Source organism: Cinclus cinclus, chromosome 1, assembly GCF_963662255.1.
Source record: "Cinclus cinclus chromosome 1, bCinCin1.1, whole genome shotgun sequence".
Classification (NCBI taxonomy): domain Eukaryota; kingdom Metazoa; phylum Chordata; class Aves; order Passeriformes; family Cinclidae; genus Cinclus; species Cinclus cinclus.
The window spans coordinates 30,204,005-30,276,093 of NC_085046.1; the positions used below are offsets into that span (position 1 = coordinate 30,204,005).

At 38.1% G+C, this 72,089-nt stretch overlaps 2 protein-coding genes across 2 annotated transcripts; both read right to left on the reverse strand.

Moving 5' to 3' along the window:
- Positions 1-11,855: 11,855 nt before the first annotated feature.
- POLR1F (RNA polymerase I subunit F) lies at positions 11,856-15,483 on the reverse strand. The gene is made up of 4 exons (XM_062495519.1): positions 15,251-15,483; positions 15,029-15,170; positions 13,720-13,928; positions 11,856-12,303 (listed from the first exon to the last, which is right to left on the reverse strand). Exons 1-4 carry the CDS (start codon positions 15,481-15,483, stop codon positions 11,904-11,906), a joined length of 984 nt encoding a protein of 327 aa, XP_062351503.1. The 3' UTR covers positions 11,856-11,903.
- A 7,426-nt stretch (positions 15,484-22,909) lies between these two features.
- Positions 22,910-50,321, reverse strand: TMEM196 (transmembrane protein 196). Its single transcript, XM_062501098.1, has 5 exons — positions 50,175-50,321; positions 38,504-38,560; positions 36,425-36,679; positions 32,227-32,280; positions 22,910-23,236 (listed from the first exon to the last, which is right to left on the reverse strand). The coding sequence occupies exons 1-5, from the start codon at positions 50,319-50,321 to the stop codon at positions 22,910-22,912; spliced, it is 840 nt and encodes a 279-aa protein (XP_062357082.1).
- Between the last annotated feature and the right edge of the window lie 21,768 nt (positions 50,322-72,089).

Genomic DNA, 72,089 nt, shown 5'->3' on the forward strand with positions numbered 1-72,089 from the left:
TCCAGCTTGCTCCAAGTTTAAGCACTTCAGCAAAAGAAAAGTAATCTGCCATCTGTTAATATGTAGGAATAAAGAATGTCGTGTTTCACAAGAATAGCCCCTGCAGAGATTTTTGTGCTGAGCTTATTAACAGCTTGATACTGCTGATTAAAAAAATCATGAAGGGGAATACAGACATTTTCTAGCACTCAGGAGAAAGAAAAGACTTGCTTCTCGACTTCTGCTACCCCGCCAACATCTTCAAATAGGGAACCATAAGAGAGTGACCTTCTAATGTCTCCACGTGCCACAATAAAACATCTCTTCCTGTAACAGAGCAGTTGACTGTGTTGGTACTTCATAATTAAGATCATGGCCATTTCTTCCTGTTTGTATCCTCTGGTACCAATTCTTGGTTTTGACATCAGGACTTGGCATTTGTGTTCTTGTGATCTTAGCATCATTCTTATTTATATGTGACCAGTTAAATGGATTGGAGAATGAAAAAGAAGAGATTTTTCTGTAAATAATATTGTTAGTTATGAAAAGAAACAGGAAGAGCAAAATATTGGTAGATTAAAACTTTAAGCAGAGAAAACTAAAATGGCTTCTCTTATGAAAAAATTGGCACTTAGAACTAGGGAAAAAACCAGGAATATTTAAGAGACCTTTTGTCAGTTATGCATACTGATGAAAAAAATCCTTTAAGCCTAAAAAGAAGAAATTAAAATAAGATGGATTCCATGAGCTTTATTTCCAGTTCTGGTAACTGACTGAACACCTTATGCCTATTTTCCATTATTAAAAGGACTGTTAAAGAGACAGTAACGAAGAGATCAAAGAGGCAATCTGATGCTCATAGCACAGCAAAATAAACAATAAAAACGTACCTTCTGGGATCATGGGGTTGATTTCAGTAGCACTACTACTCTGTGGCAAAAATCCTATTGACTTGATCAAGGCTAGACTTCCAACCTTGACTTTTGAAAGGGAGAAATTATTTTAAAGAAATAGCATAGGCATTGCGCCAAGTGCACATTGAATACAGATGGGGATTCCCATTTAACTTCTGCTTTAGATGCAGAAACCAAGCATTTGAGATTCAAAAAGTAAAGGAAATTTGTCATTCTTTGAAGATTGGAAGGAATAGGATTCATTTGTTTGGCTTATGTTGAGAAAAATGGTCAAAAAAAGAGCACGTAGTAAATGGGACCCAAAATGAGATTTGGGGGATCACAGACAATCCAATAAACAGAAAGCTAAGAAACAGTTTTAGGAGAAAGCCATTATCCTAATACAATGATCAATTAAAACACACTGTGCTCTAAGCAGCAAATTTAAAACTGGATAATAGAAAAAGCCAAACCAAAACATTTTCAAAAATCCTTCTTAAGGAAGGTCACTCACTGACCCAAACCTTCATGAAACTCACAAAGGCGGCCACAGGGGCCAATGTGCTGTCTCCTTGCTCCCAGGCTGCCTGTGCATATGCTTCCTTCTGGCTTGCCCTGAAAACCTGCCTTTGGCTTGGTCGAGGTAAGAACTGTCCTTAAAATTCTCAAAGTTCAAAACGATCATGTTTGCCTTAAGCAACAGTCCACTCCTGTCTCAGGAGTACCTACTAATGACTGGAAGATGAGGAAATTTCATTTATGTTCCTGAGATGTACGTGTTTTAACTGATACTGAAAGACATCAATGGGACAGTTCTTCTCTCCGTTCATGACAGTTATGTGTTTCCTTTAAAAGCATTCCAGAATCGTAATTAAACAGGAATACACACAGTTGCTGGGTAGCAGCTTCTAACAGCTCCAATCATACTTTGAATGGAGACAGTGCATACGTGCACACCTCCAGCCCTTGCAAAGGAAAGTGGGGGCTCAGGCTGGGTGGGGGCAGCAGCTCACCCTGACAGTCCCCTGATCCTCCACAGCAGGATCCAGCTGGTGGAGCATGTGGCAGAGCCCCTGGCACAGCCATAAATTACTTCCAGTGTGTATGACTATGATTAGCTGTTTGACTTCTTGTTAAGCAACACTTACAATATCTGTAGGCACACAGTAAGCGGTTTGGAACTGCTGATTGCTCTCTGATTTATGAGGGGTGGTGGAGAAGGATGAAGAGAGACATAAGTCTCGTTTTACTGCAGCTTGGAAATCGGAAGCAAAATTAAAATGACAAGGAAACTAGACAGGAATTTAGTTGTCACTCCACAATGCACACTTTTCACTCTTTTGGGGCTTGCCTTTTTATTATTTGTTTGGTTTTTTTTCCTTCAGTAATTAATGCACTCTATATCTTACAAATAAGATAAAAAAATTGGGTAAAAATTGGAGTATCAATATGGGAAAAACTCTTCAGATAGCATTTATACAATATCGCATCCAGACTAAGCAACACCAATACTGATAAGTGTAAATTCAAAACAGTTCAGATCATGAGATTTCCAGACCAAACAAGGTTAAATGTACTTGGAAGAAGCAGAACTACAGATCTGCGTTTTGGGCACATGTCCTTTCATAACTTCCCAGCTTTTGGACACTCGCTCATCATTTCTTTCTCAAATGATGTTTCCAGATCAACAAACTTATCCTTCCCTGGGATCAGTCATTTCCTTAGTCTTGCCTTTTAGAAAGCAGCCCTTTTACTGTCTGTTTTATGACACTAGTAACACTCTGTGCTCCAGCTCTGTATTAATCTTCTGAGAATGTTATTTACTTTACAGTATTGGCACAGTAGGAGACTTTCCTCTGCTTTTGACAAGGGCCCCTGGAGACAGCAACGCATCAACAGCAGAGTGCCAAAATTATGCTGCAGCACATTCAGCCTAAATTAGCATAAAATACTAAGATAAAACCATTTCTTTTTCCTCTGATACTGCTCATATTGATACATTATGTTATGAAGAGCAGACTGAGATCATAGTTTTACGCTCCTGTAATCCCCTAACCTTACCCTTCTAACACAGGCCTTCAGCAGAAGTCCTGCTATTCCCCACCTTGGCTTTGCTGCACACTGCTCTGAATCATCCTACATAAACTGCACAGACGCACAAAACTAAGAATTTACTTGATTTGTCACTTACATAATATTTTAGTACTGATCTTCCAAGGAGTCTGTTAATTTTATATTGAACTTTTGAGAATACTACTCTCCTTACAATTTGTCTGTGAAATTTTTCTAAAATCTGCAAACTCAAGGGGGAAAAAGTCTTAGGCTATATTTTGTACCTGAAACCAGAAATACTGTCAATTTATCAGCACTGGGACTTTTTATAAGACTTTTGAAAACTGTTTTTCAAAATATATTTCTGGTGTTTCAAGACAAAAAATAAATTAAATAGCTCAGTGGTGAAAGGCACTTCTTAGTAGGACTAAAAGAGTTGAAGTCTTTAACCATGGGTGGTATCTATCAAAGAGAAGCTTCTGTTTTCTAGAGCTTTAATAAGCAGAGCTGCACAAACACTGGTCCCATGTAGACTGTTTTTCTTGATAGGCACCTACACTAATTTTTATATCAGATCCCTGTAGAAAGCAGGGAATGAACATATTCCATAGTTTAAGGCACGTTTCCATTAGATTCTATTAGATCCATTTATAGTGAATTTAGCTAATGGAATATAATGGAAATGAGCCCTAAACTGTAGTGCTACCTCTAAAGTAAGGAATTAGTATTTTTCTTTTTCTGGGAATCTCCTTAATTCTAATCTCTAGTTAAATTAAAAAAAAAAAAAAAAAAAGAAATCACACAATTCCTAAAATAAGTCAGTGGATAATTTATGACTAAGTCTGAAGCAACCTGAGTGACATCCACATCCATTTCAGAGCTCAGAAGTAATGCAAACACAGTTGCATATTTTATCATATTCTACCACCAATTTTCACACACACTTGTCAAAATCTTATTGATGCTTTTGAGTCCCCATGCACACAAGCCTGATGCCCCCCTCAAAGACTTATCCCCACAACCATTTCATGAGCAGTGCTCGGTTTTCTTTATGAATGTCATTCATTACTGGGGTAAAGGATTTGTCATCCACCTTTTCTGCAAGATTCTAATGGTTACATTACTTACATGTAAAACATCTGAATTTATGTTTGGGCAGGAATATCACTCACCTCACTAAGGAGGATTAAGACACCTTTTAACCTTCCCAGTGAAGCTCTACAGACAAGCCCTTGAGTATCTTACTAAGAACAAGGCTAAGTGTAATTGAGCACATTGCTGTATTTAAGTGCAGGGAAGTGGGTTATGGTCTCAGTCACCAAGACAGTTTCTGTATTTTACTTTGTGTGTGACATAGTGCAGAGGGCTAAAGGTGAAATCTGATGTCATCCTTTATACATTAATATATTTCAAAATGTGTCTTCTAGTGGTATTGTCACAGCACAGCAGCCTGCTCAGGCTGGTGGTATGCAGAGAAATTCCCCCCACCTCCAACTGTGCTCTTTAAAAATCCTAATTGCAGTTCTTACATCAGGCATTGATATTTAACATGAATGATAGCGAGGTTTTGATGGTTAACAGTGGCTTATGTGAAAACTAAAATGCTTTGATGAACTCAACACTAACATGAACTTTTCAGCCTGTTTTTCCGTTATTCCCAAGGGGAACAAACTAGTCTACAGCAAACTCAGAAGAAAAATTACAACATAACAAACATACAAGTAAATATTAAACATAAAGTAATTCCATGTTATATATAAAAAAAAACCCCAAACCCACAAAGGCAGTAACAACAAACCCAAGATGTTTCCTCAGCACCAGAGTTAAGGATGCCTCCCTCCCCTTTCCCTCACTTATAATAAGGTGCAAAGTTCTGCCTGGAGCTTTTCCCAGTGCCATGGAGTCCACAGAGTGATTTGCATTCACCACTGCTGAACTTGGGTCACTTTTCTTCAAACAGGAGAAATAATATAATTTCTCTCCTCTGCTCAACAACTAGCATCCATGAAACTTTCAGAATTTCAGGATTTCATTTAGGTAGACAGGAATCTGCAAACTGGCTATTAACTAAAAATTTACTAAAGAAAAATAAACAAATGTACCCACACATCACAGCATTTGCATGAGCTTTTATTCACAGCATGGCCACGTAAATCTCTTTTCTGATACAAACAAACTACAGAAAGGATATGAAATATGAACAAAGAAAATTAGATATTTTACCAGTATTAACAGCACTTTGAAATATATGAAAATGAAAATATAAACTAAAGCAATATGGTCACAACAGCTAGGGTAGATTCCAAGGTTTTGATGCTAATATATAGAGCTGGTACAAATTCTATTTCTCTTCTAGTCTTATTTCAGTTACGTGAAATACTCCTTCTCATCAAATACCAGTTCACAGAAGTTTTCAGTTTTTTAGATGAGAGATGTGGAGAAAAAGCCCAAAAGCAAAAGCAATACTCCACCATGTGGCATTGCAGGAGAACAGGCAGAACCCTTCCTCAAATCAGACGTTTCCAAATCTTATATTGATTTGTAATATAAAGTGTAAAATCATAGTGGGTTAGAGCTGTTTTCAAGGAATCGTATTCTGACACATTTGAAACAAACAAACAAAAAGGCACCTACAAAACTGAGTCAATTTCACCAGAATATGAATTTGGGAGGAATAAAACCCTTCTGGTTCAATCCCTAGCAAAGCAATTCAGGTATCTAGAATGAAACAGTCTTCTATTTGTAATGACTACTTGCCCATATACAATATTTTATGTCACACTCCAAAAAAAATTAGAGAAGAATTTTTATTGGACTGAAAATATTTAGTGGAGAGATGAGAAAGGCCTTTAAAGAAAAGTTTCAAATTTTCTTTCATTCTCAGGAAAAATGTTGAGATTTCAAAAACCTCCTTAAACTGAATTTTTTATCCTTTACACTCTTTATGAAAAAATCCCCAGCTTTTTCTTTCCTTTTTTTTTTTTTTTAAATTCTTCTCTCCTAGTCAATTTTCCATATTGATTGAACTATTTTTACTGTTTTCCAAAGTGTGCTCCAGTGAAAAAACAAAACAAGTCTAACCATAAGTAATCGCAGTAATAATTTTTGCCTGGGAAAAGACATTTGCTATACTCAATTAATAGGAAGATATAAAGATATTTTCAACAGCTTGTCCTCATGTTCCTCATCATAATATGGCACAACCACAGATTTACAGGATAAATATAAATCAGTAATGAATATGATGATGCTGGGTTCTATTTGGGGATCATTTATGACAATGGTTTGCAAACCAGACATTGAAGGGAGATAGAAATAACCACAACACAGATGACTCCAAAACTAATTTGTGAGCATCTGCATATTTTGGTAAGTACTTCAGAAATACTCCATGGGTAGAAAAATGGATGTGCAAATGCACTTAAATCTGTAACACATGCATATTTTTCTCTACCTCAGAAACCTTAGCACTGTCTTTCAAATATCATTCCTTTGGCCCAGAAAACTAAGAGTTCAAGTTTAACTAATGTCTAGTCATAATGAAAAGATGAATTTTCAAATTATATCTATGAAACAGGAATTATCCTCTCAGAGAAAACTAGAAAAATATGGGATTTAGTAACAACTAATTTAGACATAAAGCAGGTCACTTTTGCTCAATTCAGTTTAATGTCAAGAAAATCATATCAAAAGTAGTTATCAGCACTTTCCATACATCATCAGTGCAGACTTATTTTTAGCCACAATATATGCAATTTCTTTGAGAGGAAGAGGTCCTGAACTGGGAAGTATCACAGCATAATTCTCTGGGGAGAATGTAGATATACCAGAGTGAAGGCAAGCCTGTCTTAACAAATCCACAAGCTAATACTGAGAGACTCCATAAAGAAACTAGGAATACCTATACCATCTCTGGATTCCTTGTTTTGGGTTTTTTTTTGGGGGGGGGTTGGGGCTTTTTTTCAGACAAGAGACAAATGGGTGTCCTAGGAAAATGCTTCATAAAAAATGGTCATCTTTGAGCCCATGTAGAGATCACCAAATCTCTGGAGAAAAAAATGAACCTTCAAACATATATAGAATAAAATGACATTATCCTGGAAGAGGGTCAGATGTCACTGGTTTGTTATCTGTAACAAAAACAGAGCTGATCCACACATTTTATAGTGCTCCAAAACTGCCTCATTATTTTCTGATTAATATTCATGTTTACTGATGCAGGATAAATTTGCCTTTTCTTTTAGTCCAGGTTTTAAATGTTGATTTGACTGATCCATACAGAATTTTTTAAATTATCCATGTGGTAACACATTTATTATAAGGAAATAAAATCACAGGCTGTTACTTGCCACTAGGAGCTGTAGCCTACTCCTTGAAAACAAGATGACTCTGGCTTCAGCCAGCTCCCTGAATGACTGGGAGTTATTCCACACTAATTTTGACAAAATGCTTTCAATGAAATCTGGGACCATATTTGCATAGCCCACAATTCCACTGACTGCTGCACTCCAAGTCTCCATCAGAAGAAGTGTGTTGGGCATGGATGTATCACAACAAGGTCATGTCCACTGATTAATGGCTTTGCAGGTAGAACTGAAATATTATTTCTGAATGCGACCTTAACTGCAACTCAAGTCAAAACATTTGATAAAGTTCTGCTTCTTCAGTTCAAACTTCACATACCTAATGTGAGCTTCTAAGCAACATAGTACTGACAGACTGGCTCTTAACAAAGCCTCTTAAACACACATTTCTCCTCACTCAGTTTGGGGCAGCACAATGAAATCCTGCCCTTGAGTTGGACACCATATTTCCAGTGTATGGAGTATATTCTTAGAGAAGTTTTCACACACCAAAGGCACCAGTGAAAGAAATTATAAAGGAAAGAGGAAAATGGGTAATAATGAGCAAGAAAGCTTTGAAGGGAAATAGTTATCTTTATCTTTTAAACTGTATTCTTACAAAGTATAACACAGATTTAGAGACCAAAGGGGTTAGCTTAACCTTCTAATCATATGAAATACAAATAATTCATGAAAGAGGAAAGTATTGATAATGAATCACGTAGCAAAACTTTTTCCTGTTTGTAAGGTTTCTTTGCTACGTACTAAAAACTGCTGCAGATTCACTTCTGTACAAAGTTCATTTCATCTGTTTTTATAGGTAGATTTCTCAAATAAGCTCTTTTCCAAGTTCAACTGTTCTCTGGTTGTAACAGAAACCTTCTAGCAGCAGTGATACTCTATAGCATCAGTTCGGGAAATGGGAGGAGATCATCTTGTGCTCAGTCTCATGGAGAAGGGGCCTTAAAATGGGAAAATTAAAGGTTAATCCTTCTTTGCCTAGGACTGTTGGCTTCAAGGAACTTGAAGTCATGGCCAGGCTTCAATTGCTTTTACTTGCTTACCATCAGGTCAGTTGAATGGCTTGGGACAATATTTACAACTGAATGAAACCCTACTTTAACTTAATTATGTGTAAAGCCATGAAGAGCAAAAAAAATCCTGAGCTGTTTCTGTAAAAAACTTGTTTATTAACAGTATTGGAGAAGTGCAAAGCTTGATTTTCAGTATTATTTTGTTTGTATATTTGATACCTTCTCCTTATAAACAAGGCCTACTGGATACTGAAGTCTCTCAGACTTTATTAAATATAAAGTATTTCTAAAAGCTAAATAGCAGAACAGAATCAACATTTTGGTAAGAAAAATATAGGCCTTGTTAGAATGAAACTATTTGAGTCCTTCTATAGCCAACACTAATGATCCTGAGAGCATCAGATCCCACAACCTCTTCACAGCAAAAGCTCTGTACTGTCTGAGGGCTATCTAAGGTTGGGATGCTTCCAAAGGCAAACTTTTCTCAGAGGCAGATTTGATCACAGCTCATGTTTTTCCAAAAGGCAGCTAGCTTGCTTAAACCCTTTTAAAAAAGTCCTTCCCCTAGAGCTCATCCACTGGGTTGTTTGGGCTGAATATCTAAAGCAGTAGGAAAGTGCCAAGTCAAAAAGCAAAGAATTTATTTCTAAGAGAAGCAAGGAAAAGACAAAGAACAGAAGTTAATGCTGCAGATTATTGCAAGCTTCAGAGAATACAAAACAATTGTTTTAGAGACAGCTAAAAATATCTTCTTGTAAGACTGCTTGCTCTTCTGCCAAAAGCATACAATGCACTGTGAAACATTTGCGGAATCAAAATATTTACACTACAAAGTAGCAGTTTCTACTTTAGAAACTTATAGCTGGTTAAGTTGGAACTACATTTTTCGTATATACAGACAAAAGAGTATCAACCACAGCCATAAGTGAATATTGGCTTTGTTGCAAGCTTAATGTTATAAGAGAAAAAAAAAAAATCCAGCAAATTCCTTCTCTCTAGATCAGTTACCCCAGTGTAACTATCAACACAGTTATAAGATAAAATGCAATTTTACTTTCTAAACTTCTCTTTGCTATGTGACATGAGTTGTACTAGAATGCACCCAGAAAAAATAACAGAAGGGCTGGCCTCACAGGAAACTTTAAAAATGATTGTTCTCAAAAATCTTGTCTCAACTTAAAATTCAATATAACTCTTCATTTGTAGTCCAGAACAGTGAAAGGTTTATAGAGATCAAACTTCAGAGAAACTTTAATGGAACGTTCAGCTCCTTAGTTAATTACAAACATCAGAAAATCTTGTCTTTTTACGGGGAAAAAACAAAGACAAATTATTTAAATCATGACCAGAGTGAAAATTCACTTTTGAAAATCCAAGTTTTCTTAATATATTTAGCAAATGCCAAAACAGTACTTACAGCAACATCAACAGTGCACTTGTGAGGCTGCCAATATTGCCTCCAACTGTGTAAAACACGATCTTCTTCCATATTTTTTGAAGTCTTTTCTTCAATTTTCCCCTTCCAAAGACACAAAACTTAGCAAGAATTTAACATTTTGTGGTATTTGTATCACTGGAGAAACAACTTGTTCAGGAATCATTTATTTTTAATTGCTCTCTTTTGTTGTAACCCAAGAAAGAAAACCAAGAAATTATACAAGCGGGTGACGGCCAAACTTCTGTGCCAGAAATAAACCTGCTTCTAAGTAAGGCCAAAACAGAGATTATTGCAGGCTTTCAGAAAAGACTAACCATCAAGAAAACAGTTTGCACAGTTTGCTAAACTACACTAAGTAATTCCCTGTAAGAGAATGGTAAAGCAGCAGAAATGGAAAAAGAGCAAAGTGCTGAAAGCATTTCTATTGTCTGTTACTTGGTTCATTAGTTACAACTTCAGTACTTCCCCCCAGCTGTCTTCTTTCTCTGCACACTGATGAAAAGGCAGAACAGAGCAAGACAAACTTTTGGTGCTACAAACTGGTTCTATCAACTGGTGAGGCTTGACTCTGGAGATGTGTTTCTCTTCCCTAAAAGGGAAAGTGAGGTACAATGAGTATTAAGGAGTAAGAGACAACATCATATGACTCAGTCTTTGGTTCACCTGCAATAGTAACTGCCTCCATCATTCTCTTCATGTTGGCATCACCAAAAAATACCTGTGCTTGCCATCCTCCTCTCCATGTCTTTCTTACCCATCCATCCAACTTGTCCTTCGAGTCACTACATAAATAAATAAATAAATACATATATACATAAAAAGGGGGAACTAGCACATCATTTCTGACTGTAAATTATGTCCCAACCTTCAGCCTGCCTGTGTAATTTAAGGACATCAGGGTGGGACTCCGGTGTCATTCTCTGCAACCATGAACACACCAGAATACTGCCCTCAGCTGACCTTGCAGCATGATGTAATACACTACAAACATCATCTGACTTCCCAGGCTTTGTCACAGTACAGGAGAAATGGATAGAAGAGCCAGTGTCTGTGAAACTGCATGTAAATAAAGTGACAGCATCATCACACATAGAAACACAACAGGGACAATTCATGTTCAGCCCAGGACTGCTCAGAAACTGGCTTCAAGATGAGGTACACTGAAGAGCAAACACATGAGGATATCCTGCAGTTTCTGCTGCTACTGCTGGCATTATCTACTTAAATTCACTTTCTTGTAAGTCTTCAAAAAGTCTATACTTGGTTTTTATGGCATCATAACTTTAAAATGCCTACTGTGTACTGCTATGCCATCAAGCCTATAAGCCGATAACTTTGTCTTGGTACATTTGGAGCTTTAAAGAAGCATAAAAGACATTAATACAGCACTAAGTGAGCCCTAAAACAAGTATTGTCATACTTGAAATTCAAAACATGTTCAACGTGAATGGATGTTATTAGAAGTTGTAAACACATCTAATGAAGCGAGCTAATAGCATCAGCATTAATCACTAGAGCAAAATGTTTTATCACCTAGGAACAGAGATGAACACCAAGTTTCCATATTCATGCTGTTTACTTGCAAGGCCTTCAAAGACCTGGTTATGTTCTTCTTGTAATAGGTAAATCAATACCAAGGACTAGGCCATGTCACACTACAGTTCTGCCCAGAGCTCCTCACAATAGAAAAAAGCTGCAACCAAAAACACTGATACACATAAACAAAATTATCTATTTTAAGCCTCCTGGGAATTCCCATGAATTTCCCAGAAACCCAAAGATAATCCTAATCTACTCTTGTAAAATCAAGACACCGGTTGGCAAAGATGAATAGCAAACACTGTAACTACCAACTAGCTAATGTGTGGAACTGGAAAGCAGACACACACAAAGGTGATGCATGTGCTCCTGTAATTACATTCCACAGCTCTTTTGTGCCTAGTTTCCCAGTAAAAAAGCCAGGCAGATATTGCTTCTATCCCATTTCTTCTATTACTACTTTAAAAGATGCTGCCTTTCAAACTGCTTATGCACAAAGGCACACAAACAGCATCTGACCTAGCAGAGCAGACCTTGTAGTAAAGAAAAAGACATGCCCATTTTGAAAACAGGGTTTTATTGAAACTTATCAAAAACGTCTGAAATCTAACACAGGAAAGACACTTCAGACTTTTGTTCTTTTCTTTTTTGCTTTGGGTTTCTCTGACAACTGAGATAATTCACTTTCTTCAACTTCATCACAATGCTTTCTTTTCTTTTTCTTTGACTTCTTATGGTCACTTTGGTAACCACTGGAGTCACTGGTGGGTAATACAAGTTCCTGTTCTCCATGCTTGTCCTTTTTCTTTTTCTTCTTCTTCTTTTTATCATCACGTACTCCATTCACCGCATCAACGCTTTGCTCTTCTTCATTTTCCCTCTCAAGGTTACCCATCTCATTTAAAGGTTCTTCTGTGACATTATCTTCCCCACAGTTATTCAAGCCATTTTCCTGCTGGTCAAGCTTTTGAATTTCATCCCCATTTGTACTTTCAGTGACTGCATTAGATTTTTTGGGCTGCATGCTGTAAAGAAATATACAAAATAACCTGGATTAGAGACATGTTAGGGCACCTCACATAGGGAAATGTCAAAAATTGCTAAAACATGTATTTACACCAAGCAGATAAAAAATAAACATCTGCTAAAAACACCAACAAATGGAGAACAGGATACTCTGTGTTACAGAGAATCATACCATTTAATGCTCTCAGGGTAATTTCTACTACCTTACTAGCATCCTTCTTACCATATAATAAATACTCTCTTCTGAATCTTAGCCTAAATTTCTTCTCTAAAGTGCCTTACAGACCATTTGATATTTCCTCATTTCTGGTGTTTCTTCATCCCCTAATTCATAATTACATTGTGTACTAAAGCTTTTTTGGATTTTTTTAAGTCATTCACAAAAACACACAGTTAGTGGCCTGTTCAGTCATATATGAGGAGCACTGCTGATTTTACCAAGCAATTACCCTACTCTAACTGAAACAAAGGTGATGCCAGAAAAGTTAAAAAAAAGAAGAAAAAAACCTCCACAAAAAAACCACCAAATCCCACCCCCCCACCAGCAGGTACCTTGCAACTAAGAGCACTGGAGAAAATGTCTAAGAATACAAATATGGAAAGAATGCAGTTAAAAACCATGAAGGTTTTTATGTCCCCAGAGGCACTGAAGACAAAATTGCTAACTTTCATTGTAAATTCACTGAAACAATCCAGGGCATCCTTCCAGATCAAAAAGGAAAGGAGAAATAAACAAAAAATGCTATGAAATTGCCAGCAGGAATCATATTATACGTTTAATCAAAAACAAAACCACGTTGAAAGAAAAACATTGCTCAGTAAATTACTGCTTTAAAAGAAAAAACATGAACGAACTCTTCTGAAGACAAGATTTCTTGTGAGGTCCCCTAAACAGTTACAAAGGCCTAAGGAGGAAGTTGACACATTCTTTCATCTTTGAAATTCTCATGTTTCAGCAAGTTTTAAGTGGTGTACTTGTCATTATACAATACATATGCACGCGTTTGCACAACGTAACCACTGTGTTCAGCACCCCTGGACTGTTTGCACTTGAAAAGCCCATGCACAAAGCTACTCTTAGACACCTGGATGTGCTATTTTGTGCATGTTTTATATATGCAATCAACAACTCATAGATCAACACAACCCAATTTTTAAAGCTCAAGAAACACCTAGTATTACTTTTCCCAGAAAAAAACATCCATGGGAGTCCTAGTTTAGTTTAAGATGACATATAGATAGATAGATAGATAGATAGATAGACAGATAGATAGACAGACAGTCAGTTACATATATAGTTATACAGGCATTTATATAAAAATAAGAAAGCTGAAAGATTAAGATGCAGCGAAAATCACTTAGCTTATAAAAATGTATTAAATCAGTTAAAAATATTCTTTATTAAGGCACTGTACCTGCTTTTAGTAAGTCCTCCACGAATGAAGAACACCCCAGCTGTATCAAAATCCAAGTGCAACACTTGAAATTTCAGTTCATCTCCTATTTTAAATCCCAGCTCTTGCCACTGTACAATGGACATTTGTTCAGGCTTAGGGATAGATGCATTGAAACATCCATGTATCAGGCAGCCAATATGACTAGGGGCCACTTTATTAATTACACCCTAGAAAAGAAAAAGAATGTCATGCAAGTCTATAGCAAAAATCAGCCCTTTCAATGCACACCCTTTAAATATTTAGTTTCTTATATGGGAAGTTTCCAGTAAGACTTTATGTACAAGTTATGAAGTTAGTTTATCTAGCAATAAGTTAATGCTCCTTCACTAAAATCAATGCTATTCCTGTAAACTCTTCATACACTTCCTCTGAAAATAGAAGTGAACTGCAAGAGAAGTCAAAACATGGCATTTAGCTACAGTGAATACCTGAACAGAGTAGGTAACTCTTCCTTTACACTACAGCGATCAACTTTTGCTTTGAAGCCATTTTAAGTCTGATTTACTTGTCTAAAATGCCCTTCAAGCTGGCACAGCAGTACTTAGCAGCTGAAGATAGGAAGACATACAAAAAGCTTCCAAATACTCCATTCAGTGGGCTTCTGACACATCTGCACATGAAACCATATCCACCTTTGTTTTCATCCATAGAATTAACGACAGACACTGAAAATTTTTCCGTTCTCTTCCCAGGAAGATGGCACATTCATCCTCAAACACCAGCTGTGTTGCAAAAGGTATGGCACTACAATGAATGCAAGCCAGATCTCAACAAAGTGCTGAGGAAAAGTTTTGACAAGCTTAAAGCTGTTCTGTGAGCCACTTGCCTCCTTTACTGACAGGCAGGCTCCAACTCGATGTACTGCTCTTGTGCTTGAAGGAACCAAACTCTCGAGAGCATCCTGAGCATTCCTGTCACTGTAACAAATGCAGGTGTTTGAGAATTACCTGCTCTTCAGGAAGGAGCACCGGTATGATGTACTACAGTTTTAGTAGACTGTTAAATACGTAATCCTTATGATACAATGCTGCAGTAATATAGTAGTAATATAATATACTTAGAAACGGAGAAAACCGATACAGCACAGTAAAATGCACTAACACAAATTACTAATAAATTGCCACGAACCGCCCATAAGTGAATAAGCTAACGTAAACTGCAATATGTCTCCACCTACGTCCCAGACCACCGGACGGCAGAAACAAGCCGAGCTTTGACCACTTAATAAAAGACGCCGGTCCCGCGAGACGCCAAGGCGTTCTCATACCACCAGCTTCTTCCCCTTCTTGGGGCTGAAGATGACGAAGTCCGCCTCGACGTTCAGGTGGACGAATCCTTGGTCGTCGTAGATGTCGCCGAGCTCCCCCACCACTTTGATGTTGTCGTAAGCCACGGGCACGCCCTGCAGGCTGGAAGGACAAGGAGGAGGGGGCACGGTTAGCTGCCGGGCCGATCCCCCCCGCGCCCCGCTCCGCCGCCGCGGCCGCACCTCTCGGAGTAGCGCAGGAGCTCCGCGTCCAGCTGCGCGCGGATACCGGAGCGCTTGCGGCCCAGGAAGCGCGGGGGCAGCGCCACGTGCCGCCGGTGCGCCGCCGCCACCAGGCACGAGTGGCGCCGCGCCGCCAGCGCCCGGGCCGCGCCGAACGACGGGGGAGCGGCGGCGGCGGCGGCGGCGGGGGGCGGCAGCGCCGGGGCGGGCGGCGGCTCCCGCGGCACGGCCATGCCGGACGGACGGGCCCGCCGGCGCGCTGAGATGGCGTCAGGGACCGTCCCTCCGGCGGGGCGGGCCCGGCAGTGACGGCGTCCGCGGGGCCGGGGGGGGGGCGGTGTTCGCCTGGGCGGGCGGGCGGCGTTTCGTGCCGCGGAGAGCGGCTTCGCAGTTTTAACTCTTTGCGGGCCGTTTTTCGTCGCGGATTCACGGAGTATTCTGGGTTGGAAGGGTCGTCGAGCCCGAACCGAGCGCGCGTTTCCTCGGACGGGAGATGTGTTGCTGTGGCCTCGACAATTTAAATTGCACGTTTGGTGATTGGGACAAAAGCCGCAGGGACACGTTACCTTAGCGGCGTTCTTCATATACAGAGGTTTTAAGAACACAGACGTTGTTGCTAGACCCCAGATTCGGTTTGAGCTTACGGTGAGAAATGTTTAATAACCACAGAGTGAGGAGAGCAAAAATAAATGCAAGTCCTCAAAAGGGTTGCTGGTGCATTCTACACCGCAGTTACTTACAAAGTGAGCTGTAGTGCTACAAATAGAAACCTTGTCCAGTTGTAAATGATAGAATTTGCAGCTGGTTAGTGAACACTTTGTCCAGAAAAGTCATTCGGACTTTATATCCACACAAACCAGGACAGTATGACTTTACTTGAAACTGATTCCACTGAACTTCTGCAAAACGTTGAAAAGGTGTTCTTGCATTGATTTAAATATAATTTATGTTAACTTGACTTGTTATAGTAAATGTACGCTTTCAAACTGATTGAGCCCACATGGGGAACTAAAAAAAAAAAAAAGTTGATTTATCATTTTCATTAAAGATGTTAAATCTCCTTTTATACTGTGGAGGGCTCAGAAACACTTGTTTTGTGGAAAACAAGACTTACGTCAGATACTAGAAATCCTTGAACTCCCCATAAAACACTTAGTGATGCAAAAGCCTTTGAAACTACTTGAATACTACATAACCAGAAGGTTTTCTTTGACTGAACACACTGTGAAGACAGGACATTGTTAGCTTTCACAAGTAAAACAAATAGTATAATTTGCAGTACTTTACTGCAAGTAAAGTTGGATTAGTGTGAAAGAACTGACATAAAAATGGCTTTCAGATGTCATACCAAACTACAAAATTGGAAGAGAAAACGTCTTGAACTACTGTAATCCGTATTCCTATGTGGCTTTAGTCCTCCAAGGTATTTAATGCCTGTTGAAGTTAATTTTATGTTATATGGTCTCAGCTTTCTGGAAAAAAATACTGTATTTTTTATTTCAACTATTTGGATCATATTTAAAGCTTGCAATGTGCTTTCAATCTTGGTTAAAGACCTTAAACAATAACTGCATGCACTTCTATTCCTAAAAGAAATGTATGTTTTATAACTCTTATTTATGAGTGGATTCAGTTTGCAATGAGAACATATAATAATACACTAAGGGCTCTACTCAGTTTTGTCCAGGATAATAAAAACTTACCTTTGCTCTTAAAATAAAAACTAAGAATTAAGATGGAAAGGCAGCATGAACAAAAGTCTTTCACCTTTGTCAGGTTGGCCAAGATGATGTCAGAAGGGCTCTGTCTCTCAAGCCCTGCAGCTATCCAACGTTATCCCCATGGACTTTGGTCACCAGAAAATTCCCTACAGAGGTCATGTCTGTATTTTCTAATTGAATCTCCATTTATCCCTGCTACTGTGCCTGGTTCTCATTGCACAGTGCTCTTGGGACTTCCAGATTTCCTTTCGGGCTAAAGTAATCAGGAGAATGAACTTTAAATCCAAATGGTCATTAAGTCTGTGTGGTATGCCAGAAATAATTCAAAATAGCCTGTTTGAAACATTTAACTATAGTTACGTGGCCTCTGCACCAGCTGTTTTTCTCTGCAAGTCCACATCTGTCAGGTCACACTGTGTGCTGATGCAGCATGATCTATCTGTACCGAAAGCAGTGTTGCCTTGCAGTCTTGTAGAGACTTCAGACCTGTGCTATGAATTGGACTCTCTACCCCTCTGTAAAAGGTACTCTGATGACAGAAGGAATCTCAATCCAAATGCCACTTCCTCCAGCCACAGATCAGTTCTCAAAACTGTCTGGACTGTGAGACTTAAATCCTGATATCCCCAATTCATTTCTTGGCTTCTTTTTCTCCCCTAGTTGTATATCTTTCCACTTCTTGATGTTAGCTTTCACCCTAAAGAGTCTGTTTCGGCTGACCTTTCAGCAGCACTGCAGTGAGCCTGTGCCCAAAAAGGCAACTAAAATCAATGTCTGAAACAGCACATCTGTTGGTATGTTTGCCAAGTGCCACAGTGGCTGATAAGACTGTGCTGAGCCTGTTTTTCTCTAGAGGTCAGGTTGCAAGTAACAATAGGGACCAAACCCAAGAGCTGCATTTGCAGTCACTGCTGTTATTTTTCTTCCTATTTTATCTGGGTTTGTCTTGTTTTCTCTGTGAAAGGAAGGCCAGATTCCAAAAAGGAGATTCCTTGACAACCATCACTTCAGTACCTCTCAGCTGGTCTTTTCTACCCATACAGTCACTGCCATCTTGTATCGGGTATCTGAATTGACAATGTATGTTGGATAGAAGGTTCATCCAATTGCTTTTCTATGCTCTGTTGTGGAAGGTGCAACTCATTCATTCAGAGGGTGGCCCTCATCCAGCCATAAAATCCTGGAAGTCTTAGCTGTGACAAAATACAGTGCATTTTATGCAGGGTGGAAGAGTGTTGGTGGCAGTGTGCTGGAGAAGAAAATACACTCCCCCTTAGGACTGCATGCCCAAAGGAATTTGTGAATTTTGAAATTTATTCCATCACAAGTTCCTTATCCCACAGCTTGCACTCTATAAATAGGATAAATGAAAAAATGCCTCGGTTGCATAGGTTGGATACAGTACAAAGCTTGTGACCTGGATTTTTATTTTTTCTTCAAATATTTTATCTGACTTCTCCTTTTTAATTTTCAACCCTATAGTATTTCTAATGACAGTTTTTGCTGTCGTACTAAGAAGGAAGAATCAATACTCAAACTCTCAGTTTTGTTTTTGAAGTTGTGTGGTAATAGGTTTGCTTCAGTATCTTTGACCCTCACGTCAATGATTACATGAGACATAGAGACATATCGTGTCATGTTTGGTCATTGAGAGCTAAACATCTAAATGCTGTTGAGGATTGTCAGCTTGTGGTCCTATATATGGAATTCTATTAGGCTAGTTTTCTGGAAGTCATTTTTGAGAGGGTGACCACTGAGTTAACATCTGTCAGGGCAAAGGGTTAGCTAAATTTAACAACAGTTACAGTAGTAAAGATTCATTTGACTGCAAATGTGTCAGGCAAACATTAATTTGAGGAAATACAGGATGATAAGATGAAACTGTCAATGGCCAAAGAAGGTAGATACTCCTGACAGTGTATCAGGACTCTATTTGTACTTTAACAAAATGTACCAAATGCTGAAAGTCCACCAGATGGCACACAAAAGCCTTGGTATGAAAAAGTGCTGTCGTCCAAGAGAACAGGAGGAACTGCATGCTTGGCTGAAAATTTAATCTGTGTTACACTATGCAGACTCTGCTTTGTTTTGTCAGCAATTAGTAGGTCAATCTCTAATAGCTAGGAAATGACTTAGAAAAACGTTAAGGGAAAGAAATGTGATAAGACAGCAATTATGTTAATTTCTTTCAGCTAATAATTTGTCTTGATTTGTGGTGACATTGATGATGCAAGGATGAGGAGCGGTTGGAGTGAGTCCAGAGCAGGGTCACGAAGATGATCAGAGGCCTGGAGCACCTCTCTGTGAAGACAGACTGAGAGAGTTTTTCAGGCTGTAGGAGAGAAGACTCCAGCGAGACCTTACAGCACCTTCCAGTACCTAAAGGGGACCTACAAGAGAGCTGAAGAGGGACTCCTTACAAGGCCATGGAGTGGTGGGGCAAAGGTAGAATGGCTTCAAACTAAAAAGGGGTGATCTTAGATTAGATATGAGGAAGCAAGTTCTTCCTTGATAGGGTGATGAAGCACTAAAACATGATGCCCACAAAAGTTGTGAGCGTCCCTCCCCTGGTTCAAGGCCAGATTGGATGGGACTTTGAGGCAATGGAAGGAATCCCTGCCCACAGCAGGAGGAGCTGGAACTAGACCCAGTGTTTCAGGTCTCTTCCATCCAAACAATTCTTTGATTCTAGTCTTGGAATGGACGTCTTTGACCGGTTGTGGATTGGTCAGATTTGCCTTTGGCCCTTGATTCTCTAAGTAGGTTATTGCCTGCTGGGAAATGGCTGATAGGGCTGGTGATCACTCTTGTGGAGATAAAACATTTTGTCTATAAAAATATTACTGAAAGAACTGTGTTCAAGTAGCTCCCTGGCCTTATATCTGTAGAAATAAGAGACCTGACATAGGATGCCTGGTGCTGACTGTGGTGCCCCTCTCTAGCTCTACTTGAAGGCACAGTTTCCATAGCAGAGACATCATGACCTGTGGAGGTCTGGCTGTTTAATGCTGGAACTCTCCTGTGTGTTTCCAGCCAGTGAGTGAGGTGTTGATAGTGGATTAAATAATATGATAACGTGACCTTTCTCATAGAAACAAGAGGTGATGTTGCCACAGAAACAAGAGAGGAAAGCAGCCTGTGCCACTCTAAGAGCAGTAAAGCTTTTCTACAGCACTGTGAATGCTTCTGATGAATGATGCTAACAAATGAGATGAATGCTAAGGTTGTAAATGGGGTAAATGAGGTGTCTTGTGACAATCTGTCTGTGCTATTTTGCAGTTAATACTCTCAGAAACTTCTAGCAACCTTTTACTCTGGTGTTTTTAGAATTGTCAGGAAAGATGTGAATTAAGGATCCGCAGGGGATTGCCTCCAGAAAAGTCAGCTGCTATTCATTTTAAGAGTAGAAAATGTCTTTTTGTCATCCTGTTTTATGACTCCTATACCTCTTCCAGATACCTCAAAAGACAAAATAATTTTCTAGTTCTATTAGTAATAGCTCTCTGTCTTTTCAGTGCTCCTCATATCCTGAGCCCTGTTACAAAAAGAATTGTGATGACATTTATAAATGAAATGAAGAACACTGAGGCAGTTACACTTTAATCCTTTCTTGCACAGTGATATATATATATATATATATTTTTTTTTAGTGGAAAACTGTTAATCTTTCTGGCCTGGAAAACAGGTCCCAGATCTGAGGAGTTTGCCATTCAAGAGAGGTCCAAAGTTACCATTTGTTTGAAAGAAAGATAGCTGATTATATCTCCTAGGCTACTTTCAAGCCTATGATCTGATTTTTACAAGTGAATTTTAGGAGGGTTGCCACTTGAGAGTATTAAAAAAAAGGATTAAGAATTCAGTTATGTGGAGTTGTTGTTTTTGTTTTTTTAATTTTATCTACAGACTTTAGCAAGTAGATTATTATCAACTGTCTTCAGAGTAACACATTTATTTGGGGGTTTTTTGTCTGTGTTTTCTTCTGCAGCTAAACACGCTTTAGTATTGATAGACTGGAAAAGTTGAATTTTTGCCCCAAATGTAATGAAAATGACAGACAATTATTTTTGAAGTTATGAAATATGATTAATTTTAGTCTCCTATGTCTATGGTTTTGTTTTGGATCAAATATGGACTTGCTTGGATAATATCAAAACAATTGTTCTTGTTGTATTTCCATCCTATGAGAATGGGAAGAAAAAAAAAATCTCAAATCTGATGAGGATTCTGTTTTCACATTGCAAGCCAAAGAGTCTGAGTATTCATTATAGCATTTTCCTGTTTATCCTGTTAATTTTCAGCAACCACTGAGATTCCTTTTCCAGGAATACCTTTTGATAACTCAAAGATAAGCTTTAAATTATTTTAATCAATATTTCTTAAATTAAAAATAATTTTAATTTTAAAATTATTTTAAATCAAATATTTATTTAAGTGTTTTGTACATGAAAATATGCTTAAACGATGAAGAAATTCTTCCTAAATGTCTCCCTAAAGATGAGCATAAAAAAAATTTCATCAGTGTAAAAAAATTCTAGATTTATTATTATTTTTCTGCTGCCCTTCTCAAGTAGTGTATACTACTTCAGAAAGTCTGTAATAGAATTGATTTTCTTAGGGGAGCTAAGCCTCTGATTATCAATAGCAGCACTATCTACCTTTGGGAAAAGAAAGGGTAGTAGTCATTATTTTGAGTGGATACTAAAGAGCTTGACTGTCAACTTTCACATTTGAGCACAGAAGCTCTAGGTGCTTAAGCAAATGCACCTTCAGTAGATCAGGTAATCTCCAATGTGCTGTGCCTGACCTTGAAAACTGTTAGAGTGTCACTCACCACTGAATGAATCAGTGCTAGGTATCACTTGCTGCCTGAATGGTCACTGAATGTCAAGGATAAAAATAAGGTTTTAATAATTTTTAGGCGATTTTCAAGTTGTCCTAATTTAAAGAGAAAATGTTCTATTCTTGTTCAACTTCCTGCTGAATTAATGGTTTAGTTTAGTACATCCCATTCTCATTTACCTGGTTCAACTTCTTGCCATCACATCCACCCCCCTCCATGTAAAAATCCCAAGATTTCAGAAGTTATGGTAGGAGTAAAAAAACTGAAACCGACCAACCAACCAAAAAACACCACCACCTCCTCCCCCCCGCCCACCCCCAAAACAAAAACCCTCCTACCTTCAAACCAAAACCAACCAATAATAAAACAAAACACGAGTGTCAAGGGTTCTTCTGTGAGAAACTATTTTAATGTCCCCCTACACTGGTGAAAGTAGGAAAAAAAAATAAATTAGGTGTGGACAAAATCCTGCTCTCATATCCGATTCTCTTTTCGCTTACCCAGATCACTTAAGAGTATGAGAAATTTCCTCTTCTTAGGTGGTGATGAAGGAAGGAAACCCCAGCACCCAAACCTGAGAGAAACTGTGACAAGCCAACAGCAAAATTCTAGGCTTGCAGCTGGCTGACCTAGTCAGTGGTTCCCAGAGCAGTGCTTCTTTTCACGCTCCTCTGTGCAGTAAATCATTCTTGCTTCATTCCAACAGAAGAGGGCCTCCCAGTGTAACCTTAAATGAGACAATGGACGCTGCTCAGAAATCGGAATGGGAGCTGGGATGCTTTCAGGATGAGCAAAATAGGCTCTTGCTGTCCAGGTGTGGTTCAGGTGGTTGGACCATGAAGTCCTCTTGAGGCAGCCTGAGCTTTTAAGTGCCCAGTTCTTTAAGAGAGTACTGATTTATGGTAAAAATTCTGGATTAGCAGAAATGCTTCCTCTGGAAATCTAATGGTCACTTCATTCTCCACTATTAGCCAAATATCTAAATAAACTTTGGATTCCACTCTGAGAGCAAGGCTCTTCTTTGCAGCTCCCCACAGCTGATAAATATCAGAATCTAATGCTTTTTAATGCTGGACTCACTAGTAGGATTACACAGTCTTAAATCGTGCTTACTCTTAGTTTGAGTCCATGTTCACCATCTCCATTGGAAGATTTTGAAGAAAATGCAGACCTGTTGTCAAACTGGAGTTCACTAGCATAGCCAGGCTCAAGTGGAACTCCAGAGAAGTGGTGTGAGGACCCTGTGTGTCCTGGAGTGCTCCCAGCTTCTCCTTGGCTGGATGAGCCAGGTGTGGTGCCCCTCTGGGGTAGCACAGTGGTGGCAGCCAGGCCGGCCAGCTGGAGGCAGCTACAAACCATGAAAGCCACAGGGTCCAGCACACTTAAACCCGTGCTGAGGCCTGTTTCTAATCTCTTGCTGATGAGCTATCCAAAAAGTTAAGTAATCTGGCTCAAGCAGTACTGAGCTCTTTCTCGGTAAGTGGAGTCGCTTCTGCAGTGACCCCCAGTGCAACCAGTGGGGCAGTCAATATGGCACTTGAGACTGTCATTTGGAAAAATACACTGGTTTGGGGTTTTCTAAAGTTTGCTTTCATTTCTCCTCTGTTTTCATTCTGTTGCTCAGAACAGAAGGCAAGATGCCCACATTAGTGTTGCAAATCTTTGGACCATCTCTATGGATGCTTGCAGACAGGGGAAACTGAACAGATCTCCCTGGCAGGCCCCTCTCTGTGCATTCCAGCAAAAAGGACAGCTTGGGGTATCTTTGTCTTGCTCACTTTTTGCTAGTTTTCTCTTGGCAGAATTATGAAAAAAGTTCCGTAATTTTCCACCACAGCTGCATTCCAATGAACATGTGGGTTATTCTAACATACAGTATAATTTTGCTGGTAAGTCACTGCTATTTCATACTTTTTATTTATTTATTTACTTTTACTGGACTAGTATATTTTTAATTATGCCTGTGCACACTCATTCTGTTGGATGAGCTGTCTCATGCAGATTTATAGGTTGAGAATAAACTTTGTGGTTGTCACACACTTTCAGTAGGAAATAATACATGTTTTTATGGAAAAGGATTTACAGTTCTTAGATTTATAAAGAGAATCCAAGTCTGCCAAGCTATGAAATTTTATTTGCAAATAAATGTTCTGCTTAAGTGTTCTTAAGACATCAGTATAAACATTGGAAATATAAATGCCAAAAATATGAGTGCCATCAAAGAAGGAGATTTTAAATTAAATTCTTAGTTTCCAAAAAAATGTGTTGTTTTGACAGAATGTCCTCTCTTTGCCAGTAAGCTGGGGGGTATCTGTAATGTTTCCATTCCTTGATAGAGCCAATATATATTGTGGAAGTCCCCACAATGTCCATTTGCTTGAAATCAAAAGTAAATACTTCCAAACAAACCTGCAGTGTTCAAACGTGAACCTTTTTGGGGGTTAAGAGCAGTGTATTTGAGGAAGCCATTAAAAGGAGTCATCTTAAAGGGTTGCAGGTATTGCAGACTATAAATGTAGGTGTCGCGAGGGGGAAGGATGGTGCAGTCTGTCTTGTAGGAGTGTGCAGGCAAGGCAGCTGTGATTGCACTGACTGATGTAAAAGGGCATTTTTCACTATTGGATGCTAATGGAAAGGTGGGAAAAAAGCTACAAAAATGCCTTTTTTTGTCCCTTTCCTTTTTTTTTTTATCCTTCAGTAGATATGTACTTATAAAATTGATTTATTCTGATTGATCACTTCTGCTCCTGCACGTCCCCTTACTAATTTTTGCAGTGTTCAGGGCAATGCAGGTTAAGGCCCTGATTCTCATACTGACACCGCTATGTAAATAGGTACTAATCATTGGACTTGTCTCAGTGTTAGTCTGCCATTACAAAAGAATCCTTGTTTGAGACAGTTGTCCAGGTTTAAATTTAAACATAAATCTTAGTTCAGTTATGCTCAGTGGAAGCAGTTTCTTAAGCATATCTTTAAATATAGTCCTCAAAAGAGACATTAATTTAGCATTTGAGAAGCTGAACCCTAAGGTACACAAACATACTACCTTTTGTCTACTTTCAATATTCTTCAATACTTTTTCTGTTTGTGGGATTTTCAAACCAAATATTGATTATAATACTATAGGGCATTGGGGAGTCACAAGTATGACATAAAAGAATAAATTGAACATACAAAAAATGCTACAATGAAAGTGAAGAACTTAAAGATATATTGAATAAAACTACATAAGTGGGATTTTTTCTTTTGGCTTTGGATTTGGATTTGTTTTTTTTTTTTTTTAATTTATTTTGGGTGTTGTGTTTTGGGTTGTTTTTGCCATTAAAGGTATGATATGTCAGTACATCATTAAACCCTTAAGCCCTTTTTCTCAGAGGTTTTTTTTTTTTTTTCAAATTTTCCAATCTTGCAACAGAGATGCAACAGGCTCCTTTGTGCCTACACCATCTCATCATTGCAGCCATAGAATTACCACAGAGTTAAGACTGTTGCAACATTTTCTTGAAAGACAAATTACCACAAATTAATATTTATATATCTTTCAGGCTGTTTTGTTGGATGCTCATTCTGGCTCCATTACTTGCCAAGAGACTGTTGTGACTCAAGTACATAGCATAGACTGAAAAAGCGAGCATGTATCCCGAAAGGGGGAGGAAAGGTCATTCCCTGTTGAGCAAACCATTTAGCATAAGGGAAACATCTTTCTTTTGACAGATGGGAATGCAATCCCTGCATAGTCTTGCAGTTTTGTTTGACAGCTGGCTTTGAAAGCTATGGTCTGTCTGTGCTGAGCTAGGTGTGGGTTTGAAGCAGTGTAGGTGTGCCTGTGCCCCACAGTGCATTCCTGTGCATGACCTGCAGCGTGAAGGAGCCGTGCATTCGTGTGTGTGTGTGTGTGTGGTTCTGTTTGTCGTGGTTTCTGTGTGTTCATGTTTGTCAGCCCCACCTCCCAGCATGGCCGAGATGCTCAGGTCAGGGATGCCTCAGTAATTCACCATGACTCGCTCTGCATCTGGGTTATGGAGAATTTCTTATGGCACAGTGTAAACATTTTAAGAGCCTAGGTATATATGCATCAGTGTTAAGCTTGTCAGCCTGCAGCAAATTCACACAAGAAGTCTGTCTATCCATTGATGGAAAACAGGGAAGAAGACAGATTCTAAAATCTAAAATAATTCCTTATTTTCTTCATTACTCCTACGGGTAAAATAGGCTGTTTGTCTGACAAGAAACTGGGGACAGAAATCCAAGACAGTATGAAATTTTATTCAATTTTAATATCTTTGCAGGATCAAGATTAGTTCAAAGCAATCAAGGAGAGATGAGAACAATTAGCCTGCTAGCTGTTGGTCCAGTGTAACTTGGGTAAGGTAGGGATGAATGGGATAATTCCTGACATAATTCCTATGCACGGGACAGACAGAGTAAGTTTACATGGGAAAATTTTAAAGGGTTTAGGAAAGAAGTTACGTGAATATATATATATATATATATATATATATATATAGATATATATAGATGGTCTGGAAATTTGCCCCACAGTGAAGAAATTTAAGAAGCTAACCCAAAATTAGGTTAAGAAATTGCTTGATCCAAGTTTGTCCCAGGCTCCTTAATTTAGCAGACAATACCATAGTGAGAGCCAGAGCCTGGGAAATCTGCACAGAAACAAATTACTTTAAAGTGGGTAAGTTTGTGTTCATTGGAATAAAGGAGGTGATAGGTTATGTCTTTTGATAGAAAAATATATATTGCTTTCAAAGATGATGTATGATTGATAAAAGAATTGTCAGATGAAGTATCCTGTCTGTGCAATACAGCATGAAAAATTAATTATTAAATCCATCCAGGTATTTCTTCATGTTTGAATATCTTAATTTACAAACTCAGCTGTTTTCTTCAGTTTAATACATTATTTTTAGCAAGCATAAAATAGAAGCAAAACAATCCATTCAATAAATATAATCATGCAGAATCCAATGCCTTCTAGATCCAGAGCTCTTGGACCATTTTAAGATCTATGCTGCTGCCACCATAGTGTGGATATAAATATTAATCTACAGTTCTTCATGTGTAATAGTTAGAAAAGGAGCTCTGACACATACTTTTCCAGGCTTCTACACAGTTAATAAATAGTCCTCAAAAATACTAGGTATCAGCATTCTTGCAGTTTATTCCTGGTTTTAGAGAGGAAGATAGCAATGATATCAGTAATGCAGCAAACCGTAGGAATAGAATAGTGTCAGTCTGCATGTTTGGACTTTGTGGTTAAGATTTAGATTTGCCTTGTTTGCAATCTCACCATAAAGGGAAGGCAATGATCGGTGTTTCCTTTCTCTGGGCAAGAAAGGTAAGAATTGATTCAATGCTAAACAGTTTATAGGATACAGCTGCATTTTAAGAGAGGGGCTAAGGGTATATATAAGACACAATCTCCTAGCTTGAACCACCATGAAGTGGGAGGGAGAGAAAATAGGGTTCATCTAATGATGTGGGAGAGGAGCTGAGTTTGTGGTGCTGGTAACACAGTTTGATTTGTCTCACACTAGCTACTAGCCATGGGATGCAGGAAAGAGGGTAGGAAATCCAAACGGTTCTCAGATCTTTTAAATGTTTGTATGATTTCTTAAGGGTGCAGAAGGAAGTTGTGTTGAGTCCTATAATTGATTTATATCAGCAGAATTATGTGCAGCTATTCAGTTGTGTTTATGGTGCCTCTTTGTCCCTGCCTTCCTAGCATGTTCCCATTGCACGTGGTGCCAGTTCATGTAAACAGCTATTTTCAATATGCAGATGAAGTTATTCTTAACTAATGTACATGGTCAATCTGTTCAAAATGCCATAACTGCACATATTTTTAGAAAGATACATTTTTCAGTTTATGGCAAGATTTTAAATGAATTTCAGAGTGATGTCTGGGAGAAAAAAAAAACAAGCTTTTTACTTAGATGTGGAAGTCGCTCTAGCAGCTTACTATGACTTGTGGTTAAAGAACATAAACGATACCTTGCAGAAAATTGAACGCAAAGTAAGGGGGAAAAAACAAAAACCTGCCACTTCTATATATGCTGGAAGCTCATTTGAGGGAACCACAGAGCAATTGTGAGGGTGCTCTGCACAGCTTATTGCTGGTTCTCTGGCAGAATTAGGTGTCTATGCTGTGCCTTCAGTGTTTCTTTGACTGTTTTGATGAGAGGTGGCAAGAGAGACCCTGGTACAGCCCTCTGGACTTTTTGCTTCAAGTCAAAGCTGCTTCTTTCTGTAGCAGAACAAAAATTTCATAGCCAAGCTAGTCTGTCCAGGCACACACCTTCTGCTGAAATTCCAGCTACTGATCTCATCCTTTTTTTTCCAGCTACTGATCTTATCCTTTTTTTTTCCTTCAAAACACCAAGTTGCATTCTCCTAATTTTATAATTAGGAGTAAAAAAGCCTTTCTGAGCAAGCTTCCCAAGGTCATTTAGAGCTCCTTAGGCTGATGATGCTAAACTAGGATGGATTTAGCATCTTTACTCCAATCACATTATGTTTTTCTCAAAAATATTCTACTATTTTCTTCTTTCTTTTTTTTTTTTTCTTCCTGGCCCCTGGCAGCTCCAAGTCAGTCTGGTTAGCGCCTGTACAATTTCTAAAAATATTCTTTAAAATCTGTCTCCAGATGCATGTACAACAGCTATGGTTGTACATGTTGGTTGTTTATGTTGGAGGTTTATGGTGAAGCTAAAGATGTCACTGGTAAAGAAAAGGAAAGCTAGAACCATTTTAGGCAGGAAGATTATGCAGTACTATCTGCAGTGACATGGTAGTGTAATGCTGGTCTGCTTTTAGATATTTCTAAGCATTTAATTATAAGAGGCTCCTTTTAACTCCTTAACCTGCCTGGGACTGGGATCTGAAAGGATCAAAAATGGCTTAAACCATGAGACTCTCTTTTCTCCGTATCTTTAGAATCACACTGTCAGGGGAATTTTTTTATATAAGCATGACTATTTGTGATTATGGCTTAATGTATATCAATTTCCTATTGAATGTGGCCTGCTTCACTGTTTTTCATACTCTTTTTCTCCAGACCATCTGAAGGGAAATTCATATGTCCTAATACAACAAATATATATTGGAGATTGTGCAAGACAGAGATTTAAAACATATCATATGCACTTTTCTGCACAGTTTGCAATAAGCACTGCTGATTGTTCTAAATTCAAAATGTGTCTGTTTCTCATCAGCTGAGGTTTGATGAATTGCAAAGTATACCATAAAATATAGCCTAATATATTATAACATACATCAAGGACTTACTAGGTAAGTCCTCTGCCCAAAGTTCAGTAAGTGTTGCTTGACCTAGTAAATAACAGCTGAATATCTCAGAGAGAATCTAAGCCAGCATCTGATTTTACAGCAGCATGAATCAGACAACTGTGTCAACAGCAATACATGTTTCATCCTATTTAGGTTGAAAAGGCCCAGCCTTCAAGCTATTGGTGTAGTTACACTGGTTGGTCACATTCTGAAAAGTGAGTTTTCTTTTTCATGCAGTTGGATAAGTGGAATGAATGTTCTTTCATCTGTACCAGTAACAAAAACATACACAGAATGTTTCCATTGCAGTTGAATTCTGTATGCAGTTATGGAACAAAAGCATTAAACAAAGTGAAACTTTTCCCAGAATTCCCCTACCGCATACACATATTGTGGTAATTTACTCTGAATTTAAGAATTCTGATCCTCTTTTTATGTCTCAAGTAGGAGCACTCTTTGTCACATTTGTTCCCAAGTCTTTTTAATTCCAGATTTGCATTTTCAAGGCTTTTATTTATGCAGGGACCAGTCAGTTTTTCTACATTCTACAAGCTTGGCACCAAAAGAAGGAAAAAATCCCTACCAATTGAATTTGGGGCCCAGATCTCTCGCCTTTCAGCACCTCTGTGAGCAGACATGGTGTGGTGGTATTTCAGAATTTACAGCAGGGCTTCAGACATTATGAGCTTAGAGAATTTATCTTCCTTTCCTTTCCTAAGTATGAGGAAGTGGCTGTTGTACTGAACTACTGTGTTGGATATAGAAGAATCACCTGTTTCCCTGCAATATCCCATACTCTCACTAATGTGCCAGGAAATTAGGTATTTGTGATAAATTACTGTGTGATGTTATGGTCAGCACTTTCATGTCATTCCTGACCAGATTCTGAACTGCAGCTCAAAACTGCTCCAGGATCTGAAGCTACCATTCCTGGTCCTGAGATGTCACAAGGGGCTCTGGTGAACTGTGATATCATAGCTGTGCTATGGAGCTAATGATGAACCTCAGCCAGGTAGTTCCAAGGTGGATTTTTGAGTAATTTTTAAATTTGCTCTTGATTTTATTTAACAAGGCCCTTTTACATGTTTTGTTTCATTTTGTTTTGTTTTGTTTTGTTTTTTTTCCTGAGGAAATGAGGAAAGGAAAGTTACAGAACCACCTCCCCAGGTTGCATGTTCAATGTGCATTTTTCAACGTATGTGAATCTCTGCACCCACTTATATCATGGTCCTGCATTGGCAGGTTGTGTCAGGAGTTGCAACAAAAATGCAGCAGCATAAGGGGCACATACTGGGGACATATTTATCTCATGCTTCCTGCTGCAAAGGAAGAGAAGTACCAGACTAAAGGGACAATGACACCTATAAAGAGTGCAAACAATCTGCAATGTAGTGAAGGAGACAGTTTAAAGACTGGTAGTACCTGGAAAGGGGAGCTCCTCCTAGAGCAGAGATACCTTAACATCTGGTTACTCTGCTATGACAGTATCTGTATTCTTTATGAACCTGAACAGTCTCATTAGCAATTTCTAAGAGATGTAGTAAATACTAGTATATCAGGGCCTCTGAGAAAATTCCAAAGCTCTTTTGGACAGTAAGTAAGTGAAGAGAAGCCTCATAAGGTGGACTGTTTTTTGACTCATAAGATTAGCCATCCAACTAGTTAGCTTGGAGTTTAATTGAGTGGCTTAAATTGCAGTGAAGATGTTCCCCATATTGTAACGAGACGGGAAAACTCCTTAACAGACTTCAAAAATTCTAAGATAGTAGATTTAAAGATTATTTTATGCCACATAGATTCACAAAACAATTTAATGTAATTCATAGAGGATTTTATGGTGTGGTTTGGACATTAATAGGGTTTTATTCGTACCTGTCTGGGAGCATGGTATGAATCACCAAATGTTGCCAGTCATCAGTGATGTTCACATCTGAAATTCCTGTTGCTGTGCTGGGCAATACTGCACAGTCATAGACTCACTATGTAACATATAAGTGATTTTTATGAATATGAATATTAATAATATGCTTTAAATGTTCTGCTACAGATTATATCTTCCATTTTTCATGGCTGTACAAACTACTAGTTTCAGCAATAAAGTTTGGGGTCATACTTGCATACCTGCTGCTTTAGCATACCCCCAAACATTATTGTTGGTGTGGAGAATTACCAGTAAGTTCTTGACCATTACTTTTTCAGCCTTCATTTTTTTTCCCTTCTGAGCTTGCTTCACTCTATTAGAAACTTCTCAGTGCTAAACTGCAAGCATGACAGTTCAGCTTTGCAAGATCTTTCTAACAAGAACAAACCCCAAAAGATAGAGATCTAAAATCTCTGGTTTAGATTTCATTTTATTTGTCATCTTTTATGAACAAATTACGAAATATACTTAATTCACAAATTGGAAATATTTACAATTTCTTTACAACAAGGCATTATTGAGGTTTTGATTTATGGCATTCTTAGAGCATTCTGTCTTTCAAAACAAAGACATTGCTTTTGTTTTCAGCACACTGTTCATTTACACTCTGGACGTGAAAGGGGAGCTTTTTGTAAGAGGAGTTTGCACTCTCTGTTGATATGATCTACTGGGAAAACAGAAGCAGGATGCATTCAAAATGTGAGGAGAGGGACTGTGCAGATGTGTTGCTGTACCATGCCATGATCTGAGGCCATCATTTTACACCAGATGCTGCTAAGTGGAGAGGAGAAAAAGATTCCCCTGAGCCATTCTTCCTCTGCCTTCTCCTTTGAGTGGGCTAAATGCAGTTCAGTTTGGGTTTTTTTTCTGATTTTTGAGTCTTTATGAGAATAAGAGTCTTGAGAAGTCTATTTCAAATACTATCACAATTCAGAGAGATTATTCAGACAAAAAAATGAAAGAGAGTAGCCAGGAAGTGAATAAATATTGTATATCCGCAAAATGTTTAGGAGACAAATTTTGAACATGGTTCTAAAAGGGAATTGCAACTATGCTGGTCTGCAGTTGTGATGTTTGAGCCATAAAAGCTAAGATAGTTTCATTTTCTTAATTTCTTGGAGTCTATTCTTTTTTTCCTGAAGAAAATTCTAAAACCACTTCCTTCCATGGAACTTTTAAAAATTTCTTAATATACACTTCCATTATAAATCAGATGTGGGCCACCATTGCTTAGGTTGTCTGTCATTTCCTAGAACAAGAATAGAAAACATTAATTAAATTAGAATTATTGTAAGGTGTTCAAAATTCAGTTATCTAAGGTTGTGATGAAATTTGAACAAACTCAGAATTTCAAACATTCAGAAACACTTTACATTTTTATTTAGCTTGATAAACCTCGTTATAAAATTTTTTTTTTCCTATATGAATTAGGTACATTTGAAAGCTGATAGACTCATTGATAGTGATTGAGTTGGACATTACACTCAGACCACATATACAGCATTGATGGCATCTGTACAAGTTTGTGATGTTGTCCTTTGCAATTGCATCAACTCAGGCTCGTGTGCTGATCTACAAAAGAAGGAAATGGTAGTTAAGTCTCTGTTTCTTCAAACCTCTGTCTGTGCTGACATACTGCAAACAGGTGCCATTCAATGCTTGCTGAAATAGACATTTGGGAAGTAAATCTAGATCCAAACAGGATCTAAGGGTTTGAACTGCTTGTTTTCTCTTGGGATGGGACTGATTTTTCTTTTGCCTTAATATGCCAGTCTGCAATTTTTAGCAGTTCAGGGATTGCTTCTCCAGTGGCAGGTGAGTCATCCCAGAGTAAGCTGGCCAGCTCATGAGTCAGAATCCTAAAGCACTTAAACCAAGATTTGTTTGGAGATAGATTTTCTAACTCTCAAATTGAAATCCAAACAATACCCCCTTAGCAGCTGTCTAAGCTAGAGATGGCTGCATTAATTAAACAGTTCCCTGATTTCCAAGGCTGCAAAGCCGCATTGAGTTGATGGTCAGAACTACCTTATTCTGAGCAATCCCAGGCCTATTTCATACCAGATTGAATCTGGATGTAGAAATGAGTGATCTGCTGCTTATATCCAATGACAGAGAACATTCAGCTATGTCAAGAGGAATGGGTACAGGTAAAAATGCAGCTCGGAGTATTTCTAAAATTCAGGTAGATGAGGTGGAGGTGTCAGTGTTGGACTAGTTCTAAAATAGTTGCATGATGACCAGAGGCTCTTCTCTGCATGGAAAGATTAAATTCACCTCTTCTTCCTCCTAGGTACACTTGGAGAAAATGTGGAATAAAAGGGATTTGTTTGTCCCCCCTTCCTGTGGAAGCTTCTGTAAAAAAAAGTGAAGCAACATTCATTGGGCTAGATAGAGAGAGAGAGAAAAAGACAGAAAGAAAGAAAGAGCCCAACTCTATAACATAGCTGCTGAGATTCATGGCAAAGAGAAGAAAATTATACAAACTGGTCTTTATTACTAGTCTTACTTTGTCTCTCTCTTCTTTTAATCCACAGTATTTGGCAAGCAGAGACCAGAACTCAGGCTAACAGGGTTAAAAAGCACTGATGCCTCCTTTCTCAGGTGTTACCAGCTATATTTTAAAGCAAATCACAGGACTTGATTGTTCCCATCACAGTTTTTGAAAGAAGGGATGTTCTGTTCTTCTCTACAATGTAAGGTTAGGCTCATCACACCAAGTAGCCTTGCCAATTAATACTCCTGAATCAAGCATAAACTTCAGAGCAAATCAGGTGTGAAACTAATTTTGAGTGTTTTCTACCACCCAGGTCTCCATTTGTAGATGATGGTGTTGGATGTTTTGGTATTGTACCTTATTCTCCTCATATATTGAAGAGGAACATGCATGCCTTACACTGGACTATGGATCCCAGTTTGGGGGTTGTCTGGCACTACAATTTGCTTATTTGTGGGTGCCTAAAGCCTTTGTTGGATCTACACTGAAGATATCTGTTAGCTGGGAAAGAGACCAAGAATACCAAAGCCATTTAATAGTAATTATCAGTCAGCCATATTTTGATAGTAATGATCTGTGAGAAGGCTACTCATGAGTTTCCTTTTGTCAGCTTCATCACTTTAATCGTCTGCAGACATCAGCTACTAGAATATCACCATAGTTTCAGAAAATATCAAAACCCATGTATTTTTCCCAATATTTCTATTTTTTTAAAAAAAGAAGTTAATTTAAATTAAAAAATTGCTGAATTCAGGGAATGAAGGAGCACACAGATTAGAAGCAGAGTGAATCAATGGTGGCTACATCCAAATAAGAGCATTTGGATGCCTGTAACTAGGGTGAATATTTTAAATACTCAACTTACTTCTGGATTGCAGCATTCACCACGTAGAGTTATGTCACTACTTGGAAGCACCATTCCTGCCTCAGAGTGACATCACAGCATCAGCCAACTTTGATTAGCTGAAACTATGACTTCCTCGTAGAGGTGGTCCTTCCTGAAGTGACATAACAACATGGTCGCTCCCTAGTGTTCAGCGTACCTTGGAGGTAACTCTGGTGTCGGGGGAATCACCGGACAGCTGGGCAGGTCGGTTATTTCAATACCCCTCAATCTCTAATATAAATATAACAATTATACAATAAATATAGCACAAATAAATGCACATGCAGTACATGTCTACATTACTGTATATCAGTATAAATATACAATATAGTTTTATATATAAAACACTTCTAAGCTATTTTCTAAAGTAGGGTTTAATTTAATGTAAGTTTTTATGTAGACCTCATTATCTTTTAGGGGCATGCTGTGAACTAGTGTACTCAACCCTGCCAACAGCAGGCAGTCTATGGGTCTAAGAAGTCCCAAGTCAGGCCATGTACATTGTGGCCCTTCACCCGAGATAAGTGGACAGCTGGCAGTTCAAGAAGCTCAGTAGGTCAACAGGCCAGGAAGGTAGGGCAGTGAACTGCTGTTACACATGGTCATCCTCACCTCAAATTGATAGGGTTGGCAGCAATTTTTTTATTATGAAAGGTTTTTTTCTTTCCAAGCTGTTTCTTCTTCCTTTCTCTCTCTTCTTTTCTCCCATCTTTGGCCTTGTTGAGGCAAGAGTCTCTCTGAAAGTCAATATCTTGCCTTCCATCAAAAAGACTATCATATTTGCCTAATAACTCATCAGAATTCTTCTTCATTTTAAAATGTGATGGAGAAATGTATCTTGTCTGTTGATTTCATCACCCTGCTTTATGTTACTGATGTAACCTCTACTGTTTAACTTTTTAAAACTTATTTAAAACATGATCTTTTTAAGATGTTTCAAACCTCCTCTTTTTAAAACACATTTCAAACATCATGTAAGATTAATTCAGTTTATATTTCTACTTGGAGTCTCATCTCAGTTAAGAAACCAAAGAATAGTGACAAGTCATTTTTAACCGTTATATCATGTTTTTTCAGGGAATCTGAAAACAGTTCTACAGTCTGACAAACTAGTCCTTGTTCTGCTCTTCAGAGGTTTCAGTAGACAACAGACTCTTGAACTTAACAGTAATGCAAACTTGCATGTGGAGGTTTAGGTGGGCAATCAGCTTGACTTTTTTTTTTCTGCTCCTTTTTTCAAATGAAAGGCATTGGATAGATACTAAGTCCAAATGCAAAGCACAGGGTTACAAGTATTTAACCCTTCAAATATTATTCAGATCTGTTAAGTCAAGGAGGTGATTTGAAGAATTCTGTTCCATTAATTGTTTTGGTCCTATGTGCTCAGCTTTGGGAGCTTCAGTTTCCACACCTAATTATGTTCCTATACACCTTGGTAGGTTTCCTAGTAATACAGAAATGAAGTAAATGCTCAGTGATGCAAATAAGACCAGTTTCACTTATATGTCTATATATGCCCTTAGATGCTTAGGTTAAGTCACCTAAATTTGTGAACTGTGGCTTTTGTGTTTAAATAACCTAATTTATAAGCTGAGTACTTGGGAGAGGAAGAAATTGATTAAATCCTGGAAGCATGCAATGATGTGGTTACAGAAAGCTTTCTGTGCTTTTTCACAGTACAATACATGATAATTCATATTAATAAGGCTTCCAATTATTTAGGAAGTGCTATATTTAGCAGCTAAGCCCCTGAATAGCTATACAATGGAATTATGCTGAAAATGGATGTACTTCATTGAAATGGATGTACTGCAAATATACAGTACCTAAAAATAGCTCCATATAATGCAACATAATAAAGCTTACACAGAATGGCAGCATTTCGTTTTCCAGAAGCTCTTTCTCATATAAAACTGAAAACTGAATACATCTCATGCCAACTGTAAACGTTAACACATACAGTAACATTTCAGGAGAAGCAGAACCAATAAGGGAGGACACACAACTCACTTTTTCTGCCATTTCATGGGAGTGATGCAATGAATGTTCCCTTTCCGAGAACATTCGCCTTTGTTCATAGCTGGCTAGCCGACAAGTGAGCCATGAAGAAAGGGTGCAACCACCGATTCCAATGCATGCAAGAGACATGGAGGCAAGATGCAAGGAATAGAGAGAAGATGACTTCTTTGTCAGAGCACGAAGAAATTGAAAATTTAAGATTCCTCCTATTAGTCCACAGATGCAACAGGCGGAAAAAAGTATCATCTGTCAGGAGAGACAAGAGAGGTTATGTCACAGTAGTATTTTTCGGAGATGGCTTAATGCATATAAAATATGAGATAACCATAGATGAATTCTTTGATAGCATCACTGACTGCAAAACACCACACAGACACTTGTTTTTAACTTTCTTAGCTCCCACATTGCTCCTGGGGAATATATTACCTTCTGGTATACGAGAGTTAAGATTGATGTTGCATGTAAAAAAAAGTTGGGTAAAATGAGTAGGTAAAGTTCAAACCTATTCAATGGAAAGACTGCTAGAACACAAAACTGATTTCCAGCTGTTCATGCAAAACAGTAACATGACAGAATGTGTCGAAATTTTCTATTGTGCAGTTTATCACTCTGCCTCAGGAGTGAATGCGTCATGTATTTGTAGTGAATCTCTCTTGCTTTGTGTTCATTATGACCATGCCTCCTGCACAGTTATAATTTATTCAGTCAGATTGCAGATTGGAGGCTTTCTGCAGCTTTTGTGCAGTCTTTGAAATCATTCAAGGTGAATGTTCTGGTCAAAGAAGCAAAAGAAAAAGCAAAGAAATCAGTGATGCTGCTTTACAGACGGTCAGTTTGCTGACTATATGGCTGTTTGGTTTGTTTAGTTGATTTTAACTTGAATAAAATATTCCTGGGAATTTTAGAAAGCTGTGAAACAGACTGAAATCAATGAGACACTTTTAAAGACCTCCTATTGCTTTTAATCACAAAGATGTTATGCTGGTTGAGGATGTGCATTAGCCTCAAATGATTCAGGAGCAAGACCTTGTTATGGAGACAATGTTAAATGATTGTCTTATTCACTTCCATTGATACTGCTGACCTGTCAGATGATCTAGATTGGCCTTTAACATTTCTCAATATGGCTTTGTATATGTACTTATCTACTGTGGTAGAAAAAAATTTATGGAACCTTACAGACTACTTCTGTACACAACTGGGCTGAGAATTTCACCAGGAATGTGGCATTGAGGATGTATATTGCAGTCCACTGGCAAGTAACTGTTCCATGAGACCTCCAGAACAGATGGCTTTTAGAAACTGGTTATGGTACATGTTTTATGAGATGGGACTGTCATTTTAACAGAGTTTAGGATAACTCATTGATATTGAAAAACAATTGGAGAGGACTTTTGATTCCTGTCACATCTTATGCTTGTTTTCTGTGACTTCCATCTGTATGTGGCAGAATAATTGAGCTGACAAAAAATTAGGACAGGCATTATCACATAAAATAAAATCATGTCTTTAAAATCGAGTTCTGCTGTGACTTGTTGAGTAATAACACTGTTTTGCTGCAGTCAGAAAATGACTGTACCTAAAGAGACATCTTCCATCACTTTAAAATTTGCATACACGTGTTTCAGATTGCTAAACAAACTTGCTAAACAGCTTAACTTGCTTAACAGCTATGATATCTAGAAACAAACTTGGTCAGCAGCCTTACTGAGATGGCAACCCAGTGTTGTTTTTTGAAGGGGAGAAGATACAGTCCAGTGACATTATTGAGAAGCATTTATTGACTTGACATAAATCTATATCAAGTGATTTCAAATCAAAGTTTATCCAGATACGGATAAATAGGAATGTATGGCTTAAGTAGTATGACCTACATAGGCCATTTCAGTACTGCCTTGTTTTTCATGACTATTCCAAAGTGCTGATTGCTTTCTATAGATTGCCAACTTGTAATTCTTCTAATTGCTTATCAAAAACCCTGGGATGCAGAAAGCCCCCATTAAAGAAATCAAATTAGGTAAGCAAGCCTTTCAAATACTTAAGTGTTATGGATGTAGTGGAAACACTTACAACAAGTCCAGATTTTTTTTTGGCGCACAATATTCCACATATGCCGCAAAGCAGGAACTGAAAAAAAAAAAAAAGAAACCAAACAATTATTTCATCGTTTAAGGTATGAAGTTCAAAACCCACTGTGTTGCTGAGGTGGTGACTACAGTTTAGGCAATGGTTACAGTAGTCAGCATTTTTGTCACAAACCTTATGTTTCAGGAGGTTGTAACTCAACCATAAACACCCTTATTAGATAAAAAGCTGGAATGAGAAGTCCGAGTCACCATAACTCATAAGAAAATAAATAAAACCTGAATTTTAAGCTGCTTAGGTAAGCAAGTTGGAAAAAAAATCCCCAGTGTTGCAAGCATAAAAATGCCATTTTACTGTTTTGTTTTTCTCTCAAAAAAGTTTAGAAAGGCACTAGTCACTGATCCAAGTCATCTACTTCTTAGCATAGCATTAATTAATGCCCTGATCCTACCATCTGAACTACTGAAGGATCACATATGGATTGTTGTCTTCAAGACAGTGGAACCCTGTGCAAGAATATAATTCAGTCATGTCTGAAGGTGCAGGTGTAAATTTGACTACATTTGTTGGTGTGACTACTCTGGGCATGCAGAAAGATCTGTTTCAGACTCTTGACAGCCCAGTTCACAAGAGAGAGCATGAAAGCATGAAGGTATCCATCCTTTTTTTTTTTTTCTGTCATTCCCTCACACAACTGGTCTGCTAATTGTATCAGGCATTAGGCAAAAATTAATTACTAAACAACTGATAAAAATAGATTATAATGCTTAATAATGACCTCTGTCAAAGACCAGTGATGTCCTCTGATGTCTTTTTCCTCCTACATAAAAGTGTAACAAGGAAAACATTGAATAGTCCCCAGGGGAGCAGTCATAGTAGGAACTACAGTAGTTGCACAAAAGTAATAAGGTCTTCTCCAGGTGTTAGCAATATTGTCAAAAGATTTCCTTGATACCTCATAAACTCCTTTATTAAGAAATCTGTGCTACCCATTTTCAATAAAGCTAACCCTACTCCCATACTGAGAAGAAATTTATAGATTTAAAACTGGATTTTTCCACACTATTTTTGCATTGAGATGGTATTTCTAGCAAATGGCTCTGCTTAACCCTAATTTAGAATTAAATCACAGAAAAGACCTGGCTGTTACATAAGAAATTTTAAAAAACAAAGAAACCAAAACCCTAAGAGGTTCTATACAGCATTCAGAGTCTGTGTAATATATTTCAGGTACTTTTTATTTACACTTTAAAATTTTGCAACTTTGCAATTTCAGTTGAGGAGTGGCTTTAACTCATAGTTTATCTCCCTCTAACTAAAGCAGTTTGTGTGTATAGCTAAGTATAGGCCTTGAGGTGTCTTTTTACTCTGAGTTAGACCCATGAAAACAGTTCCCCACAATGCATGTGGATAATTTTTTTTATACTTTTTTTGTATATTTTGTATATTTTTTTAATGTTTACACTAAGTATCGGATATGAATTTAACACCAATCTGATTATGAAGAGGGCTGGGTCATGTGGACCATGGTGCTGAATGGCTCAGGACATACCAGATTGCACAACTGGTAAATGCTGCTAGAACCCACTGACTGGAATAACAATAAAACCAAACAAATCACCAGGGACAATGCTTGCTGTGCGCCTTTCCCACAGCCAAAGAATATTTCAGCTCATCACATCTGCTCTGTAAGTGTTCACTCAGGCTTTCTGTGAAGTTTTGGGGTTTCACTCCCAGTCCTACCATTGCAGATTGCCTTCAGCTGAAGGCAGGCTTCAGATTTTCACATCATGTTTTGTATTTCTCAAAATGCAGAAACCTCAAATGAAATTTGTTGAAGACATCTTTGTAATTAAGTCCTATTCAGTCAGACTTGGTAAAGTGGATTAATAATATATTTTCTCTCTGTAGTGATTGAATAGGATTGAATGAAATTTTTGTATATAGAAAAATTAATTAGTGTTGAAAGATATCATCATGGATAGTTTTTACTTGTTAACTAGTTTAAAAAACTATGGGTTTAATAATTCACCTTCAAAGCTGAAAGAGTATGAAAGAGGTCACCCATTTTTTCAGGAATGTTTTAATCCAGTTTGAGTCAATGAAGCTAATCTATGAGCCCTAAAATACCAGGTTCTCAAAACAAGGGGTGACTATTCCATATAGAACATCTGACTACCTGGAGTAAAGATCTGGATGCAATAGTTAAATGTACATTAAGTTTGCTGATGATACTAGACTAGGAGATACCATGGACTCTGTTAAGTACAGAGAGGCCTTACAGAGAGATGTGAATGGACCTGACAGCTGGGTAATCACCAAACATATGAAATTTAACAAGAGCAAGTGCCAGATTCTGCACCTAGGACGGTGTAATCCTGGTTATATGTAAATATTGGGGTCCAAGAGATTGGAAAGCAACCACAGGAAAAGAGATCTGGGTGTTCGGCTTGATGACAAATTGAATGTGAGCCAGCAGTGTCCTGGCAGTGAAAAAGGCCAACCATGCCCTGGGGTACATCAAGAACAGCATCACCAGCTGGTCGAGGGAAGTGATTGTCCTGCTCTATTCTGCTCTGGTGCAGCTCCTTCTTAAGAATTGTGTGCTGAGTTGGATGCCTCAGTATCAGAAAACTATCAAACTGTTAGGGTGTGTCTGGAGGAGGATGACCAAGATGGTGAAAGGCCTCAAGGGCAAGATGTAGGAGGAGCAGCTGAGGTCACTTAGTTTGATCAGACTGAAGAAGAGAAGACTGGGGGGTGACCTCTACACAACCTACACCTTTCTCAAGGCAGGCGGTGGAGGAAGAGGTACTGATCTTCTATCTTTGCTGATAAATGACAGGGCACAAGGAAGTGCAGTGAAGTTTCATCAGAGGAAGGTTCTTCGCTGAGAGGGTGGTCGGTCAGTGGAATGGGCTCCTCAGGAAAGGGTTCATGGCACCAAGTCTGTCAGAGGTCAAGGAGCACTCTGGATGCTACTATTAGTCATGTGATTTAGTGTTAGGTAGTACTGCAAGGAGCATGGAGTTGGACTTGGTGATCTTAATGGGTCCCTTACAACATGAGAAATTCTACGATTTTGTGATAATATTGTATTGCGTCACGTATACTCTGTATGTATTTTCTCTCTCTACATCTACAGTATTTGTACATATAGGCAAGGAATAACATGTTCCATAGTCAAAGAACTAAAAGAGTTTTATTTGCATTCTAACCCAGAAGAATTGGATATTCATGCTTCCTCCACATTCTTCTGTTTAATTTTGAGGTCATGCTGAAGTTTTATAATCTGTATGCCTATGAGATAAACAAGTTGTGAAACCAAATGTATTCAAGTGCCTGAATATGTTAAACCTTGGAAAAAAAAGCATTCAGGCAGTAGCAAAGGATTAATTTTATTCAGGTTGGGGTTTTTTTTAAAGATGACAGTGTATTGCGTTCATAGAGAAAAGGCTTGCCCAAAGCCCAGTATGGTTATTTATGTCAGCAGGCATTTTGCAGTTAAAACCAATGGATGACTTTGAGCCACCAGGTCAGGCAATTATACCTCATGCAAAACTTTGAAACTTATAAGCCAAGTTTACCACTCTCTTCTAAGGCTGATTCACTGGACACAGTGGAATCCTGCTGTATGAAGAGAGCATTAGTAATACCATGGCTCAGGAATACTGCTTGTGTAGAGTTTCTTTAGCCAAGCTTTTCCATGTGGAGGCATCTAGAAAGGTTAGGATTTCAGTGGGGTATCATGTGATTGACTGTGTTGTCTGCTTTTTGATGGCATAGAGACTTACGCCTTTTTTTTTTTTTGTGGTCGTGCTATAGGAATTTCCTGTAAAATTTTTGATGTCTCAGTGTTGTGATCAGCAGTAGCGAAAAGTGGATGGGAGAAACTACACTAGCTCTGTGTACCAGAAAAAGGATACAGTAAAAATCAGATTGAAGGCATCTTTTGCTTAGAATCTTCCCATCAGGGGCTTTGTTGACTTGACTCTCTCTCTGTTCTTGGCTATGCTGAAAGACTTCATGTCAATATGTCATAACAGTAAAACTAGATTTATAACTGTTGAGCTACTCTGGACTTTAGTTTACCCTTGACTAACTAATACTGTCATGGTGAGGACTTGCTCCTTTCTACTTGATCATTGATTATCCTTAATCAATTTTTACCAACCAATCTCATGGTTGGTAAAAATCTTTATCTCCCAATCTTTAAATGTAATTATATTTTCTAACCATGTATTTTCTAACAATGTAACCTAACTTACCTGAGGTAAGTTAGGCAAGCAGACTTATACTGAAAATATAGTAAATCAGGAGTGGAAAAGGAATATGTAATTGAAGATAAGCTTCTTGTAAAGAATGCTCAGTTGTCAAAAGTGTTCACAACTCATGCAGAGAATAAGGCTAAAACATTTCACTGAGGATAAGTTAAGCTCATAAGCCGTACAAAATGCCCTGGAAGCCAGAGAGAGAACTTCAGCTGGAACTTTTTTTAAACAGATGTCTGATTGTTGGACTTACATTTTAATTATTATTAATAATTTTTAAAAAAATCATAAAATGCTGAAAGACTCACTGATAAACCTACACATCATCAATTTCACTCTGACCCTATTGATTATAGGGTTACTTTTGGTTGCAGACTTATTCACACCTCCTATACATACATGATATTTTCATCAAGACCAGCAGAGAAGTCATGTGTTGTAACTGTTGGCACAAGTCCAGAGAAGGAAGTTGGTAATAGGGTAGGAGCACCTCCCCTAAGATGGTAGGTGGAGAAAGTTGGGCCTGCTCAGCCTGGGAGAAGAGAAGGTTCCGAGATTCACAAATTGACAGAATATTCTGAGTTGGTAGGAACCCACAAGGATCATTGGGTTTGCGTGGAGACCTCATAGCAGCCTTCCAATATCTGGAAAGCTGGAGAGAGACTCTTCATTGGGAACTGTAGTTACAGGACTAGTAGTAAAGAGGTAACTGGAAGAGGGGCAGTAGACTAGGTTGTCCAGAGAAGCTGTGGATGACCAAACCCTGACATTGTTCAAGGCCAAGTCATACAAGGCCTTAAGCAACCTGGTCTAGTAGGAGGTGCTCCTGCCCAGATGATCTTTAAGGTCCCTTCTGATCCTTATTGTATGATTCTGTGGTTCTATGAGTTTATGAGAATGTATCATGAAGTAATAGACAGAGGTGTAACGCCTCTTGAGTGAATGGTAAAAAATCCAAAGAAAGATACTACAAAGTACAAGAGCTGCTTAGAGACTGAGTGCCTCAATCCCACTTTCAGTGATGATTCACCATGGACCCACCAAAGTCAGAGTCACCCTGACAGCATGTGTGATTGCAAGGTGATGCAGTAGTGTCTGTCCATGGAGTTTTTGTCATGCACACTGCAGCTGTACCTGCTAATGTTCCATATGCATATTGGAAAATGTCTCTTTGTGTCTGTTGAACTTTGGAAAAGAACCCCAAAGACCTCCCGGAAAAGGGCAGTGTTTACTTTGAGACTGTTTTAATTTACTTTATATTGAATGTTGCCTTGAAACAAAACCTCAGATCTGAAACCCCATACATTTTGGTAAGAAGGCTAAAATCTCAATATATATTCAAGTTCTGTGGTTTTGATCCATCCCTATTTCATATTTTCTGGAACAAAAGACTTGGCTTCTTGCACTTCCTTCTGGAAAATGGGAACTTAGTCCCTGGTAGTCTGAAAAAGATTCAGCTTTAGTTAATCTGCAGGAAGTCAAAGATTTGTTTCTTGCCACCATGCAGAAGAAAAGGAACTATTTTTATTTTATATCTTGAAGCTAAGAAACCTTTCTGTCTTACATTTTGAAAAGGCAAAAGTGATGGCGAGTGTAATTTCCTGGAAAAAATGAAAACTGCACATAGAAAAATTTCCTGGACACAGGCTGAACAAAATAGTAGAGAAAACCTGTTGAATAGAAGGACAGCTTGATCCCTAGTCATTGTTCATGACAGAAAAGATAGCTAAATTGTATATACTGCATGGAAAGTCCTCTATGAGTCATCCAAATGTATGTAATGTAACACAGGAAGGGAAATAATTCCAAAATGGAATATAACACAGTGAAAATGCAAGTGTATCATACCTATGCAAATGACACTCTACTTGGAAGACTAAAACATCAAGACAGAATTAACAGTTTCACTTTTATCTACGTTTGTCAGGTAGTAAACTATAAAATTCTGTGTTTTACACTAAAGCTACATAAGCATGTGACTTCCAGGCCAATAACCAGGAATTTGAAATTAGTAATGTAAAGAAAGAAAGATTCTATTTAATAATGTTTTTCGACTCCATCCAAATGAGAAAAAAGCTGAAATCCCTAATGGATTAACTAAGCGGAAGAGATATCTCTAATTGTAACTCTTATTCAAAGCAGTATTTCAGAATAAGGTTTACATTTTCTTAGCACAGACATAAAGGGCACAGAATCTACTCATGAAAACAAAGACATCAAACAAAGTAAAAATTAAAACAGTCTAGAAGATCAAGCCTAGGTACTAGGTTTGCCTATTATCTCCACAGAGAAATGCAATAATCTTTTGCAGAAGGAGGATGGACACTTCTAATGATGTTGTCCCATGCAAGTGATTGTGGAGACAGGAATGTCTAGCTGGCTGAAAGGCATCCAGACACAGAACCAGAAGCAGCAGCATTGCCAAAACCCAACCTTGTGTCCCACCAAATCTGTCATGCTGAGAGGGGAGGCTCTGTTGTAACTGAGGCATGGTGTTAATTCATGTCTAATCTGAGCCAATACCTTGTCTGGCAGTATGCTGTTGGGTGTTATCAGGTCAGGTGGTGCTACACTTTCCACTGATTCAAGCCATATGCAAGCAGTTTAAATTCCATCCCAGACCCTGTGATTAGTGTTTCCACTCATCTGGTTATAAACCTACAGAGATGCTTTAAAAATGGAAATATTTTTTTTAGAAACAAATCAAGGAAATTAAGAACTACGTTTCTGAATCTGAAAGTTTACCCAGTGTGAGTGATTTGAAGAACCTCCACCCATCTCTAAAAACACTTAAATTCTCAGCGCAAAATAGTAACGTTTAGTTTTTGTTTGTTTAGAGCCTATCAGAAAAACAAATAAAAATAATGCTTTCTGTTTGTTTAGTATCAAGTATTTGGTTTAGAGTGTGGCTGCTTGCATCTCAGAAAAGTAATAAATGAAAGATTATTCGCTTCAGGTGAACAAAAGTCTTATCATAGCAAAACATTTAAGCATATGCTTAAGTCAGTCTATATTCAACAGATCTTCTAAATACAACCTAGGAACTAGATGGACCATCTTCAGGTTGGTTTGTGCCTTTCGAGTCTCTGAATGAGAAAGAAAACGTACTGAAAGACCTCAGCTGAATTCAGTGAATTGTCCTGGCTCCATGCAAGACAAGAAGCTTCCACCCTTGGTATGTCCTTCCCCACCTATAGGTACAGAACTCTTTCCAGCTTCTACTGAGCTCACTGAAAGTCCTGTGATTCATTTCATTGTGAGCAGGAGCCAGACAGAAATATGGTCAGTTTGATGAAAATGCAATGCATATGTTAAAATAAAGTAGGATCACATCTGCATTTTGTCCATGCTAAACAATAATGTGATTATTTAGTGCTGCTTTTGAAAAAAAAAAAATAGTTTGACTATTCTTTCCAAAGGAAACTTGGCATCAGTGAAACATAGATGTAAAATTTAGTGGTTTAAAATTCTAGGCCACCAACATTGATTTAACAGTCTAAAAAGGTTTTCTTGCTCTGGGAAAGTCCATACAGACTGACACTTTTTATTTTCCCTCAAATCTTGGATAAAAAAAATTGAAGTAATTGAAATCAAATATTCCAAGTGCCAACTTGGAACAAATTTCTGTAGCCAAACACAGATTTTTAATGGGGAGGCAGACTTCAAACTGTGAAAAAATTACAAATCATGGAAACAATAATTCTGCCTCTACCTACAGATAGGCAAACAGACCAACATACAGAAAGTGCATATTTGAGAGCAAATACATTCAGATATTTGCCTTTATAAGGGAAGAAATTATTACTCTTGTGGGGCATAGCCATAAGTGAATCATCGGGTATCTCTCTCATATATGAAGATAGATGGTATATTTGTCTAAAGATGTGGCTTTTGTCTCTCATTCTCTCTCTCTGAGAGGGATACTCATTTGCAGCAAGGATTTTTTCACCACTGCAGAATAAATGAGGATTAGAGCCATACACATGTATGTGTGTGTGTGTGAATATCTATTCATTACTCATAGTGATAGTGATGAAACCACAGTGTTCTAAATATAGATAGGGAAATTATGTGACCATTTAAAAAAAATCTGTGAATACTTTTTGGTTGATTATCCTCTGACTTTTGTTATTTGTGCAAAAGCCTTTGCTATGGATGCTGTCAGTTTTACTATGTTATTGTTAGTGGTTCAGTGTTCTCATTGGTTGAATTATTCTACAATACGTCATATAACTGAATTGCAATGGTGGATTTCAGAAATATCCCTCAGATTCTGGGAAACAAAGAAAGCTGAGAGACACTGATTACAGCCTACAGAATAGTTCATCCCAGTACAAACATAAAAAATAGAAAGAAAATTTAGAAATCAACAACGTATGTACTTTAGGGTATTTGGGACTGTTTTTGTTGTAGGTTTGTTTTTGTTTTTAGCTTTTTTTTTTGCAATTTAACAACCATGGCCTATTTTAAAAAGAACAGATTGGTGATGATGTAAACTGGATAGTTGTCTTCACATGCTCCAAATAATTTGAGAAGACAGTCACACCTTCAGTTGTTTTCTTATGGCTACTTTTTAAACAACTTGCACTATCTTCATCCAATTCAATTCCAATGCGAACAACAGATTTGAAACTTCTTTTTTTTCCCATTTTTATGTATTTTTTGATACAGACATTGCCTAGGCTTTCCATTTCTTCATTCTGATGCACTCGACTTTCCCTGACTTGCTTATACATAATGCAGGGCATGAAATGATCAGGGTACTTCAGCCCATGCTTAACTTCACTTGTTTGTCAAGTGCAAAGCATCGTAGGGAGGCAAGTGTAGAAGATAGAATGTGCATGATTTTTAAGATGCCCAAATTTTAAGAATTCAGGTTAAGGTTTCCATGGTGATGCTATCTTAATCTTCTTCCTTATGAACTTGGGTCTATGCTGAGTTCCACCCACATAAAAGGACAGAACAGGGTCAAAGGTTTTCTGAGCATTTCCAAGTAAATTGCAATAGGAGGAATTACACTGTTCAACTTAAGTGGTTTGTATCTTAACATGTCAAAGAATTAGGTTTTCTTTAATGTCCCCTTCTTTTCCTTAGTGTTCACTTTCAAAGGAAAACTCGTGTGAACTGGAAAAAAATATATTTTATGCAAGAAATATCCTTTAATACAGGCAACATGAGCTCAGTGTAAGGTACGGTGAGCAGAAAGGAGGCTTTTGCCACTTCTGCAGCAGGACAGTCCTGAGGATTGTCCCAACAAACCATTGTCCAGTTGTTTACATTTGAAACTAGTTACCCATGGCCCTAAACATCCCTGGAGAACTGTAAATCTCTGGCCCCTTTCTTGGCCTGCCTGCCTCACCTGCTAGTAGTCCCTTAGTCAGAAGGATGCAACCTAATAGTTTGAACGGCTGGAGTAGTGCAAAGAGAGTGGTATAATGGTGACAATTTAGACCACAGATCTTTAGTTCAAGGAAAAGTAAATCATCCTTTAGAAACATGTCACCCCACTCTGCATGTCACTTTGATTTTCTCATTTCCTCTACTACATGAAGCATAAGCTTCTTGCTTCCACTTTACATTTGCTTTGAGGCCTCTCTCTGCCTATTCAACCTGCAGTTTTTCTCAGTTCCCTACACTTGATGTCAGCCTCTGCTACCTCTGGTTGTGGGCATCCTGTGTCCACTTGTTACATTTGCAAACAAGTCCCTTTGGGTTACCTTCCATGCCTCTGCAGTCACATCTGAGAATAAGTTCTTATAAAAATCTGAAAAACCCCTTCATTGTCTTCTGTCTTATTCCTCTCTAAAACTCTATTATGAACAGCTCTAAATCAGCCAGACTGCTGCTGGCTAATGCAACCACCTGTTATACCACTCAGTTTTGGTTTGTTCTTTCTTCATACTTGCTGACACCCTTTTACACTCTATCTGTCTCTTACTCCGATTATAATGTCCTTGGAAGCCAATATCTGATATGATAGAATCTTAATCTATGCCTAGCACAAACTCTGGGGTAACAGCATAGAAAGGAATGAGGCAGTTATGCAGGAAATGTGCATCGTCATGAAACGATATCAGCTGTGATAGCATTGTCACAAAATGCAATCACTGCATAAAATACTGATCTCACTGACTGATCAAAGCTCTTTGAACTCAGTGAAACCCAGGAAATTGACCTTTGCCATTAAATCTTCAGATGGACACATGGTTTTAAGTAATTTTTTTCTTCAGCAACAATGATCAGAAGCCTCCCTTTTGGGAGTGATTTTTGATAGTATCATTACCAGTTGGCCTGGTAATATCATTACCTGTCTGATCTAGTCTTCATTTTCATTTCTCACCTACCTGTTCTGCAGTGCAGATTTATATGTGTGTTTATATACTGTCAAAAATATTTATCACTGTTGTCAATAAATAATAATTATTGACAGTGAGACTATCACATGAAGCACTTTGTCTGAATTAATCTATAAATTAGAGGAGGTTATGCTGGTGAATAATCAAGAGTGTTTTACATTTATCATGTTATCTGAAGCAAAGCAAACAATCATTTTAGAAATACTGCTGTACAATACAAGCTGGCCAAAACCAGCTTTGGACTTCAAAAATGCCCACTCATGTTTAGACTGAATATTCAACATTTCCTATCCTTTGTTTCATAAACATAAGTAACCATTTGGAGGAAAATTCTTCCTATAAATATGCACATCTCAAAGTGGAAAAATAAGAAACAATTTTGAGAAGTGAGAAATGCTCTGTGATATGAACATGCTGCTTCTATTAACCCATAACTGTGTTTTCAATTTTTTTGTTCATTTTGCAAGAAGCCCAGGGTGCCCAGTGCATGGGAACATCTTTCTCCTTTTCCTTCCCAATGCCTCTTTCTATTTTTCCTCCAAAAGCTCAGGACTCGGCTGGCATACCCTTGACATTAATTTAAAGCATCTTTTGACAGTCTCCTCATCATGGACAGGGCTGTTCTTTTTAAAAAGCAAAACTCAGTCAATTTAAAGACCGTAAGCTATGACCCGGGTTTCACGCGAACCATCGGGCTTTCCCAGGTGTGAGAAGGGGTTCAGAGAAAGTTCAATTGCTCACAGCCAGACTGAAAAAAAAAAAGGAAAGGAGCGAGAAAGAAGAGGTCTCCCCGCTCCCAACACACACATCCATCTGTCCCCGCCGTGCCTCCCCCTCGCCCCACGACTCCGCAGACCGTACCCCAAGCACATCGGAAATGGACCGGGAGCGGTCGGCGCAACATGCACTCGCGGGAGGGAAGGGAAGGGGAGGGAAGGGAAAAGGGGATGCCTTCGCACGGTCTGATCACCACCACAAAGAGTTAAAGAGAGAGTGAAATGGCTAACGTACACACACCCCGCTCCATACCGGAGAAGAGTCTCCCAGCTGAGGTTTATGCTCTGTGAGGACCAGGCTGAAACTGACCGCCCCCACGGCCACGCTGGACACCCCTAACCCTATCTCCAGCACGGAGAGCACCAGGAGGCTCCCGATGATCTGGCTGCTGGTGCACATCCTCCCTCGGTCATCCTTCCTTCCCGATCAGCCGGGGAAACCGCGCAACCTCCTCCTTCTCCTCCTCGGGCGCTCCCGCGGCCCTAAGTCGCCCCCAAACTTTTCTTCCTTCGCCGGCAGCCGGAGCGGAGCGGCGCATCCGCGGCCGAAGGGCGCTACCGAGGCACGGCGGGGCGGCCCCGGCGCCGCCGGGCCCCGCGCAGGCAGCGCCGCGCCGGCCCCGAGCGCGGCCCCGAGCGCGGCCCCGAGCGCGGCCCCGAGCGCGGCCCCGTGCGCGGCCCCGAGCGCGGCGGAGCTCTCCAAGGTGCCGGGCCAGCGGTGGGTGCGCGGCTCCGCGCTCCGAAGGGCTGCGCCTCCGCCGGGAAAGTCGACCTTGTCCGCTCGTCTCCTGCGCTCTCACTGGAATGACCTCACCGGGATTTTTGCCCCCCCCCCCCCACTTCTTGTTTCTCTCCCCCTTCTCTTCCAGGGGTTGGGGGCGGGGGGTAGAGGAGTGTGGCGAGCCCAGCCCGGCTATACTTATGTACGAATGCAGACCCAATGCACGGGCAAGGCGCACGGCAGCCCCGCCCCGGGGCCACAAGGCACGGCACCTTCCCGGTCCTCCCCCGGCGCGGCACGGCGCTCGCTCGCACACCTCCGCCGTCCGGGCTGGGGACGGGACGCGGGAGCCGATGGCGGCCGCGGGCGGACTCCTGAGAGGTGACCCTTGTCGGAGTGGGGGGTCCGCAGGCCTCCCTCCTCCCAGCTGCTGCTGTCAGAATTCAGGAGGAAGCCCGTCTTCCTCTTGTATCTTGTGTCTCGCCGCTGCAAAACTCTGGTCTTCTGCAAAACCCTGCTCTTCTGCAAAATCCTGCTGCCAAAACAGGCGATTTCTGTAGCCTTTCCTGTCGCTCACGATGGCCAGAACTGTATCAGTCCCAAAGCAAATAAGCAATAAAGCAAAATAGAAGAAGAGATTCAGAGCTGCTACTTGAGCAGTGCTGGATTGCTTGGTACCAATCTTTATTACTGTGCCTGAGATACAGAGAATGCTTTGCCACTCTTGCTACAGTTTTGTAATCCAGATGTGTTGCACAACAGACAATCTAGCACCCTGGCTTTCCTAAATATGGATCACTAACATTTGGATATTTACCCTAACAAGAGGACAAAAGAGCTACATAAACAATTACATCTCCAAATCTATACCATGTTTCAAAAATATTGGCATCCTGCAGGATTTAATTACTCCCTCTATATACATGCTGGGGGGTTTTTTATTCTAACAAAAACTTATATGGAACCTTTCCTTTTATCAAAAAATCTGCAATTCTTAACCTGTGTATAAATCCTACACTCAAATGCCAGAATCTGGAAGAGCTGTCTAGACTTGTCCAGTGTTTAATGGTGCAATTTGGTAGCAAGAACATAAGATTAGCAAGGTCCTGACTGAATATTTTTCTTTGGACTTCACAACGTGTCTTGTGCTTTGAGAATAGGTATTATATACACTTGAGAGGATTGGATCCACCATTGCAGGGCAGAGTTTAGTTCTCATTTGTAGAAATCTTCAATTGTGGTGAGTGTGGATAGACTGGCATCAAAGTCTGTCACCTTAGGGTGTTTATGCTTTGTAGGTTTCCAAGAGTAAAACTAAGTCCTAAGACAGGATCTAAGTGCTTTCTAGTTTAAAACTTTATCTGTTTCCTATTTTCTCACACTTTTCCCACTTCACAGAAGCAGAACAGTTGACTACATCTAAAGGAAAGCTCTGTTAAAGCTGAATTGCCCCTTTTCATCTCTTATGTTTTAAATGGTACCTGACATCTCTTATCATTAAAAACCAAGGCACAGCATAAAAGTTCCTAAGCTACTATATTTATGTAGGAGGATGAAGAAAGCACAGATTTTCAGCTACCCACATGGGTGTAGGAAGGTGCTTCTGCAATGACAGTATCCTTATTATGTCAGATTGTTATAAACGCTGAAGTGTGCTAAGGTGCAATGATTTTACTGCTCGGAATCTATTTTACCAGGTCTACAGAATCCAGTGGTGATAAGAAGGGAATTGCATAATGACAGATATAATTAATATATTTAATTCTTGCAGCCAGATAGAGAGCCTGTCACATCAGAATAGAGCTCATGTGACAGAAATAAGATTTCCATAAACAGCTTGTTTTATGTAACATTTCCACTTCAGTCATAATAAGCTGTCAGAAAGATGGAGGGAAAAAGACCTTGTGAAAAGTGTGCCCTAGATGGAGATCACTTCATGCAACAGTTAATAAAATAGAGATATAAAACTGGAGTCCAACAACAGGAGAGAAGTGTCCTGGATGCCTGCTTTCTAATCAGCAGGCTACAGAGAGGTGAAAAGCTAAGCAAGACCTCAAACAGAATTAGGACTGCTCAAGAGGAGCACCCTTTCAAATAAAGACAGGAAGCAAAAGTAAAGTTCTAATCACTACCTTTTTAAAATAAAAAGATATGGTATGTGTCCATGTAACTTGTGTTTATTTGCACTATGGTGCTGCATCATCATTATGTGCTAATCCAGGCAATTAACTTTACACATGGGACTATTCTTGCATACATTTCAGCACATGCTTACATCTTTGCAACATTAAGTTATTTAACTGCTTGCTGTCTCAACTGGCTGGTTTTGAAATGTTTCCTGTATTTGTGATTCCAGTAAAAAAATATTATGATGAAAGGAAAGAAAAGGGGGAAAAAAAGGAAAATATCATTCAATATGCAAGCAAGTTTTCATTATAACTGCAGAAAGTTAAATACTAAAATCCCATCTCCAAAGTAAAATTAATTAGAGTCATGAGGGTGTTGGATCTCTTAATTTAAGCTGTTGGATTCATGAACAAAAGACATCAATCTTATTCTTCTTGACTTTGTAGGAAAACTTTTCTCTCTCTCTTTTTTTGTCATTGGAGACTTTAAAAATGGTTCATTACCAAAAAAAAAAAAAAATCTGGTCACACAGCAGGATGAAGGGTAATTGGATGACATAGTACTGGCAATGAAGAAGTAGAAATCAGAACACAAAAGATCCATTTATACTTAGTCCCTTTTACATGTCTCTGATGACCAAGAGACCCTAAGAAGGTTATAGCCTCTCCATTGGACATTGCCAGCTTTATGTAACACTTTTGAGCATGTATTCATAGTTGAATACATTCTGTTCAAGTGGTTCAGTTTATTGATTTCCTGATTCCATGTGTCTCTAAAACAATACTGTAAAGATTTTTATTATGAATAAGAACTGGGCCTATAGCATTGAATCAGAACTGTTGAATCCAATTCAGCCAAGGAAACTGTGAATAAAATTGAAACTGCACACCATCCTGTGGCTGCTTAGAGGATGAGAAGCCAGTTGGTGCAGTCCAAGAGGGGAGATACTCCCTAAATACTGGTGTTACTAGTATGCAAGTATAAGGTAGCAGTTTTGGCAAATAAATATAACTTTGAGTGATCTTGGAAGTAGGATTAATCTTTTACATTATGAATTTATTTTCTAGTCAGTTACCAAGACATATCAGTTGTGCTGTCTTGGAATATCTGACATAGACCAAATGACTTCTACCAGGATGTTCTTTGGGAAATGGAAAAATTCAGCCTCAAGGGCAGCTTCCTCTTTTTCACAAGGAAGCATCCTCTTCTTTTCACAATTACCTTATGCTTTCAACTTACTTTGCAGATTCCATTTCTTTACAGTCTTTTGTCACCTGGATCCCTTCAATTCAGTTTGACTGAAGCAAAACCAAGGAAAACCAGTACTCTGACAAACACTGCCTTGGGTTCTACAAAGAGTTGCCTATTGATTTAATTCTAAAACCATCTGTATCAGTTCCATCCTATCTACATAAATGCGTCCAAAACAGCCTTAGAATATTGCTTTTTTTGTAGTTTTGGTTTGTTTTTTTTTGTTGTTTTGTTCAGTTTTGTTTTGGTTCTGGGGGGGGTGGTTTGGTGTAGAATCAACTCTTAGCAAATTTTATTCCTTAGTTTGTTCATAGTCTAAACTAGTATGTGCTAGTGTTCTAAAATGGAAAGAAAACCCTGTGTAAAACTTGTACAGGAGAAGATAAGGAAGTGTCATTGATTTTGTCTGTTCAAAGTTCAATACACAGGCAAACTTTCTCCTGAAGGAGTAGTTCAGAGCCAGTAAAGCTAGGATCTGTGTCACTGAAGTGACTGTTAAGCTTGTTAGGTCACAACTGCTTTTCTTTGATCAAGCATTAAGGCATTGGCTTATAACACACAGAAAAGAATCTGATGACATAATCTAAAAGTACTTGGCATGAAATTTCATTCTCACTTTTACTTTGCACAGTTGCAGAAAGTTATTCCACAGCTCTATGGTACATCTCATAGCTCCACTCCTGAAGTTGTGGAGCCATGGAGAGGTGTTAGAGAGGACCAGTGTGATCTGTTCTAGAGGACAGGCAGATAGCAGCTCAGCAAAGAGAAAAGTCATTGCCATGGACTGCCTTCTTGTACTGTACTCAATAATTATGAAATCTACCAAGACAGCATTTGTTCAGACCATTCTGAAACCTGCCTACAACCATGAAGAAATTGCACTTTTCAGTAATGCACTACCATGCTAGGTGTGAGCATATAAAAGTTCCAGATATAGTTCCTAGCTATGCTGCGAGCATCTCACTGGCATCTTCTGAATGCATCTCATTTTCATCTTGTCCTCTGCAATGAACTGAGTAGTTTTCAAGTGACATTTGTATCAGCACTGCTGACAAGAGTCTCCTCCAATTTACTCTGCTGTTTGGGAATACTGATCTGAAAAAAAAAAATGAACATAAATCTTTATTGCAAATAACTTATTTGATGCAATGACCAGGAAAAATTCTGACTTAGTTGCCTTCTTTTTGTTTTATTATCTCAGTTGGGTAGAGCATGGTGCTAATAACACCAAGGTTGCAGGTTAGGTCCCTGTATGGGCCATTCACTTACGAGCTGGACTTGTGGGTCCCTTCCAAATCAGACTACTCTGCGATTTTGTGATTAACCTTGGGTGCTCAAAACAAAGAAAAAGTGAGATACCATCATTCTTGTCTTGCTATATAAACAGAATGTGTAAAACAGTCTCTTCAGGATAGAAAATTAATGTGTGCTTTGAATTGTATGACTTACATAACTTATCTGACATTCTGCCATCTTTCACACTCTGGCCTTCCCTTTTTGGGCTGAGTTTTTTATTCCAGAGAAGCCCATTAAATCAAGATTTAATTAAACTCTTCTGATCTGAATGCATTTAAATTATTTTCTTAAAATTAAGACTGCAATAAAGCATTCTGAAACCTAAAATGGGTGTCTAACTAACATCTCAGTATATTGTAGAACTGCCATTGCATTTTAGAATCCTGCAGCACTTTCAAATAGTCAAGTTAGAAGGTGTCTTAGTAATATCAGCCTTTGAACAGCACAGCACTCAAGTGAGTTCAGATTTCACCTTATGAATAACACTTTTCTGAATGAGAGTGAATCTAACACATGTACAGCTAAATATGCACTGAATAATCATTGCTGAATCAGAGTCATTACAGATTTCATCATGTAGATTCCCAAAGCTCACATTTGCCTAAATGAGAGCACAGCCTGAATGAGGGCTAGGACAGACCTGCACATGTTAAGTGGCCTGACAGACCACATAACTCATGCATGAAAGGAATTTGTGCTGCTACAGTGACCAGGAATAGAGCCAACTCAGAAAGTAACACTTGAAAACCTCAGGGCCAGTATCTGCTCCCATTTTTGGTATCCAATACACTGCACAGTAGAAAAAGGCAGAGTCCAAGCTCCAGCTGTTGCCTGCTCATACCTTTTGGGTGAGTAATGAAAGAGATAACAGCTGGCAGGAACCTTGCTAGGAGCCCTAATCTGAAGCATCTCAGGATAGTCTTCTTGTTGAAAAAGGGGTGTGTGTAATTTTTTCCTTCACCAGCTCTTTTAATTAGATCAGAATTTATCTCCCGCTGAGTAATTTTTTCTGGTATCAATGAAATACATTGTGTTGTAAAAAGTCCTTGACCTTGGGGCATCTGAGCTGTTAGGTGAGAAGATTTGAAACAAGGTTAACAATTGTTAAAATTTTTGTGTCCATGGTAGAGTACAGAAGAAAAAATCATTAGCAGTCTAAAAAAATAAAAAGTATTCAGGGAATAAAGTTTAATTTTTCACATTCTTTCAATGTTAGGCAAAAATAGGAATTAATGGTTAGCAAAAAGATTTTCCTCGAATTGTACATGCCTCCGTCATCCCCCTTTCTCTGCCAAACTGTAATAATAATTTTTATTAGAAACACACTTTATGAAGAAAGTAAAGAAAGAGTCCAAAATAGTAAGCTCAGAAGGCACAGAGTTGAAAGAGTGATTTGTCAACATGCCTGGAATTCATGACTTTTCTTGGACTATATCCAGCAAATTGTTAGTTACTGTAACACATGGTTTTATGGAAGATCGGTAGTCTGACCCAATTCCTTGTCTAGTTAATCAAAATCTTACAATTGAATGAATTATACGTTGAATTGGGCATCAGTGTTTTATGGCTATTCATTGGTCAACACTTAAAAACAATTTTTGCAGCTGAAAAAACACAGGGTATATTGCTAGACTAAAGTCCCATTACATCCATCTATATAGCTCAGATTATTTTTTTCACCAGTAATATCTGTAGATTGCTGACTGCTTAGCAGCAGCAGACCCAGTCTGGCTGGGAATGTTGTCCAGTCACATCAGTGTCAGGGAGTTAGGGGCTTATGAAGAAATGGTCAATGCCAACAGCGGGGAGAAGCCATAGGTACCCCAGCTCTTTCTTTCACTTGGTAAAGTCACATATGGACTATATAAGAATAGATATAATGCTATAAATTAGAATTCTGACCTTACAACTCTGAAAAGCAAGCATATCTGAAGCAAACATCCTTAAAGACATATCTCTGGGCTGGTGGTTGCCCTTGGTGCATTTGGTTCCCATGTTTTGGTCAGATCACACATGTATCTGACAATACCAGGTCTCACAGACAAAATCTCCTTTCACCTGAGTACTGACATACTTCACGCCAGGAGAGCTCTGCTTACTCAGGTAAGTACTCTGTACATGGTGAGACAAGATAGTGTGCTTTGGTTTGCATCTGGCTCTTAATGACCTGTGCTATCATACTGAGTACAGCATCAGCTAATCAGCTTTCCGACTCCTTCTAATTAAATGTTAAAAACAACAGCACGTCAACAAAGCTATGTTCCTTAGCTAAATTGTTCAATGATTAATTCAGTAGTGTTTTATCCCGGGTGAGCAAGAAAAGAATGTATCTCAGCAAAAAACTGCTGAAGAACATATTAATTGCAATTGTTTCAAGATAAAGTACTGAGGGCACAGGAAGGATTACAAATAATGATCTTAAAATTGCATCCATCTGGAAGCAATTACTGTAGTTGAGCAATCAAAAATATCTCATACCTTCCCAACCAGCAGAACAGTGAGTTCTAGCTAATAGTAAAGACTGATTTTGTAATAATTTCCAGCAGTTGTATTACAGTGCTATTTTCACTTCTGCTTGGTGCTTTCTAGCTTGAAAAAGTGAGCACAGAGGTGTTTTTGTTTCTGGTTCAAAGCTTATTACCCAATATGTGTTCCTAACACATTTTTTTGGCATTATCTATTATATATGATAATTACACTAAACTAGTTTAAAAATTGGTGATTACTGCATAATAATTTTTGAGGGTTGGTTTGTGTGTGTGTGTGTGTGTGTGTGTAGAGAAAATCAAAACAATAAGACAATGGTAACCCAAGAAATGTATTTAGAAGACCTTCACCAGTTGTCTCATGTGTCTGCTGGGTGAGAGTAAGTTATTTTCACGGGACTGACATTTCCTTTCGGAGCTGGGACTGTGCTACTGAGAGAGGGGGTCTGCCAGACCTTCGGTAGGGGAGGAATAGCGCTGCATCAGGTCATCTCAGCCATCTCTAGGAGGCCACTCCCATTTGATTTTTGCATTTCTTTTTCCATTGGGACTGAATAGACTCACTCTTGTAAAGGCATGGTTTCCCTCAGCTTTGTTCCAAACTTTCTCAGTTTAAACCATACTCATAGATGTCATGGACCATGCTTTACATATTTTGACTCTTAACTACCAGAAAAAGTAAGTGAAAACTATTTTTATGACCTGCCAACCATTGGAGGATGTTTTCCTTTTAGTACATCCAATATGAGACTTTTCTCCCAAGTGAATAAGTTTTTACATGTTTGAATTGTATATTTTTCTCAAAAATTAAGTCTTGATCTAAATGAAATGCCTCTTAATAGTTTCCTTTAGAAAGCTAAATGTTAAATGTATGTACAACTAATAAAAATATCTTGAAATTATTTTTAAGATTAAAGTTAAAAAGTAGTATAAATTTTATCATGTCTGTAAGATGCCTAAATAAAAATAGTGACAGTTCAGCAATAGATGCTTTTATGAAAAAAATACTTTGATGAAAGAAAGAGAGGTCACTTCAATATAACAAACAGAAAACTTTTGTTTCCTCTTGCCATGCTACCTCATCTCCCTCCAATAGCAGTCTAGAAATAACACCATAGATTTCTGCTTACTACATTATATTTGGGAATTGGAAGGAAAAAATAAAATATTATTGAAATAAGCATGTTTTATTTGGTTCCTAGCTATTGTGGTCAAATGCAACTCAACATACATCAAAAAGATACATTACTGTCATTTACAGACTTAAATAGGCTTAGTATTAATCACTGAGTGCATTATTCTATTTTAAATCTGGTGGAGCTGAACCAGTGAATTATCACCCAAAAATCTACCCTGCAGGAATAGACATTAATAATAACATCCTCACCCATATTTAACATCAGAGTAATGAAGGTTTCTAAATTTACCAATTCCTACCACACTAGATACAACTTTTTATTTGTCAGCTATTTCTCAGAGATATGCCTTGGGGAAAATTGTCACCCCTGGAAGATTGTCCTGTCATTCATAATTTACTTATGGTTCACTGCACTGTAGATACAGATTACAGACCAAGATAGGGAATTTGGAGGTAAAAAATCAGGTTTTTACAGGTGACATCCTTTTTATATGATACTGTTGAAATTATTTAATGTTCCTCTTTATGGTTACTGATTTAGAAGCAACATTTTCATGGAGAAGAATATTATTGCCCTGGTTAAGCATTCAAATAACTTAAATATAGCAGCCAAATGATGCTACTTGTATGGAATGTAAATAAAAAATTTACTGAAATCTTCCTTAGCATGCAAACACAGATAATTTTTTTTCTATGTGGCCCTATCTATTTAATACTCATTTTAAAAAAACCCAAGCAAGCCAAAAACCTAGGGCATCACAACTTGGAAAAGAAACCCCCCAGAAAGCATTTGCCAGATTAAAATCTACAAGGCTAGTGATATAGAAACCAAATTTATAGTCTAAGTTAAATAAATATTAAATAAGAAAAGCTGTAAATCAGGAATATGCAGCTGAAACTAGTGGGCCATCAGGAGATGTAAAAATGAGGGGAAGTGTTTCTGTGACGAGGTAAGTAATTTCTACACCACATGCTCATGTGCAACACCTACATTTCCAGAGCAGCGTCAGGAGATTTAAGAATATATTACAATCAGAATATTTGCTTCCCATTAATTTTTGAGTCTATTAAATAAGAATCTGTTGTTCCCTGGAGATAATATTTCCCATTTGTAAGACAAAAATAATCCTTGTGCTTTTCTTTTTGTCTGATTTGATTTAGAGCATGCCCTTTCTCAGAGGCTGGGTCTTGTTACGTGTCAGCACTGTGCCTCACTCCAGTGCCATTTGCTGCCGGGGAAGAAAGCAGTAAATGTTGTCACTCCAGGTCTGGACCAGTAGGATTTGGCTGTCATGCCAGCCTAAGGCACAGTGCTGTGTGGTTATGGACAGACATGGTGATGCTTCAGCCCAGAGCCTGTGAGTAGGAGAGTATCTTCATTAAAAGGAAAGTCCCCAACTCTTTAGGCTTTAGGGTTTCCTTGTGAGATGCTTCATGATAACCACCTGGGCTCTTGAGGACAGGCCATGTCCCCTCTTGTTTCAAGATGATAAAGGTCTTCAGCCAACTGGGGAAACACTAAATTAGATTTTCCTTATTTGGAAACGAACTAGTGCATTTTGGTTTAAATTTCTTTGCTCTCCATTTACAAAAGTGTGTGAAAAGAAACTAATTACAGATTTATATTTTATTAATCTTTGCTGCTGGGCAGAGAAAATGCTGCACAGTCCTGAGAATTCATGCATGTCTGTAGGCATACAATTTTCTTAATTTAAATAAACAAAACAATTAGTATATTAACAAAAAGGACTGAAGTTATTTCTTGTTTTTCAGTTTCCAAAATAAATGATTATTATTCATTATACTTTAACTCCAGAACAATATTTTTCAAATTAAATTAATTCAAAGAGGTCACAGGAAAATGCCTCTGGATGAGGGAAATATGGCATAATTTATGATACAGGGTACTTTCATAGATGTCTCTGGCTTCAACCCTTCGTGTTGCCATGCAAACATAAATCATAATTTGAAATTATTTGAACAGAATTTCAAAAAGAAACAAGAGGAGAACAAACAATGTCTATAAATAATTAGGGTCAAATAATTTTAAGAGAACCATTCCTTTGAGAAAATATCAATTACACATGAAGTACTTTATTTCAGTAACATTTTTAATTAAAAATATTACACATTTTATTTGTTTCCTTTTAATAATTTTGTTTTCCATTTTGTTGTTGGATCAGTGTGAAATTACTCTCTATACAATAATAACTATTAACTTGAAGTTGCTGTTCTGTGACAAAAGAAAATATTTTAACTTGACTTTGTTCCGACAGGACAGAAATCAAGTTAGAAGCATTTCTTCCAAATAAAGAAATGTTTTTCAAAAAGAAGGGGTTTCTTACACCCTCCACAAGTTAGTTGTCATACTAGTTTTATTCCAAAACTATAGAGATTAAGGTTTAGCCCAACCAGTTTGTCTATTCTTCATACAACTTCAAAACTAGTTTTCTACACAAAAAGAAAATGCCTTACACAAAATCCCAAGTCAGGTACAAGCCACTTCCTGCTCCACTGGTCAATCTGCAAAAGAGAAAATAGTCCTTCTTCACACTCAGAACGTCATATCTTGTTCCCTACTCATTCCTACTCATTCTCTCTCATCTTCCATTTCTCTCTCCATGGTATGGAAAAGTCTTTCAACAGATTACTCTGGTATTTTATAAATACCAATACTGTGGTATTGACTGCTGCTCTTTCATTTGTCTTCTTTAAAGTCATATTTGTTTGCAATCATACTTTAATTTATCCACTTCTTCCTGTGTGTGTCTGCATGAACTGGTGTCAGCTCTCAAAGATTTGATCCTGCTGTCCCTGAAGTAATTAAAAAATATCTGCCAAGATCTGGTACACAGGAATTGCTGCTGTGGTAAACCCAAATGGAAGATTTTAAAAATTTCTTGACAGCAACACTGTGGAGTATATTAATCTTCTATTGTGTGGGGGGTCCATCCCACATATCTCATTGGGCTTTTTCCCTGGCGGTGTAGAGGAAGATAAATATTTGCTTACTGTTTCACCACCACAAGTTATTGTATCAGTAACACAGAGCTAAAACAGATTCGGAAGAACAATCTGGATTTTTATCTGACTTGTGTATCAGCAGCAAAATTGCCAGCAAAACCCTAATTGTGAATTCTTTATGACAGGTAATAATAGGAGATGCAGAGAAGAGCACAGCTTGTATTTCATCCACCATGCTGAGCGGAAAGAGCTAACAGCTTACAAAAAAATATTTTGATTTGTAAGCAAAGCACATTTTATTTGGGTGTCACCAAGCAAAAATATACAAGGGGCTGTGCTGTAGAGTGAAGCTGACCCTGGGGAAGTCAATAGTAATTTCCCCAATTAATTTAGTGAAACCAGGATTTCATTCAGGATCTCTTTTTCTCAACATTCCACAGCTTTGCAGGCTTATTAAAAAAAAAAACCAAAACAAACAAACAAAAAAAACCCCAACAAACAAAAACCAGCAATAACAAATCCCTCAAAACAATACAAAAACCACAGAACCACACAATATTTGTAAATAACACAAGAAAGATTTCTTTGCAGAAATATATCCTTGTCAGATGCCCTGCCTTGCAGTGTAGACACGGTGCCCCCACCAACTTTGGCAGAAGCAGGGCATACTCACAATGGGAAGAGCTTGACCCCTGAACTTGGTGCCCATTTAGTGGTTTGGCACACAACCACCAGACCCTTTGGATCTGTGGTCTTGTTCCATCTGTCTATGTATTGACTGTAATTTCACATTACATCCTCAGCTGATCTCACTCTTGATTGATTTCTGAGCAAATCAAAACCTCAAATCAAAATGACACGAATTCCTTCCAATGTGTAAGTCCGGCTAGAAGTTTTGTGTGACTGCAGATGGTTTATAAATCAACTTTGCCATAATGTGACATAGGATACTGTGTTTTTGTTAGTACAGTGTAACTTTCAATATAGCCAGGTTTGTGCAGGAACTGGCTCAGTAAATCTCTCATTTAAAGTTATTCCACAGCTGATGACTGAACTTGGACACACACAGCAGAGTTTTTAAGATGAATCTCAGACACGTTCCCTAGACTATGAATCCTTCTCAGGTTGGCAGTTTTAAATATAGTCTGGTTGGGAATGACTTTTGCCCTCACTTCATTGTAGTTGTCAATTATTTAGACAGGCATCTGATGTTCCTAAGTCTGGTGTCTCTTGTAAAGTCTCATGCCTGGTAGCAGAGAATAGGTCTTTGAGCTCATTCTTTTCTGCCTTTCACCTGCAAAGCTCATGCTTGTAGAAAGTAAGAAGTGATTCTAAAATGTACCAAAATTGGAATAAAGTCATCTGACCTCCAGAATATGTGTCATGGACAAAAAAAGCTAACAGGCAGTGGAGTGTGGACCAAATTCTGCTTCCTGAGCCATAGTATTGATATTCTTATTTTATTCTTTTCACCGACACAATAAAGGTGAACTCAGTCATCTAAATCTTAAATTAGGTTTTCCCTCCCTGTAATAAATTATTTAGAATGATGCTGTTATTTTTTATTCCATGGTCTTCCTGGTTAATCTTTGTCTAAACATTTTCATTCTATGGAAAAATGCTTATTAAGAAAAACTTCAGTTAAGTATGTAAAGAGTTAAAATCATATATGTTTATCAACATTCCACTTCCTTTTTAGAAACATTTTATATTGATTCTTTAAAGTACAGGAGAATTTTCATTTATTTTGAGGACAAAGTTTTAGGTGGAGAATAACTTGAGCTAAAGCTTCACAGAAAGTTAAAGTTCCTATACATAGTTTCAGTATCAACTACTTAAAATCAAAATGTATTTTGATGGAATTCAGTTTTTAAATCCTTGGTTTGAATAAGCCTTTGTAAGGAAGAATCTTTAATAAAGAAATTTGCTTCTCATCACTTCTGTGAAACCAAACTCTAAAATTAGCTACTCTGAAGCTGATTTCCTAAGGAGTTTCCTCCTAGGCTTTCCCCCACAAACCTGTGGAACAAAACAACAAAGGTATCCGTCAGTGGCACATACTGATCTGAATCCATACCAGAAGACTGCTTCCCATTGCTCCTCCTGATCCTTTGGAGCCCAAAGGATCCAACTGATCCAACTCCCCGTGCAGCACTCATTGCCCAGTCTGTTCTGCCCTAACTGCATCAACTCAAGGCTTCAGTGAATGTTTGACTGTGGTCCTAAAGAGCTAACACTGTTAAATATTGCAGCTGATAATAATTTTTGATCTCTCAGCTTCTTGGAAAAATAGGTCCTGCACTCTACTTTTGCACTGCAACTCATTTTGTCCAATACAGTGTTCTTTGTGTCTGCAGAGCGTTAATGGAAACCTGCTCACGGGTTGGCATAGAGCAATTCTGATAGCATAACTGATGCAAAAAATACCATTTGTTTGTATAACTATGCATCTACTCACCCTAATGACACTGGCTATTCCAGTTTTTCCTGTCAGTAACAGAATTCAATCTCCACCAACAGCTTTGCATTGAACTTCATAAACTTCAGATCAATGTCAGATTGAACATAGTTGTAGGTTGTCTTAATACTGGAGGGGAGCAAAAGCCACCTCAGCACTGGTGCCAGCCAGGCTAACCAGGGCTGTCTGACAGACAGGCCAGCTCTTGAGCTCTGCAGAGTACACTGTGTCTCCCATTCCATTAACACTCAACTCCTCTGCTTATTTTAAGGACTACAGGACCATTGCTGAAGAGCAATCACCTGCACGAGGTTTTGTTCTAGACCAAATGAGCTGAGACTTATGTTCTGGCAGGCTGTGGTTCAACTTTATTCTGGAGAAGATTGGTCTCATAAAAATGCCATGCCCTTTTCACAAGCAAATGAATTGGTTTCCAAAAACATGGATTCACAAAACCTGATACTCTGCAATCATGTTGCTAAATGACATGGTTGGACACAGCCAGTTCCAGCCACCTAAATGGACCCACGGCAGGACACAGATCAGTCCAACAATGGAGTTGATGTTGTTTCTGGACCAGTCATAGAAGTTTGCAGTGACACAGTGAAATAATATTTCAGAAATTACATAAAGTAACAAGGCCAGAGGAGCAGGAAGTGCTTTGTGCTGGAGCAGGGACACCCCCAAGGCAATTGAAGCCCACAGACAAGTCTGCACCAGAGTAGATGCACCTATTGCAGCCCTTGATATTTAAATGATTATCATGTTTGTTTCCCAATGCCTGAAATGGTAATTGCATACTGTAAATTAAGTTAATTTCCCCAAGCCAAGTCTGCTTTGTTTATGATAGTAACTGCTGAGTGGTTTATTTTGAATCACAATCTTCTCTTGTTCTTCCTATTTTCTCCCCAGTTCTGCTGGAAGGTGGGGAGTGAGTGAGTGAGTGAGTGAGTGAGTGAGTGAGTGAGTGAGTGAGTGAGTGAGTTGGCTGCTAGTCAGGGCCAACCCACCATGTAATGCTCATTTTTGCTAAGGATTATTTTTTTCTTGGCAATTTTTCGTACTTGTGTATTTCAACTCCTTCGAAAGTGCAAGAAAGTACATTTGACAGTAAGTCATGATGGAACCAGGGAAAGAGTAGATAGTTTGTTAGTTCTACCTACCACCAGCTGTATAGGTGAACTTAATGACAGGCATCATGCAAGGTATGACCACATATTTGGATTTCTTAAACTCTGAGAGAAAAATTAACAACTTAAAGGTGAATCCATATGGATGAGACTTACTGACAGAAAGTCACTATTATTTCTGTAATAACAATTTTCAAATGTTTCTTCTTCTGTTTTCAGTTTCATATATGTAATATTTATTTCAATTCAAAGTTACCTGTGGGGGGTTATTTTCTTCTAAGTCTACAGATATTAATTCTTGGAAGAAGGTGGCATACAAAAGTGCAAGAAGACAACTGCCTACATCAGGGTAAGATATTATGTTTCAGCCTATGCCAAAATTTAGCCAGCCCTTTTTCTTCTCTATACAACAAAAACAGCTGAATTCCTCCAACCACATGTGAGACCTTGCTAATTTTTTATTTTAACACTGCACATGCCCAGGATTATGCCATATAGTAGTCTCTTTCTTTTTGTGCTCAGGAAAAAATCAGTACAAACAAAAATGCTGCAACAAATCTGTTCAATGATCTAGAATAACATGGTAAATTTCTCTCTTTGTTCCTTTCCATATAAAACTAGAAAAGTTTTTCCTTTCTCTCTGATGTGGCCTCCCCCTCTTTTTATCCTTATCTTTTAGGTACTTCATTCTGTAACTGCACTTTGATTAATCTGAGGACAGTCTTCTCATGACATCTTTATTATTTAAGGAGAGGTGCTCTGAAAATAGTAATGGCAACTTTGTGAAAGTCATGAGCTGCACAATTTGTTTAAGAATATTCAAAATTTTTAAAGTTTGGTTTTTTTTTTAGAATGAGTGCTAGAATAGTAGTCTTCCATCAGTGGTTGTCCAACTGGAGACACTGCTGTGCAGTTACTTTGAAATACAAAGAAATAGTTTTTTAAAAAGGCCCTACATTTCAGAGAACATTCCACATCACCAAGATCCAATACAGTTGAACTGGTGGGTTAGAAATCTAAAGAAAGAGGGAAGAAGCAGCCGCTGTAAAAATCTCTTCTGAAAAGAGTGGTAAAGCTACAAAGAATGTGACAAAAAGAAGGTTTGGAAACATAAAGGACTTTACCTTACTGTTGCAAAAAAGGGAGAAGTATTGGAAAGGTTTAATTGTTTGGGGTTTTTTGTTTGTTTCTGTTAATAAGTAGCTCTTCCTTTCCATAATTAAATGTCTCAGTACACATGAGCTTCAGGCACCTGATGATGATGATGGTGGTAATGAAAATGTTGTTTGCTATGTGGGTAATGAAACATCCTATACTGGTATTTTGCAATGCTATTTCTAGACAGACTTAAATAAACTCCAGGCAAATTAGAAGCTATATATACTTCATCAGGTTAAAAAAAGTTTTAAGCACACTGAGTGCTCTAGTAGTTTTTCTCAGTGTATTCAGGCAAGTTGTTCACCTCAAAGCCTTTAATGTGTACTCAGGAAGAGACTGTGAGGTATTCATTGCTGATTCAGATAGGGTGCAACATGCTCAGTCTTGATCTGGCCAAACAATAAAGTGATTGCTTGGTACTGTGCTGAAATACAAGAATTTCATTCTCTGCTCTTCAGTAATCTCATACTCTGTTATTCTCTATATATTTGCTTGGCCTTGCAAATCATTTGACTATGTGCTCAATTTTGGTAAAATTGCTAAACATCAAGCTCCAATTGCCTGCTTTTTTCCCTGCGTTAGTAAACCATATCAATGATTCAGTTCATTTTTCTAATGGGCAACATAACTGAAAGAACAGAAATAAACTGTATTTTCTCATGGTCAATTTTTAACTTAAATACACATCCACTTATGTAATCACATTTATTTGTATTCTTGGACAATAGGTTTCTAGTTTGGTAGAGTTAATGGAGTATTTTCTACAAAATGCACATTAAAAATTAATTAAATTAGCATGAACAAACAAAACAAATAATTTTGTCTGTCCACATAATTTTGTAGACTTTTATTCTATTAACTTAAATGCAAGAAGTAAAAAATTCACAATATTAGTCCTATGTGGTTGTAGGGTAAATGGTTTCTCCACATTAAAATGTTGATAGAGGTTTAGTGCCAGCCTTCCAGTTCTTTATGCATTGCAATGCACAAGCAATAGAGCTTTGACAATGTTTTCAGAAAATAAAATCAGTATTAAAAAAAATTAATCAAGTGAATTCTAAATACAATACATCTACACGAGATAAGATGTTTTGTATACAAGTCTTCTGCTTTTGTAGCATGAGTAAATGTTTTGAGTCAAGGACTCAGTGGGAAATTCTGATGGTGCTAAAGCAATGCCAAAATGGGAAAGAAGTCCTTCAGGCCTGACTTTATGGGGGTGTGAATACACAGTAGGACATGTTTTGGATGCTTTTAGAGTGAAAATCACAAACATTTATAGCTGCCTACAGTACCTGCTGTTATAGCTAAGAGCACTCAGATGGCTAACAGGATATGTGATTTTTCAGGACTTCTTTACAGGCTCACTGTGGTTCTGCTGGTTTTGGTGGGAGGACTGTTTGATCAATGGCGAGTGTTTTGGTAATCCAGCTGTAGAAGACATAATAATTTTTAGACAGTCTAACAGGACTCCCAAGAAAATGTGCCTCTGCAAAAAGAAGTTAGACTGAATAAAGGAGAGATGCTTTTTTGTTTTGTTTTGGTTTTTTTGTTTGTTTGTTGTTGTCTTTTTTTTTTTTTTTTTTTTTTACTTTGGAGATCAAAGATCTGTCTGGATAGCCAGACTGGACTATAAATTACATTGGAAAATCTTCTTGCCTGAAGAATAAGTCCTTCTAAATAGTACTGGACATTATCCATAAGAATCAGTAATTGTAGGCTGCCTGAGAAACAATCAGCTCTCTTTGATGGTTCACAGCAAGCTAGAAAAATGTTTTCTGTAAGCCTTTGCTTATTCTGAAGCAGGTAACTCTCTTGAATACTGCAGAAATAGAGGTATTTTTTATAACTTTCCTGCTAGCTCCCTCTTCCTCTGTGGATCATCTGCTAATATTTCCTTTTCTGAGCATGACTATGCAAAGCAGCGGTGCAGCTTAAGCAAAACACAATGAGAATCAGCTGTGAGATCTGCCAGAAATCTCAGTGAGGTCATAATAAATGATGTTCAAACAACAGGTAACTATTATGGACCCAAGTAACACTGAAAAGATATCATTGTCTTTAAAGAAGAAATGGCTCTAATTGTCACGCAAGCTCCTAAACATTAGGTTTCAATTTCTGCTAAAATTCAATCCTTAAGAAAATATTTGATTTTTCTTTCTTCATATCCTGAAACACCAATGCAGCCGGGCAATGTTAACCATCACAACAGACTTACAAAAGGATGGATTTTGAATTATTAAGCCAACATATTTTGTTGCTCGTGAAGGGCAGAAAAAGGTGCTGGTTGGTGGCACTTTCCTCAATTCCTCTCCCTCAGATGTGTCCTGGGTAGGAAGATTCTGCACATGATGTGTACAAGGCCATACTGACCATTTTATGCAATACACCAGCATCATGTTTTAAAGTTCCTGTCTTGAGAAGTCCTAATCAAGTTCAAAAAGCAGGGAAAAAGTACTTGTTAGTTGAACAATCTCCCAGAGATAAGGAAGAATATAGAAAAGAAAGAAAAAAAACCTCAAGAATTTTCACCACACAAAGATGAATAACAAAAAAGAATCTTCAGCCTAGAGCAGTCAACATGCCCCTTCATTGTTTTATTTTGTTTTGTACTACAAAAGAATTGATAGAACCCTGGGAGAAGGATACTGGGTGTGCTGTAGGAGCTGTATTTCCTAAACTACAAAACAATTGTTGAAATGAAAAACTTGCAGCATTACTTCAATCACCAAGGTCATCGTCGAACTCAGTAAATCTGTAAAACTGCAGGATTTTACATTTTGGGGAAGAGAAATAAAATAGAAGGTTTCTAATTTTAAGCAGGTGGGAGAAAAGAAGGAGGTTGTAGTCTCTAGCAGGAGAATTCCAGGTAGCATAATTTACAGAGCAATATGAAAGTCTGGACAGGAGAGTAAGTATCAGAATAAAAGAACATGTAATAAAATCATATCTAAATGCATCAATCCTGAACAACAGCAGAGCACACTTCAGAAAGTATTTCTGGTATCATCTCTCCAAAGATCACAATGCAAAACCATGACATATATCTTTATGCAGTCTTGTATATGAAATAACTTCCTCTGAGACAATGCAGAACTCCAGATGGAGTTGTAGAATATAGCTTGACTCTTGACAGGTGTTCCTCCTATATATGTGCACATACATATGTTTGTGCATAGTAAGTATTTTCTATGTAGCACACATAAAAATATTGACAAAGAATTACATCTAACAGTAAAATGAGGGGGAAACATCAAGTTCAAACTTAATATAGCTGCATTATTGTCTGTGAAGTCTATGAATAATACTTTGTGATATTTAGCTGAATTCATTTATAGCAGAAATTAATATAACTCAAGGTCCACTTCACTGAGAGCTTAAGAACCAAGTGTGCAGTTATGTTAAACCTGCATGTATCTAATTAAAACAGATAATAGAGAAAGAGATGAGGATGCAACCAGTATCCCATTAATGTCTGTACTTAACAATGGAATGCTAAATGTTTTGAATCCATGCTTAGCTGCCATAAGTATCAATTTACATCACATAGGGACGTGTTTTTTCTTTATTACAATTCCTAACAACATTTTAATTGATTTATTTCCAAGGTAAGTGTATAAGCTTACTTCTGCTCTGGTCTTTATTAAGGCATGTCATAGGACTGAAATCAAATGTACAGCTTTGAGTAGATACAGCTGGATTTATGGATGAAGGAAGAGCAGTGGCTGGGGACTTCCAGGCTGCAGAGTAATTCTGGGGGTATTTGTAGTCTGTGAACATGAGACAGGAGTGCTCCCTTGGCAGCAAAGAAGGTCAGCAATATCTGATATTATATAAACAGCAGTAGAGTCAGTGGATGGAGGGAAGTAAATATTCTCTTTACTTATCATTCATTAGACCACAAATTGTGAGATGTAGATATTTCATTAAGTGTTGGGATCCTCACAACAAGAAAGATTCTGATAAATTGGAATGACTTGCATTTCCATGTGATTTTAGGATGGCTTTCAATATGTATTCATGAGAATATAAGTAAGGAAATATTTCCTTCTTCAGATTCTTGTTTATCAACACTAAAGGCCCTGGTCTGTCTTGTTGTGTGGCTTATTTTTTGCTTTTTTCTTCCCCTGAGGAAAGTTCTGCCATTCAGGAAGAAAGCTTTAGTAATAAAACTGACAAACTCAAGCATGAGTTCCTCAAACTGATTAGAAATTATTAATTCATTAGTTCAAACAGACTCAAGTCAGTATTTTATAGAATTATACAAATATTCACCATGAAAGAGTTGAATCTGAGATTAGTCAATCACCTAGTGTGATTCTGCCCTATTCCTGGATAAGTACATTAGTCCTACTCAAGCACGAATATTTACAGCCACAAAGCATAAACTTTCATTTTTAAAATATTTTGTAATTTTCTCTTAGAAGTTCCTGTTCTGGTAAATTTTTCTGAAACTGGATTAATTTATCATAACATTTGCAAAGAAGCAGCACAAATGTAAACATTGAAAATGAAACAGTTGAAAAATTTCTTAAAGTTCCTCAAACTATTCACATTTAAGAAGCCAGATTTTCTGATTTCAGAAGTTTTAGCTGGTGTTCAACTATTGTTAACTTGTGCATATGGCAGGGGGATCAAGGCTCATTGCTCTTCTGGCTCAAAAAGTCATGAGACAGGCAAGGCAGGAGTTATACAACAAATATTTTAGCAGTCTGCTTTTACTGGCCTTATTACCACTTTTATAAATTGTATCTATTAATTTAATATATTACATATAATATGTGTCACAGGAAAAAAATGAAAAGAAAAATCTGATGATTAATGGCTTAGTCTTTTAAATATGTTAACTGTTAAAGAATTCTCTGGATAAGATTAAATTATATAAAAAACCCTTAATTGTAACAGCTATTCTTCCCAGTTTTCTTATATGGCCTTCCTTTTAATTCTAATAATCCCAATGATTTTAAGTCATCTAGGGTATAAGTTTATGTAATTTTCCTATCATAATTTCATCTGAAGGTTATTGAATATCTAGAAACTGTTACCACAGGGAAATAAAAGTATTACTAATTTCAAAGTAGAATAATTCAAGTACAACTTGAAAACATGAAGGGCTACTCTAGAGAATTTCACATGGAGCAGAGTAATCCATTGCAATGAATATTTCAATGTGGAAATTTAAGGCTACAGTTGTAAAAGATAACATTTATAAAGCTTCAGTTAGCCTAAACTGCAAGTGTCACTCTTTCCTAAATACAGTGTATAGACATGAAAGTTTTGGGATTTGGTAGTTTTCCTCTTTCCAGTAGCATATTTGCCATTACACTCAAGCCACAAAAGACAGTTTAAAGACAGGAAGAATAAAAACAGATGCTCCAGCTATAAAATATAAAAAGAGGTGTGAAAAGGGGAAAAAAAAGAATGGGTTAAAAGATGGTA

Coding starts and splice junctions, on each gene's coding strand:
- POLR1F (XM_062495519.1), bottom strand. CDS start 15,483: ATGGCCGTGCCGCGGGAGCCGCCGCCCGCCCCGGCGCTGCCGCCCCCC. Junction 15,171..15,250: donor CTCCTGCGCTACTCCGAGAG/GTGCGGCCGCGG, acceptor TTGTCCTTCCAG/CCTGCAGGGCGTGCCCGTGG. Junction 13,929..15,028: donor AGAAGGGGAAGAAGCTGGTG/GTATGAGAACGC, acceptor TTTCTTTTCTAG/GGTGTAATTAATAAAGTGGC.
- TMEM196 (XM_062501098.1), bottom strand. CDS start 50,321: ATGTGCACCAGCAGCCAGATCATCGGGAGCCTCCTGGTGCTCTCCGTG. Junction 36,680..38,503: donor AAAAAAAATCTGGACTTGTT/GTAAGTGTTTCC, acceptor CTCTCCTGACAG/ATGATACTTTTTTCCGCCTG. Junction 23,237..32,226: donor ATCTGATTTATAATGGAAGT/GTATATTAAGAA, acceptor CTTTTTGGATAG/CTCATCAGCAAGAGATTAGA.